A 71,610-nucleotide genomic window follows, 5' to 3' on the forward strand; every position below is an offset into this window, starting at 1 on the left:
TTTTAATACAGTGCTTGCTATTCTGCAAAATTGATAAATGGTGTTTGTAATCACCCTCTTTTATTGCCAAACCTAATTGCTCTCTTTGTTAATTATAGAACCTGGGTTCCTCCTGAGGAGAAACACTTCATCCATTTGCCAGGAAAGGCAGTAACATTTAAGCAAAATGTTGATTTGATGTTCATTGATGAACACTAGCCAGTTGATAAATCTTCAAAGAAAAATTTATACCTACATATAAGCACAATGGATTTCTGATATGCTAATAGGATCGGTCCTATGAAGAATCTCAGCAAGATAAATATACTCTGGGAGCAAATGGATTTTTTTTGAAATGACAGATTAATGGTTTTAATGACTTTTTCCAAGTCTTCCTTCCATAAATATGGTGCCTGAGAACAAGTCACCAGGTGTGTGTTTAAATTATCATTTTATGACTTAGATGAATCTTCTATTTGTTCATTAAAAAAATAATAATAAGTGTGATCCTTTATAACACCTTCCCGGGAATGTCATAAAAAATTCTACAAACTTGTTGGCTTACAGCAAAAGCAATGTGTTCTCTCACAGTTCTGGAGGCCAAAGTCCAAAATCGCTGTGATAGCATGCTTTAGAGGAAAATCCTTCCCTGCCCTTCCAGCTTCTGTTGGCTCTTGACATTCCTTGGCTTGTAGCAGCATAAATCCAGTCTCTGTCTGTCTTTACATGGCCTTCGTCTCGGAGTCTGTGTGTCTAGTCTCCATCTTATAAGGACACATCACTGGATTTGGAGCCCATCCAAAATCCAAACTGACCTCATCTCAAGATCCTTAATTATATCTACAAAGATCCTGTTTTCAAATAAGGTCCCATTCATAGGTACCGGGGATAGGACTTGGATATATGTTTCTGGAGGACACAGTTGAACCCACTACACTCTTGTAAGCTCTGTAGTTAATAGTATGATTGGCTGCAAATGAAAGAAATCTCAAAATAATAACAGCTTAAACAAGAAAAATTTATTTTTCTCCCAAAGTAAAGCTCAAGTAGGAGGAAATGTCAATATAGCTCATATATAGCCCATGTTGTTAAGAACTCAAACGGTTTCTATCTTGTTTATAATAGGATGGCCTCTCTTCTTAATTTGCCTTATGGACCAAGATAACTGCTCTATCTCCAATCATCGCTTCTGCATCCCAGACACCTAGAAGGTAAAAAAGATAAAGGGAAGAATACAACCTTTTACTTTAACAAAATTTCCTGCAAATTTTTCATATCACTAGTATTTACATCTTGTTGGCCAGAATTTAGTCATATGGCAAACCTAGCTGCAAGGAAAGCTAGGAGTTCTTATTTATTCTGGGCAGGCATTTGCTCCATTAAAATTTAAAGATTCTATTACTGAAGAAGAAGAAATGGAAAATAGTATTGAAAAACACCTAAACATCTCTGTCCCAATAGTCAAATAACCTCCCAAGATTGTTTTTTTTAAGAACTAAACATCCTGAATTGCTATGTTCTATAAAAAATTGGTGCCTCTATAGGATCTGAATTTACTCTAACCTCTGCAATGATCACGCTTTTACAATAGTTCCCCTTTATTTTTTATTTTTTTCCTTAGTACTACCTATTTGCTTGTTTGACCTCCATAGAATACTGTGATGTCTCTACCAAATGTACCAGTTAAAAAGTTATTACATTTATTGACTAGTGCAATAGTCGTTTCAATTGTCTTGATTGCTGATCCATTATTGAGGTAATATTCCCTTATATCTTATTGGGGTAACTGTCAAAACTGACACAAATGAAAGCAAATGATTCAAGTAATAGTGGACTGCATCCCAAAGAAGGAAACAAGTGAACTTGGGGAAAAATATATAGAAGAAGCAGCAGCTTCCATTTCAGTAGGAAATAAGCAGTTTGTTTCACCCCCAAATGTGGCAAAAGAACAACTGTTTAACAATAGAAACTTAAGGCCAGTATAGGTAATGGTGAGGGGGCATCTCATCTGAGCTGATGGAAGAAAGAAATGCTTCAGGATCTCCTAGAATGGTAACACTCAGAGTTAATTACAGACCACGGCATCAACTGGAAGAGTTAGCTTAACATAATACAAAGGGGGTGGGGGAGGAAAATCTGCTCTAGGAAATAGGATTTATTGGAATGAGATCAGAAACGACCCCCAATAAGCCAGCCAGAGTAGTGGGTTGCCCTAACTCCCTACTAGAGACCAAAAAGCTAAGACAAAGAAAACCAGAAATGAAAGAGCTGTGACGTAGGGAGACAGATTGTCAGAAGGCTCGACCAAAGATAGATTCAGTTGTGTTGGGGCACCTGGGTGGCTCCGTCGGTTCAGCATCTGACTCTTGGTTTCAGCTCAGGTCATAATCTCACAGTTCCGTGAGTTCAAGCCCCTCATCAGGGTCTGCGTTGGCAGTGTGGAGCCTGCTTGGGAATCTCTGTCTCCCTCTCCTTCTTCCCCTACCCCACTTGCACTGACTCTGTCTCTCTCAAAATAAATAAATAAACTAAAAAAAAAAAAAAAGATAGATTCAGAAAACTCTTGTCAGGTATTGCCAACCACAACCACAGAATAGAGTATCTTCTGGAACTTTGTCCTAAGGATCAAGCAAGCAGAGGATATCTGCCCAGTAGTAAGTGAAGAAAACATGTCTTATTACCTTCATAGGTGAAAGTTCCAGCACAACCTGCTGGCGACATCCATTTACTAATAGTGAGGACAAGTCCCAGCGAGAGAAAAATTTACTACTACTTTCTCAAACACGTGTACTTTTGTATTTAAAGTACCGTGCTAATGTCTTCATTGATCCACATCTGATAGCTCCAGTGTTAATCCTAAAAATAAGATGGTTCCTGTAATAAAACCAACAGCTAACTCATTTCAGGTCTTCAATTTTTCTGTTCCTAGTCATACAACGTGTATACACTCATCAATGAAAACGGTTTTTATTACTCCCTTGAGTTTAACTAGAGAGACAATCCTCTTATTCTGAATCATTATTAAAATGAGCAAATCCATATTTCCCATTTATAAACCTATGGAGAAAAATCCTCTGAATTCAGGCACTAGACGAAGAATTCACGTGTTTCCAAAATGCTAGAGAGTGAAAGGTTTTTTTCCAAAGTCGTAATTTGGAAGGCAGATTTCATAGTCCCCAAGACATTAAAAAAGAAAAATTAGCTTAAGTAACATTCCTACCATTACCAAAAGTGGCAGAAACGGCTGTGTGATTAAAGAGAACTTCTGTCTATTGTTGGATCAGACATCCATCATCAGACCAGCTATAGGTCAGGTAATTTTTTTCTTTCCCAAATGTCCTTTTTCCCCCCACATCTATAATAAGGGGATGAAAATCCCTTACAAACACCAGAGTTCACATAAAAATCATATAAGGAAACAGGTGTGAGGGCACTTTGTGCGGCACAACGTAATATATAGATGCAAGATGTTCATATTTCAACAAAAATGAACACTTCCCTCTAGGAGTACTTTGCTCACTCTGATTCACCACAGGACCAGAGTAATTGCCAGAGTGTTGAGAGGATTTTGTTTTATGTTCATTGTTATATAGTTCGTGTTCCCATTTCATCTTTTAGGTCTTTATCTTGATTCTTTGATTTGTTTGCTGAATTTTCATTTGCTTGCTCAGGAATAAAAACCTTCTGTTTGTGATCCCTCCACGGCACAGTTTCTCATTCCACAGCATGGAATTGTTGGTGTGTCTTTAAAGGCTCCTTTCACGGGAGGGCATGGCTTAAATAAGGAGAGACTTCAGTTGTTCTTCCCTTGCTGATTAACTTAGCAAGTCTTAGAAAGACAAGACAAATTAATTCTGTGGATGAATAGCGGGAAGAGGAGAGCATGGGTCTTCAGCCTTGCATTGTGCCTTCAAACGCTGGGAAGGATTTGAGGCACCTACTGAGACACGGGGTGTTTTCCTTCAAACAAGACCCCATCCACCCTGGCCTAAGATTTTCCCGGACACTAACAGTCACTGGGTTTTTTGAAGGACCTCAACTTGAGCACTGAACCAATAAGAAGTAAGGCAAAAGAGTCAGCTAATGAGTGAAATTACCAACTTTATTACCCATACCGACTGGGTTAGAGGACTTAGGTTACTGTGAGAACCCGAATGAGCTTGTTCATTCTCAGTGTTCAGCCTCATCCTGAAGGGACCACGAGGCTGACACACTTGCCCAGGTCACTGTCTCCACTTCTCCAAGTGGGAAGTGAAAAGAAAGAGATCAACTCCCCTCATGCTCAGGACTTTTAATAGAATAGCTCCCCACAATCAAGGAACTTTGAGTAATGGCTGTCCCTAGGCAAATGCTTCACCAGGAGGAGCAAGGAATTGGTCCAAAGGTTGGGAGTACACACAGATGACCACACTCACAGAAACAAGGAATGAGAGTAGGTACTTCTCTGGAATAAATACTAATAGCTAACATTTCCTGTGTGCTAGGAACTACTCTAAAAGCTTTACCTAGATTACCTGATTTAATCCTCACAACAAGCTTTTCCTCTAAGGAAAGCGCCATTGTTGTCTCCATTTTACAGATGAGGACACTGAGGCACAGAGAGGCTCAGTAAGTGAATGAGAGAAAAGGAAATCATGTCCAAGTAGAAAGCTTACCAAGAGGCAAACAACATTCTATCACCTCTAGAAATTCATGGACAGTCCAGCCCAGATGGAAGAGCGTCTTTTCTTCTCTGTTCAGGGTTTCTACTCCCAATACAACTGAGACTGTAAGAAAATATCTACACATAGTGGTACTCAGGAACTGGGCTGGCCTTGATGGACATGACAGGAAGGACAGGAAGAATGTTCTTCTCTCTTCAAAATGTCTCCCCCTTAGGCTGGCGTGGAACCTGCATGAAATCCCCACTGATTTCTCTGCTGGGGTTAATGCATCCAAAATCAGTTGTGAAAAAGAAGTCTGATTAAAACAGGTATAACCATGATGTATAAACTCCTGGCAATATATTCATGTGAAGGTGGGGGTTAGCTCTAGGGAAAGAGCCCTGAGGAAATGAGGCAGGTTGAATAAGGGTGAGAAGAAGGAAAGAGAGTTCTCAGGCTGGGGAGCTCATAGGGCTCACAGGTATCCAGGAAGCAGTGCAAGGGCACCAAGGCTGAAGGAATGTCAACACAAAACAGAGAATGGTCCGCCCCTCTCTCACACCTTCACTTGATTTGACTTGATGTTCCCAAGCCTTTTGAGGGGGGAGTTTTCTCATAAAATCCCTGTCACTTTCCAGAAGGCCGTTATTGCTTATCTATATCAAAACAAGGACACTCATCTGTCCCTGAAGCTCTTCAACTATCCACTGCCACCAACAGATACCCACTCCCCTGCGAGTCTGTGAAGTCAGGAATGATAGGACATCATTTCTATATAACATCAGTTCTATAATATCAGTTCTTCCCCCTACTGTATTAATTTCCTGTGGCTGTTATAACAATTTATCACAAACTGGGTTGCTTAAACAGAAATGTATTCTCTCATAGTTTTAGAAGCCAGAAGTCAGAAACCAAGGTGCTGGCAGGGCCGCACTCCCTCCCGAGGCTCTAGGGGAGAATCCTTCCTTGCCTTCTCTAGCTTCTGATAGCTGTCTGCATTCCTTGGCTTCCTTGGCTTCTGGTCACACCGCTCCAATCTCTGTCACCATGTTCACATTGCCCTCACATCAAATTCTCCTCTAGGTCTTCTCCTCTTCAATCAGTCTCAGATTTTTTTTCTGCCTTTCTGATAAAACCACTTTATTAGATTTAAGGCCTGCCCAGATAATCCAGGATGATTTCATCATCTCAAGATTTTTAATTTAAGGGGCGCGCCTGGGTGGCTCAGTCGGTTAAGCGTCCGACTTCGGCTCAGGTCATGATTTCACGGTTCGTGGGTTCAAGTGCCACATCAGCTCTGTGCTGACAGCTCAGAGCCTGGAGCCTGCTTCGGATTCTGCGTCTCCCTCTCCCCCTGCCTCTCCCCTTGCCCCTCCCCTGCCCTTGTTCTGTTTCTTTCTCTCTCAAAAATAAACATTAAAAAAAATTTTTTTTTAACTTTTAACTTAACTACATCTGCAAAGACCCTTTTCCCAAATAAATTACCTTCACAGGTTCCAGGGATTCGGATGTAGCCATATATTTTAGGGTACTACCATTCAACCTACCATCAGAAGAACAAGTAAACAAAATGGGAACATAAATGGAGGAGTACGCTATTTTAGAACCTCACTCCACCCCAGCCATCAAGGAAAATACTAAAATGAGAGGTTGTATAGCGATGCCTCATAGAGCATACCAGAAAAGAACAATGGGTACCTGTCCCAGCAATTTTGACAGCCGGGTGTGTGATCTCAGATGATTCATTTATGCTTTCAGAGCCTCAGTTTTCTAATCCGTAAAAGAGGGGTTGTGTGGGATGTTCTTTGAGGACTCTTCCAATCTCACCATGCTCTATACAAAGTCAATCCTACCCAAAAGGGAAAAAAAAAAAAAAAAAAAAGGAAAGAAGGAAGAAACTTGGCAAAACTAATCTGAAGAAGCAAAGCAGACTTGTTTGCCACCAGGCATACCCGATTTTCTTCTGTGCTGTAGGGAGTCTCCGTGCCGGAAAAGCAAGCGCACGGGTTTCTGGAGACTTGGTTCCATCTGAAATTTGTGCCGACTCTATGAGATCTTGAAAAAGTCATTTCAGGGGCTTCTGGGTGGCTCAGTCGGTTGAGCGGCCGACTTCGGCTCAGGTCATGATCTCGCGGTCCGTGAGTTCGGGCCCCGCGTCGGGCTCTGTGCTGACAGCTTGGAGCCTGGAGCCTGTTTCAGATTCTGTGTCTCCCTCTCTCTGGCCCTCCCCCCCGTTCATGCTATGTCTCTCTCTGTCTCAAAAATAAATAAACATTAAAAAATTAAAAAAAAAAAAAAAGAAAAAGAAAAAGTCATTTAACCTTCCAGAACCTGTCTGGCTTTTGTGGAAAATAGGAAAACCGCAAGAATGCCACGGGGAAATAGTGTAGACCCACGTGGAGAAGGTATGGAAGGCATTTAGCGGCAGCTGCCTGGTACACGTGGTTTCTTTCTGTTTGCCCTGCCCAGGGGAGAGTAAATAGATCTGATCTTAACCAAAGTTGCAAAGTGTTTGAACTTCACTTTTCACCTGCTTCCCTGCACTTTTCTTTTCCCTCTTACTGGTAACCCTTCCAGGCAAGGAATTTGTCATTTATAGATGTTTATTGATAAAACTGAAATGATTCATAACCAAAATGCCACCTGTGGCAGCCTTCCAATTATTTTGTCTCTAACTGTGGAATGCAGCCCACAAGATATTTGGATGTGAGCAACCAGGTGACAGAAGACCAGGGAGCAGGAGCAGAGAAGCTGCTACTAAAGTCCTCTGACGTGAAACTCGGCCCCTCTGCTGACTCAAAAAAGGACTCTCTTCAGATATTTTAGAATTTGCATGCTAGGACTGAATGCAAGTGCACGTAGACTCCCCCCTTTCTTACAAAGTCAGGCTGAAAACTAGAAACTCATTCTAATCTGCTGTGATTTAAATAAAATAATGAGAGTACATATGCTTAAGAATAAGAAGTCTATCCCATTGTCATGTTCACCTTCCCCAAATTTACTTATCGTGACTACTTCTTCTTCACCCAAGATATCAAGATGTATGATGAATGTTTTCTGAGATAAATTTGTGTTGTGCTAATATTCTATGAGTTTTTTTTTTTTTAATGTTTATTTGTTTTTGAGAGAGAGAGAGAATGACAGGGTTGGGGCAGAGAGAGAGGGAGACAGGGAACTCAAAGCGGGCCCCAGGCTCCATGCTGTCAGACGAAGCCTGACACAGGGCTCGAATTGACGAACTGTGAGATCATGACCTGAGCTGCAGTCGGACGCTCAACCAACTGAGCCACCCAGGCGCCCCTGTTTGAAGAGGTTTTAGTGTCCAAACCTTCCCCAGGGCTTTGATTCAACAGTACAACAAATCAGATTTCTTGTTTCTTTTCATATAAATACATTTCAAAAGAAAGTGGCAAACGATACTGAATGTAATCCAGACCGGCTAATGTTCATGTGGAACATTATATTCAGAGGGAGATCATTTTTTTCATAAAATCTAAATTTGTTGTATTTCCAATACAATTTCAATACAGTGGCATAATTAGCCAGACCTTTTGACATAGAGTATTAAGATGAATGAAAAGGGATTAGTTTTTACCTTCCCAGGGCCAAAACAATCTAGTCATTGGAATTAGCACATGAGACGTCATCTAAGAATATTCCAACACGTCATTTTATGCTACTAAGACCATGTCACTTATTTTTTTTTAATTGGTCTGAGACAAAGAGGTTTTCATTAACTCTTACCAACAGTATTCCGAAGAAGAGTCAGCTTCAAATAAAGCCATATACTTTTTTAATTATGTGTAACTGTGTCAAGGTGTTCTTGGGGAGAAAAAATATAAAGCTTCCTCATAACCCTTACTAAGAATCTTACCATGGGGACTTTGCTCTTACTTAAATTAAGAGTCAATCCTTTATTAAATATATCCTAACTGGCTATCACTATTATAGGAAAATCACCTCTATGAATGAGGAGATTAGGGGTAGGAGAGGCAGGGAGAGTCTGAACCGAATTGTTCTGTTACAATTCAGCAACACTTCAGAGATTGCTTTGCAAAAATATAAGGTGTTACTTTAAAATTTTAAGCATTATCCTATATCAAATGTAGTGTGCAGTTAAACTTTGTGCTAGAGCTTACGGATTTTGTGAGCTCAGTAAGGAATGAGACATCTTTGATAAATAAATTAGAAGTATTTAAAGAATTTATATTTCAGTTCTCTATATGAGTCAGAGAGTTTTCCCAGTTTGGTTATTACTTATCTCATTTTTTATTTGTTTTTGTAGTTAAAACTATAAGCAGATAGGACTTACAAGAAATGTTGATACATAGCATATGTATATATGTGCATAAATATTTATCCATACATTTATACAGGGTGACCTATCTAAAATCATAATGCTTTACATGGACCTCCTACTAGGAATGTTTATATATTAGTTTCTCTATATGTGAAAAATAGAATATAGACAGAGAGAATATGCTCATAATTATGTGACTGTTTTAAACTCTTTCTTAATTAAAAATGGTGAAAAATCAAATGAAACAAAGCACCAGCATAAAGTTGAGGCATTTTACTTCTAAGTAGATAGCCCTGATTTAGCTTATGACAACTTATTTGTTATAAGCTTTGTCTTAGTAAGTATAAACTCAAATATAAAGAATAAAAATCTGGCAAGAATAAAAACCTTAACAAAAGCCATTGTTGATAATAATAATGGGGGCACCTGGGTGGCTCAGTCGGTTAAGCGTCCAACGTGGTTAAGTGTCTGACTTCAGCTCAAGTCATGATCTCGAAGTTGGTGTCTGGCTCTGTGCTGACGACTCAGAGCCTGGAGCCTGCTTCTGATTCTGTGTCTCCCGCTCTCTCTGCCCCTCCCCCACCCACGCTCTGTCTCTTTCCTTCTCAAAAATAAATAAACATTTCACAAAAATAAAAAAGGAAAAGAGAAAAAGAATGAAAACCACCATCAATGACTTCCAAAACAGTGAGATATTTTTTCAGCTCAACAGTAATGTTTATCAACTAACACCTAATAGTAAAATAAATAAATAAATGCGGCTATTATATCACAGACCCGTCGAACATCAGTTGTTTTGAAGGTCTAATTTACGTCAATTTCATAGTTTTCAGATATCTGCTTATAATGTGAGGTAGGAAATCAGACATAATAAATCAATTAAAATCAATAAATTTTATCCAGATCAGTAATTCATCCTATTTTAGAGATAATTGAATTTTTTTCACTTCACAAAGAAATGTTTATTTTTGTTGTTTTCCCTCTATTCCTCAGCCCCACATATGTCTTTGTCCTTCACTATCTATAGGTCCTAGCCAGGTAGGCAGAAGCCAATGATCCAGTAACAAGTAGAATACAGAAATAAGTTCATAGGGGGCAGTAAATACTCTTAGACATGGTAATAAGGAGATAATTTGAGGGCCTCACTGCTTCTACCACAGCATCATGGCTCAAGTTCCTCTGCCCTGGCAGACTCCTCATTCCTCATGGGCTATACTATATGGCCCCCAAATATGGAACTTCTGGGATGTATCCTCTTTTGAGGAACTCTCACAAATACCCTTACCTATGGGAGACTCTGGTCTGCTGGTTTGGTGGTAAAGCAAAGTGACAACAGCCTTGAACCTGATCTAAACTCTCACCCCTGCCTTCCTTCCAATCCTGGGAGCCCTTTGAGGTCAGGATAAGCTCACTGATTGGCTTGTAGCTTTTCAGTGAAATAATCCTTGGAGGGACCTGGAAATAATGTACTTTCCCAGTGTTTACAAACCTCCAAAAGATATGTTTAAAGGAAAAAAATATAAGATAGCAACATTTAAGCCAAATCACAGCATTTCTTACAATACAAATGATTATATTAAAATGACTGGGGAGGTGAGACGTTAACTTAACCTGTAGTTAGAAGTAGATTTTCAATTTAAAAATGCAATACTGTTTAAATTCAATGTGGGAAACAAAAGACTCAAAAAACACTCTCCTGGGGCACCTGGGTGGCTCAGTCAGTTGAGCGTCCGACTTCAGCTCAGGTCGTGATCTGCTGGCTCACGAGTTCAAGCCCCGCATCAGGCTCTGCGCTGACAGCTAGGAGCCTGCTTTGTGTTCTGTGTCTCCCCCTCTCTCTGCTCCTCTCCCACTCACACTCCGTCTCTCTCTCTCTCTCTCTCTCTCTCTCTCTCTCTCTTAAAAATAAATAAACGTTAAAAAAATTCTTTAAAAAAAAAGTCTCCTAAAATTAATCTGCAAACCATCCTACTCTCTAGTATGCTCTCATCTTCCCCCAACCAGGCACATCAGTATAACCATCTCTCTCGTCTTTGATTTTTCTGTGATCATTTCTATATAATTAAAAGATTTAGTCAGTCTTTTTTTTTAACTCAGCTTATGCCCATTAAAGATTTAGAAATATTGTTTCCATCATCCAGAACTCAGCTTAACAAATGACCACAAAGTGAACCTACTAAATTAACTGAATCATCTGGTTGAACCACAATCCTAGACCCTGACTCTGCTTTTTGTTCTCATTTTAATTCATTCATTCTTTTTCCTTTCTTGATTTTTTTTTTCTCTCTCTGTTCAACACATTCCCATGTACTTGGAGAAGGTGGAGAATGAGGAAAGCATCTGTGATCTGTGTGCCCTTTCTAACACATACGAAGAAAATAAATAAATCTTTCAAGATGAAAAACATTACTTTCATTTTTATTGACTTTTGTAGATCCTACTTGATTTTTGCAAATCAGAAACCAGTAGAATGACATTAATGCTTTGGGGAAAGAGGGAGGAGTTGTCAACGGTGGCAAAAAAGAATAAAGAGCTATAAGAATAGAGTTTTAACTCCTACAACTCACAGTACCTCTCCTGTGGGAAAGGAAGAGAATACAGAATATTCTCCATAAATGCATCCTTGAGAGAAAAGACTAGATACTTCAGGGGAGAATACGGAGGGCAAACATAAAAAATTAAAAAAAATTTTTTTTTAAAGTAAGAATCCTATTGCTTTTGATTCATCAATTGCCTGCAGGAAAAGGGACTTTTTCACATATTCAGGTGGAAAAACAAGTTGCCATATGTGAATTTGTGTATATTTACACTCAGATAAGGACAATGATGGAAAACCATAGTTGTTCCAGGATTACTCCAGCAGGACATTTAAACATCTTTCAGTGAGTCAGTGATTTTAGTTTCTTGGAAGTTGGGCTTGGGAAACACACTAAATACACCTGTCTGAACAAAAAGGTAGTTATTATAACTTCAAGAGTGACATAAACAAATGATCCAACATCCTCCCAAGAGACAGTGTAAATATCAAAAGCGCTAATAAGTGGAGGCTGTCCCCTCATGACAGAAGGTGGGGTATGTGTACAATTTCAAGATAAGAATGAAATCATGGCACTTAAACAGTAACAGCACTGTTAGCTACATGTAATATTTGAAAAATATGACAACCATCTCAATCTGCTCAAGTAGCTCTCGTAGTAAGGGTGAAATTTTATCAACATTGGTTAACTTATGGTGTATTAGAAAACTAGCCAGGAGATAAATTGATGGATTAAAAGATAAACTACTCACAGGCAGACAAACAGAAGGACAGATAGAGTTACAATCAAATGTGGACTTTACTCAGACGGCAAGATAATAACTTGCCCCAAGGAGTGATGGGTCGCTAGGAAAGCCTTGAACACAGAATTTTCTGACTTAGTTTTTAATTTAGTTCTCATAGTGTCATGCCGCATAACAGAGAAAAACTCTAAAAGACCCTAGGACACTGTTTTCTATCTGTTAAATGAGGCTAATGGTATTTTCATACAGTTTTTTGAGGGCAAAAGACATGAAATATTTAAAAGACTCTGGAAGAGATGCCCTCTATTTTTTGTTAATGTTTATTTTTCTTTTTGAGAGTGAGCGCGAGCTGGGGAAGGGCAAGAGAGAGAGGGACAGAGGATCTGATGCAGGCTCTGTGCTGACAGCAGAGAGCCCGATGAGGGACTCGAACTCATGAATGGTGAGATCATGACCTAAGCCAAAGTCAGACCCTTGACCGACTGAGCCACCCAATCACCCCAGAAATCCCTTCTATTAATTGGAGCTATTTGACATGACATCATTTTATTCAGTAATGGGAGTTCAGTCAATAGACAAGATATACAGAATGAATTATGAAGGGTCCTCAGGGGGCTCTTTGTTGAAAAGGGTAACTGACTATCTTTCTAGATTTCAACATAAGGTGAGAGAAGGGGTCACCCTCTAGATCCTTTCCAATTCTTATTGTATATTGATCCTAATTTCTCTTTTTTTAACTTTTTAATTTTTTTTTTTTTTTTTTTTTGAGAGAGAGAGAGAGACAGAGCATGAGCAGGGGAGGGGCAGAGAGAGAGGGAGACCCTGAATCAGAAGCAGGCTCCAGGCTCTGTGCTGACAGCACAGAGCCTGACGCGGGTCTCGAACCCATGAACCGTGAGATCTGGACTTGAGCCAAAGTCTGACGCTTAACCAACTGAGCCAACCAGGCACCCCTGGATCCTAATTTGTCCTGCACATTTAGAGAAGTGCTAACTATGAGGCCCATGGGATAGAGATGGAAAATAAGACAGTGTGTGCCCTCAAACTTTACTTTCAAAAATACCATAGAATTCTCAAGAGATTGTGTGACAGCACAGATTGAGAGCCCCTTTAAAATAGGGGTGCCTGGGTGGCTCAGTCAGTTAGGCATCCAATTCTTGATCTCAGCTCAGGTCATGATCTCCAGGTTTGTGAATTCCAGCCCTGCATCGGGCTCTGGGCCTACAGTACGGAGCTTGCTTGGGATTCTCTCTCTCTCCCTCTCTCTCTCTCCGCCCCTCCCCTGTTCTCTGTCTTTTTCTTTCTCTCTCAATAAAAAAACAAACATTAAGAAAAAGTTTAAAATAGGGGCGCCTGGGTGGCTTAGTTGGATAAGCGTCCGACTTCAGCTCAGGTCATGATCTCGTGGTTTGTGAGTTCAAGCCCCGTGTCAGGTTCTGTGCTGACAGCTCAGAGCCTGGAGCCTGCTTCAGATTCTGTGTCTCCCTCTCTCACTGCCCCTCCCCTGCTCACATTCTGTCTGTCTTTCTGTCTGCCATTCTCTCTCTCTCAAGAATAAATAAACACTAAAAAAAATTTGGGGGGGCACCTGGGTGGCTCAGTCGGTTGAGCCTCCGACTTCGGCTCAGGTCATGATCTCATGGTCTGTGAGTTCAAGCCCCGCGTCAGGCTCTGTGCTGACAGCTCAGAGCCTGGAGCCTGATTCTGATTCTGTGTCTCCCTCTCTCTCTGACCTTGCCCCATTCATGCTCTGTCCCTCTGTCTCAAAAATAAATAAACATTAAAAAAAAATTTTTTTAATTTTTTTAAAGAAAGTTTAAAATACACTCAACTACCATTTTTCATTATATGAACCATTCCTCATGCTACCTTACTCACATCACACAAAGAAATAAGAATTTTTGCCAGAAAACAGGAAACTGTATTGATTCTCCCATTTCTTCTTCTCCTGTGCTTCACAAAATTGGGAAGCTACACATGAACTTACATTTATCTGTCCCTTCTGAAAAAGGTCAAAATGAGCCAATTTTAAATCATTTTTGGCAATGAGACAAACTTGAATTGGGAACAACCTTTTGGATCAGTAAGTAACTGGTCTGCTGTGATGAAAGGGACCTTGTAGAAGGTTCCCTGGCATTCTTCCCTGGCTCACATTCTACCATCAACAACTAGTATACGGTCTAGCATTGCTACTAACAGACTGTGTCCTTGGGATCATTATCTTTCCTCTTTGTCTCCTGACACCCATCCACCCAGGGTTTCTTCTTCAGCACAGGAAGTCATCTTCCTTAAAATTTCAAGTGACTTTACTATAATAACAAAGGCACGAGGGTGCAAACTAGACAGGTAGGTAATGATAGGTAAAATTTCATTTCTCCTTTGAGTTCAGCGTGGTTTAGCACAATAACCAGATTCCTAACAGGTTTTCTACATTTTGCTCCTCACTCCATTTGCATGTTTTTACAATGTGGATGTCCTTGTCACTCAGTCCTTACTCGAATTTCTCTTCAGTTTCAAGATAAAACTACTCAAACCTCAATTTCAACATCTTATTCTCCCTGGGAGTATCTAGGAAAGAGTTCTTGTAAACTAGATTTCCGATCTCTTATACTGGGCTTAGGTCAACCTGACAATCTGAGCATTAATTTTCCTACTGTTCAGAATGATCCCTGAATTCTCTTTTCTAGAATGACCCGCCCAGGACAAATAGTAGAGCTTGGTTTTTCTGTTCTCTTTAATTCAATCATTTCCCTTTCCTTCTCTCTAGCAGGTAAAGCATTTCTGACTTTCTCCATCCCCCATGTAATATATTTGCTTTTCTCATCTCTGCATTTTCCTCTCGTTTTTTTTTTCAAATGTTCCACATGGACATTCTATATTTCTTTCTCCAGAGGATTCTAACCCTGTAGTTATGGTCACCACCAGTTCAGTGTACTAGTTAATATTTGGAGGTAGACACATCTAGATTCAAATTCCGACTCTGCTACTTACCACCTATGTGATCTAAAGTAATTTCCCACTCATTCTGCACACCAGTGGTTAGAAGCTAGATGACCTCGGGCCCACGACATAATCACTCCAAACCTCACTGCCCCGGCATTTGTAAAATGACAGTTGCCTAGCTCATAAGGTTGTTGTAAGGAATGAATGTGATGATCAATACAAAACTGCTTGGCATAATTGCTAAATAAACTAAGCAGCCCACAAATATTAGTTATTATCGTTATTACTAATGTAGACCCATACTGTCTACACTTTGTGGTCACTTTGTTCTCAATACAAATGCTATTATTGCTTCAACCCAGACTTCAGCATACCTCATTAGCCAGAGGCTTTCTCTCATGGTCCATACAAAGTTTAGAGTAGAAAGCTGGGGGAGCTGGAAAGACTGCCAGACTTTTTACGCAGCCAGAGCCATTGAAACACATCTGAATTTGAGTTGTGATGAGTCCTCACTTGTCCCAGCTCTTCAGTACGTCACAGCTTATGAACACAGCAGCTTTCACCTCCGGACACCAAAACCTAAACGCTGAGATTATGATAAGTAGGAGAGCTACAACTAAAAAACACCATGGAACCAGAGACCTTCTATAAAACCACATGGTGAAGACTACAAGGGGACAATCCACGTACACATCAAGTGCTTCAGGATCCCACTGTGTGTGTGTTTGGGGTGGGGGGAGGGGGGCGTCAGTGCTCCAATTAAAGAGAAATGCAGGATGGGAGATCTGAGCCCTGCATCAGTCACTTCACTGAATTCTGGCTTGTTTCAGCTGCAACTTCCAAGGTCCCCATCCTCCTCCATTGCTCTAAAATCCATTCCTCCAGAAATGAGAGCCCATCAGAGAGAATATCTTCTGTGAGAGAGGTGGTCCAGTTGCTGCAAACTCTTGCTAGAAATTCCAAGGAAGTTTACCAGGTATATCTATAGGATGGTGTTGAATAAAGCATTTGAGGTACTGATTATTCTACAGGAAAGAGCTTAGCTTTTAGAGTTTGTTGTTTGTGGCAGTGGTGATGATGAAACCCACCCCACTTCCCTGAAAAGTAAAGGGAATACATAGAGTACTACAAATTATTTGTCGTAACAATCGAAATGGAAGTTCTGAAGTGAAAACCGGGAGGTCTATATATTAAACTAAAAATTTTTATTTGAAAACCAAGATTATGCCGGCAGAAAGGCCATTTTAAAATCAGCACAGTAACTGGACTTTTCCTATAATGAATGTAGACTCAAACAATGATGTCTGTTAGGTGAAGTCTGTTAAAGACTTGCAAACCCTCGCAGATTATCTAAAACAAAAATAATACTATACTCCTGAACTTACAAGAGCAGTCAACCCAAAGGTTTTACCCAGTTCAGGGTGTCTCTCGATGGCTTTACTTTCTGAAATTGCTATCAGAAACTAAAAGAAATTCCGTGTAGCTACTTTTGATGGAAATTCAGATTAGTCAAACTACATAAAATATATAAAGCCATTTGTGTCTCAATTCCTGTTATAAATGAAGTAAAACCATTGTAGACTTTGGGGGTCTTTTTCTCACTGATGATCCCAAGGTATTTATCATCCTCCCCAACACCAATAACCATGTTGACATACCCTTTCCTGTCCAATTCTGCATGTACTAAAACCATACGGTTATAAATAAAACTCCGAGTCATCACTTGCATTTGAATGAAATAATCCTGAAACGATTCTACGTTTTACTGTGGCCTTACCTGTTTTGGTCCCTGTGGGCCTCCCACTTGAAATGATTCAGTGCAGAAGATGGCCAGAGCGGACTGAGGAATCCTGAAATTGGGGGTTCTGATTCCTGATGCAACCTCTATCCCAATCTACTGCATTAGTTCCTTCCTCTTTATTCCCAGTTTGGTAAAGAATGTAGGTGGAGATGCTGTGGGCACATTTGCACACATGTTCCAACTGATTTGGAAAAGGAATGGGCGAGAGAGGGGTATCCGAGTTAAAATCAGGCAGGCATTTCAGATTTCAAGAGACAACTGAAAAGGGAACATCTGTTAGACCCCTGAGTTGGAGGGCAGCCTGTGTTAGTCTTCCTAACTCTGAGTGTGTGCACGTTGTGGAGCGGGTGGAGTCTTCCATCCTCAAATCTGAAAAGATTGAGAGATTTTGGAAGGCCCAGATGTGCCAAAGGTCAGAAGGATCAATACACAGACCCTACCACGGAAAGGTGGTGGGGAGAGACGCGGATGGAAAACCGCTGCAAAAGGGAAGCCAATGAAAGGTAAGGAAGTTTCTGAATAATTAAAAAGTTAAGAAGAAGCAAACTCAGTTGCCAAGGGGGAAGGAGGTGGGGGTGGGGGATAAAAAATTTTTAAAAAAAGCAGTTGATGTGGTAATTAAGAATTTGGTGAGAGCCTGGGCAGGTCACCTCCTTTCTCAGATCAGAGCCCCATCAGAAATTCTTTCAAGTGTCCTTCTGCGTCGCCAAAGATGACAACAGCAAATCAATAAGTGCTTGAAATGAAAGGGGTTGTTGGCGAGCCCCCAGGCTACAGATTTCCCGCCGCCAGCCTTTTCTGAACTCCTAGCGTGCCTTTGCACCGCCTCTCTTAAGAAGAGCTACCTTTTATTCTTATTCTCAGGACGAAGGTAAGTGCTCAGTTAGCATATCTATTAAATGTCGGCTGTATTTCCAGCTCTCCGAGCGCGCTGAGAGCGCGCTGCCGCAGCTGGCCAGCCGGTCCGCTAGGCAGGAGGAGAGGGGAAGACTGGCCAGGCGGCCAACGGGTCCACACACCTCCGGGGCTGGCCCAGTTTCTCCCAGGATTTAGCACTGCTGGGTTAGAGCTCAACAGTCTCTGCCAGAGCAAAGGGCCTGAGTGACCGCGGGCGCTCCTTCTAACTCATTTATTTACAAGCAAGCCAAAATCATTACCCACAGGAAAGAACCAATGCTCCAAAATTAACGCTTGCAATCACCGGAAACTCTGTTCTGAGTTCCAGACACTGGTCTGTTACCCTTCCAATATTCATCCCTTCCCTAATATGTCTCAGTTTAACAATCTTTCCAGAGCCCAGCATCCCCGGGACGTTTTAATTAGGTAATTCATTAGTGAGTCAATACAGACATTTATATATTCTTTTAGCTCGAGTGGTTAAGTACTAATTTCGAAATGATTATAAAACACAGGAATAGGCAACGCATAGTAATTTTAATTTATATGCAAATCAATTGGTTCATCTTAATTCCTTAAAAAAAAAAAAAAAACCCAAAAAACAATTATTGTGTTGTAGCATCGGGGGTATGGATCAAAGCGCCCGAATGGACAATTCCGAAACCGGACCTGGACTGGGGAGGGAAATTCTAAAACCGCCAACAAATCAATAACGTTTGAGGCAGTTAAACATCTCTAGCCATTGGTATTTACATACTCGCTTGTTGTCAGATAAGGAGCTGGGGAAATTGCTTGCCTGGGTTGAGATCATAATCCAAAGTGAAGAAAGTAAATGATAGCACGCACCCCGTCAGGGCGGGCTCTAAAATAATACTGTACCTTTCCCAAATCCTGACTCTTGGGTGAGAGTGAGTTGGCGGAGGTCATCCTAAATTTGTCCTCGGTTTTGCCCGCTTTGCTCACAGAATTTGTCTGTCCTCCCTATGCTTTGATTTTTGTTCTAACAGTTGTCACCCGTCTGAAAATACTAGAGGGAGGGGTATAATTCAGAATCTCACTAAAAATTCTATGAATCCATTTAGCCAACACCGCTCTTCTTATGCGGATTTGGGGGTGGGGGGGAGGGGACGCATATGTTTAATTCCCTGTGTCCTCCCACCATTAAATTAGATGACCAAAAAAGACAGAAAAAGCGGCTGTGAGAAATTATCTAGTGCATTGGCTTACTGGAAGGTTATTACCTTTAGATATAGTTTAAATTTTTTGGAAAAGTAAAAAGGGGGTATTGTTCCAGAGGACAACAAAAAATTGAGATATTCTGGAACAGTGACTCTCACTGGGGATCACCGGGAGATCCACCGGAGTTGTTTACGTAAAAGTGTAACATCCTTGAAATTCACAGATACATAAGGTCAGTGTCTCCCCACCCCCGGCTCCCGGCCCAGGCGATCTGGCCCTCAAGGAGCTGGTACCTTTGATGCTACAATCTTGTTTACATCTGCCGGGCAGGGAATTGCTTGCTTTGCTCGGAGGCTCCCTCCACCCCCTTCTAATTTGAAGTAATCGGAATCTAAATACAATCGCCACGGCCCACTCTTTCATTTCTGCTCTGACGAGGGAAAAACCTGAAATCCGTGTCTTAAATCAGCTCGGTGGTTTGTAGCCCCCCAGCACCCTGCCTCTCCGCTGCATGCCTAATGTATTCCCTAGTGGTTCTGAGCATTAATTAGTTGTTTAATAGGAGTATGACTAAAAATGTAAAAGAAGGATTAGGAGCGTGAAACGTATGTCCAGCTCCTTCCGCACACTCGAGGAGGGAATGAGAATCATTCTGTATCTTCTATTTCTCCAGGAGCCATTAGCATTTCCCACCAGCTGCTCACTTCAGCTGCACTGGCGCTGGGCGAGGCGAAGACCCAAAAGCTCAGCGCGATGTCTGAGGCGGCCGGGACTGGGGTTAACCAGCCCCTGGCGGACGAGACTCCAGACAGAAGGAGGGGGGTGGGGAGGGGAACGTGAGCTTCCCGGAGCCCCTTCATCCCAGCCCGGGTTTGCAAACCTCCGAATCTTGAAAGGGGGTGGGGGGTTGCACGCGCTAATCTGCGCGTCTCTCCAGCGCTGCCCCTTTCTCTTTTCCTCGTCTCTCTGCAAGTCTCTGAATCTTCCCGTCTCTGATTTTCTCACTCTTTTCCCACTTTTCCATGAGATTCCTCATCTTCGCCACCAGATGAAGGGAGGTCGTTCTGCTAGAAGCGTCTCCTAATCTCTGTAAAATGAAAAGGAAAAATGGGGAGGACATTAACCCATTACTCAGGGGAGTGGGGAGACAGCAGAAATCGTTGATGGATACAGATGAAAATGTCTTTCTCAGACCACCTTCTCTGGTTTGCAGTGACTTTAGATTTCGGTTGTGGAACTTGTTGAAAGAATTTGATTTTCTTGATTCAGCCAGAGTTCAAAAACCAGAAATAAAAATTCTCAGGAACAGAGGGGAAATAAAGATAAAAACAGCACGTGAGCTGTTCCTCCTCTTGTCTCTCCCTTTAAGTAAAACGGTCTTGACTCTCCAACGGGTAGAGAGAGAAAGTTTGAGTTTTCATGGATGTTATGGAGAGGTTAGAGATGGCTTTAAAATGTAGATCTCTCAGTCAGTTTTCTTCGTGGCTGAAGAGGCTAGCCCTTTCCATAAAATGAGTCCATCTGTCGACTGTTAGCTATTTCAAAGTGAAGGGATTTAGCACTCAAAACAAATTGAGCAAGTTTGTTTGCCTGTTTTTACTGCTAACTCAAATGAATTCAAAACACGGAGTAATTCAAGAAAACACATAACACGTTCTAGACAGCCCCCAAATGCAGGGAAAGCCCAGCACCTATAGGGTGACCTGGGTTATTTTAAACGCCAAGCTTTTTAAAGATGTATGTATTTCACACATGCTTTCCCAAAAAGTCATTTATTTCCCTAGAACTGAGAGAATTGGTATCCTGATTGAGGAAGAGCAATACAACTTTTGGAAGGAACTTTATTCTCTATTGAGGACAAAAGGGGAGGGCTTTTTCACGGCGCGCCTGGGCGAATTTTGTTCCTATGCAGAAATTAATATTGATGGGAAAACCAAACCGGAACCTATGACTGCTTTCCGACGCTTTCCAAAAACATACATTAACAGGACGCCCTTGAAATTGAAAACAAACTTTGTCTAGTATGCCTGGCAGAAGCCTTCACACCTGGTCTTCCAGACGAATCATATTTATAGTCCTTACACCCAAAGGCAGGACGAAGCAAAAACACCCTGCTAGCTACCAAAATACACGCCCTGCTCCAGTCAAGAAATCGGAAAATCAGGGCTTAGAAGTAAGACACACTTTCCGAATGAAAATGACTCCTCTAACTTCACGTGTTCTTCGATTTTTAAGAGCAAATGTGAATTTGAGAGTAGCTTCCCCTCCCACCCCCACCACCAAGCCTTGCAATTTAATACCATGCTCGCCAGGAACCTTAACCTCGTCATTTTAAAAAATGAGATATCCGTGACCCGGGGTGAACTTGTTGAGTGTAGGTACAGCAGAGGAAATTCTAGACTCTATGAACGCCCGAACCTCGTCCAGAGCAATCCTTTCGTGTACTCTGGTCAGTGCGCGACCGTGCCCACCTGCGCGCGGACAGCGGGTGCAGCGTGCTTGGTCCACCCGCCTTGACCTCGGGCGTGGTGTCCCGGCCGGCGGTGCTGGGCCAAGTCTCTGGGCCTTCCCCGGCTGACTAGTCTCGGTTGTCGCCTTCCCAGCCCTCTTCCCCACCATCCCCCCTCCCCGCTGGCCCCACTTTTCCAGATTACTCCTCAGCCATCCTCTCTCACCCCCACTCCGCCTACTTTCTCTCCAGCCTCTAGTGCGTCCCTCACATCACCACCATCCCCACTCCGCAATCTCTCCTCGTTTCTGTGAACTCGTCTCTCAACCCTGCAGGCCTGAAAGAAGGTCACATACAGGCACTCTCGTACTCACACCCTACATGCCTCGCCCCAAACAAAACCCATGCACACAGTCCTTTGTTCCATTTCTTGGGCCACTTTCCCTGGCCTTTCCTCCTTCTCCGTCCTGGTTTGCTCCCCAAGAGTACGTTTCTGTCTCCCGGACGCTCCGGTCTCCTCCCCACCCCCACCCCCACCCCACCTCTGATTTATTAGAGCTCCCGGTTCGGCGCAGATTCCTTGTTCTGCTCCATCCCACCCTCCCCTCCTATCCTCCCATCCACAGTGGGAGTGCTTGCGCCTGCTGCTCTTCTGCTCCAGTCCCAGCGCCCTGCCCGGTCCCCTGAACCCTCTTTCGCTCTCCGGGCTCTTCCTCCGGCTCCCGAGTCTCCGGCCTGCCGGCCTCACCTCCCTGCCCTGCCTCGCTTCTCGTCGCCCCTGCTCGCTCCCCCCGCGCTCGCCCGAACGCTGTGCTCGCTCCTTGAACGCCCGCCGCGCAGCCGGGCTCGGCCGCCCGCCCGCCCGCCACTGTGCAGTGGAGTTTGGTGGAATCTCTGCTGACGTCACGTCACTCCCCACACGGAGACCGAGCTGAGGGAAGAGAGAGGGATGAGAGCGAGGGAGGGGAGAGAGAGTGCGAGACCGAGCGAGAAAGCTGGAGAGGAGCAGAAAGAAACTGCCAGTGACGGCTAGGTTCCGGCGGCCGCCGCGCACCCGTGGACTCCCTCGGAACTTGGCACCCTCGGGAGCCCCGCAGTCCTCTCGGGCTTGGCTTTCCGGCGCTTGCGGTGCAGCCTGCGCCTCGGATCGCTGGAAGTCTCCCCGGGAAGCGGTGGGACGCGGAGACAGCAGCTCTCTCCCGGTAGCCGGTAAGTGGAGGCCGTCTCTTTCAGCAGGGATGTGAGATAATGCGAGTTTGGAAATTTGTTCCACTTTGGAGAATCTTCACCGTAGGTGATTTGTGGTTCTTGGGGCTGCCTTCCCGCCCCCCCCCCCCGAAGTAACTCAGTTGGCAAACAGACCTCGCAAAGCCCTGTTCCTCCCGTCCCCAGTCGCAGACACTAACAATCTATGGGGTTGCTGAAGTCGAGTGGGAAGCGAGACCATGGCTGGCATTTAAAACGAGGTATCTTCCCTTAAATCTCGGTGCCAACACTGCAGGGACAAATCCTCAGGCTGAGGATTAGCATTCTCAAGATAAAGGGCAGGGTACAAAGTTTCAGCTACTGGAAGATTAGCCCCTTTCCCATTGTTACCAATTGGAAAAAAGATTCCATCTTAACTGGCAGTTAGTGACCTCTCAGGCCCAAGCGAATTACCTGGGAACCAGGCCTGGATGCCAAGCTTACACAATTACTTCGGATTATAAATCCTTTAAATTGATCACCAGTCAACTCCAATCTTGCACTTCAGGAGATACATTTTAAATGGGTAGAGAGGAGAGGACTATTTTCCAACTGTCGAGTAAGAAAAAAATTATGATTCTAAATCTGAGAAATATGGTTCTCTTTTCATTCCAATTCAATGACTTTACTTTCCTAAGTAATTCAGAAATCAAGCCACCATAGGGCAGTGTGATTTTTACTCCTTTTTGTGTGTGTATTATGTCTTAGTAAACTAAATGAAAAAAAAAAAACTTTTACTATTATGAATTAAAATAACACAGGCATTCATATATTCTAAAATATTTTTATGAAAACTAATCTGACTTACAGAGATTTCCTTGCAGTTCTTAGGCCATTAATAAGAATTAAAGGTGGTTCTAATATAAGTTTGGAAGAAATTTATCTAAAATTCAAATACCAATTATGTCAAGGAAACAAAGCACCGGCACAAAATAGATGAGGATTTTTACTAGTGTAACATAAAATAAGCATACAAGGTTTTAATAATCAAACAGTCCCTAAAATTTGAATAGCTACTTCATTTATGGAATGTTTTACTTTACCTCAGCAAAACTACACTTAAATTATTCAGGTGCTTTGTTCCTCAAGTTGAGCATATTGTCTTCAAGTGTTCCTAAAGCATCAATATTAATTGGTTTAAAAGAAGGCTTAAACTGGTAAAATACAGAATTGTGTTAAGCAGTATTTTAATTTCCTTAAACGATTACCCACTGCAAATTAATTTAGTGGCTAATCTCCTTAATTTAGTTCATTTAAAACATATGTTCTTGTGCTGTTTATTTTTAAACTTTCCACTGAAGATTTTGTTACGGGGTAACAAAAAATGGAAAGGGGGGGAATGTAAAAGAATTTGGAATTATTAGAACTGTATTTTTTTCCTGCGATTTCCTCTTATGGCAATCATCAGAAATTACTTTTAAGAAAATTGTTTTATTTCTCAGGCTTTTACTGCCTGCTTTGGCCAGTGTGGTTCAGTATGCTTCATTAACTATGTGGTGCTTTTTAGCATACTCACAATAGAAAACTCAAATTAGGCAAAACAAGATTGCCTGGCATATACGTTCAAACCAGGACTTGAACTTTTGGGATGAGAACAACTTCCCATCAAGAAAAGTTGCGCATCTTAATTTGTGAGATTAGTGGTGGAGGCTGGCCCCTAAATCCTGCAGCCAAATTTGCCTAGTAAGACTTGTCTTGCTTGACAGGGCAAGTTTAAGGATCAGCAGGCAGGAATTGGAGGTTATTTTTAAAAACTATCTCCCTCAGTTATTTAGATTCAGTTCGTCCAGTAGGCCTGGTAATTATATGAAGAAAAAAAAATGCAGGTCTCACGGCTCATTTTGACTGCAAAATAAATCCCCAAGTCACAAGGACACTTAGGAGTGAGCTAAGGAACACGCCTTGACCTTCTTTTCAATCCTTAGAGCAGAGTTCTTGATTTGTTTTGTATTGCTTTGTTTGGCCTTCAGCACTGGAGCTTGGGAGTGGGGGGGGGGGGAGAATGTGTAATAATTGGCTGACTTTATATTGAGCGACCCCATCTTTTTCTTTTGTATATTTCATTTCTTTAAAAAATGAAAACTATTTGCAGTTACCATCTGCAATGCTTCGGCTACCCGCTAATAATGCAGCCAGTTCAGATGTTTAAAAAAAAAAAAAAAAAGATTATCGAATTGATGGTGACATGCAAATTTCCCCCGAAATTATCATAAGTAAACATTTGAAGTCTGGACTAATAAAATCCCATCTGTGTTACTTCATATCGAGTTAGTAGAAAGCTGTGATAATGAATTTTGTAATATCTCACGAACAGACATCTCAATCAGGGACTAATCCTGTGATTTTACTGCAGAATCACTAAATCTGGAGCCGCCAAACTGCTACTTCTGGGTCCCCGGGCCTGCAAGGATCGGCAGAGCCCCCGCCCACGTCCCAGCTAGCGGGTGGGGGGGAACCCCTGGACACCCACGCCGCGGCGCCGGGCAGCCCCTCCTCTAAGCGGCGACCTTGGCCAGAGGCTCCCGGGGCTCGGCTTGTTCCAGCAGAGGCCAAGGAGCGGGGAAACACGACCCAGACTAGAGCCAGACCCGCAGCTCCCTGCCCCGCCTCTGCTCTTGCGCCAAAGGGGCAACGCCCGCTCCTCCCCTCTACCCTGGACCACAGCGAAGTGGGCCCTCCCGCCGCCGGCATACCCTGGTTAGCGTGGAGAGAGGCAGGCACCGAGATCCAAAGGGCCTGGGGAGCCCGAGACCTTCTTTCTTTCCTTCTGTCTTTAAAGCTGCCGCGGCTCTTCTACCCACCCGGACAGAGCCTCTCGCCACCCACCTCTCCCGGTTTGCCTGTGGCGGAAAAAGGGGGCGCGCGTTAAACGCTTGGCTCGCTGCGTTGTGGTTGGAATTTTGAAAAAGATTTGGTTTGCCGGGGTTGAATCGGGGCAGCCGTTCTCTGAGAGTTATTTCTACGTCCTCGCTGGGTAGAAAACCCTCCGGACTTTTGCCCCGTTCTCTTCTGTCTCACTCAGTCCACTTCGTTTCCCTCCTCTGCGATCTTAAATCTTAGTTTAGGGTAAATAAATGGCCGGGTGAGTATCTCCAGGGAAAAGTGTGGCTAAATATGGAAAAGTGGCTCCTGATGGATGAGAGGCCCGAAGCCAGCTCGCTCCTGGAGTACCCTAGGCCAAGAGCTTTAAGAGTCCCGTTCATTTCAGAATTACAGAAAATCGAGGAAAACCGCTGTCTAGGGCAGGTACAAGTTGAGTCTGATAGTCTACAAATGTTTACTTAGCGTCTACTGACCGAAAGTCCTGTGCTGAATGGTGGTCTTCCACACAACCTCTTACATAGAAAAGTCCTCTCCACTCACCCCCAAATTCTGTACCTGCTAAGGTTGCCCCCGTGTTCAGACGGGCTCTTAACTCCTGACATAAACACCTTGAGAGTAGTTCCGCAGCCTAAGTCCCCCAGGACATGATGGATTTATCCGTCGAGAGCCCCTGCACCCATTCACCGCAACTCTGGAGGGAGATCCCCCTCTTGGTAAACATTCAGTTGTTCTGGACCAGGGGCTAGGGTGGGGATGAGGCTGAGGAGCACGCCCGAAACCCAACCCAGAGTAGGCACTTAAGAGCGAGTTTGCAGTTGTCCGCCCTACAGGTAGCGTCCACTGAACCCTGCACGCTCGGAGACCCCGCTGCTTCTCACGACCCTCCTTCTCTTTTATTTTGCAGACAACGGGGAATGGAGACCAACTGCCGCAAACTAGTGTCGGCGTGTGTGCAATTAGGTAAGAACGCGCTTCTTCTGCCGGGGTCACTCGACGGGACACCGCACCATGCGAGGGCGGCAGGAGGGCACCGGCCCCTTGGCGAGGCGGCGGCGAGGGGCTCTTCCCGGAGAGACCAGCCGGGGCGGAAAGGGAATCAGAACCGGGACACCGGCAGCCTCTCCCGGGGGTAGGAACTGGGGGGTATGGATAGGGAGGGAACTGCTCACCGCGTCCCGATGCCCGGGGCCTACTCCTCCCTCTGAGGGAGCCCCTGGCAGCCTGGGAGGCGCGGAAAGTGTGTGCCGCCCTGCTCCGGGTTGCCAGAGGGTCCGGGAGACGCGAGCGACCTCCGCCCTTTCCTCTAACTGGGTCTTTGCTCTTTGTCCCTCTTTCTCTTCTTCGTCCTGCCTCCTACCCCCACCCCCAACACCCTCGCTTCTTTCCACCGCGGTCCGGGGCGTCTCTCTACCCGCTTGTGGGGCGGGCGCGCGCGGCCCAGGCGTGCAGCCGGCGGCCGTTGAATGCCTCTTCTCCAAAGACTCCGAAATCAAAAAGGTCGAGTTCACAGACTCTCCCGAGAGCCGGAAAGAGGCGGCCAGCAGCAAGCTCTTCCCGCGGCAGCATCCCGGCGCCACTGGTAAGGCCGGGAGCGAAGCGCAGGCCGCGCGCAGGTCACCCGCCTCTGGGCCTCTGGGCTTCGGGTACAGCGCACCGAGGCTAGGCCGCCAGACAGGCGCGCCTGTCCCTTGACTTAGACACTTGGCCCCTGTGTGGGACGGGAAGCAGCCGTCCCAGGGACGTTAATTCCTTTCCCCAAAAGTATACTGCACTCCTGAGACCCAACACCTCTCTCTCTGGCTCTTTTTCGCTCTCTCCCTGTGGCCTCATCTCCTACGCACACCCCAACCTACCTCTGCGCCGCTAGCTGGCGTGGAAAAGTAGTCCAACAGCGACCTCTGTCGCCCGCCATGTCCCACTGCGTGTAGCACCACCAAGGGTGCTCTCTGCCCCGGCCTCTCTCAGCCTTGCCCCGCCCAGGCTTGTGGGCGCGGGGTTTGCCGCGGAAGGCATGCACCGGAGGCTTGCGTAGGGCGAAGATTTGCCTGGCCGGGAGTTGGAGGAGCTGACTAGAGCCCCGCAGAGCCTGAGGGCAGCGACTGTGCGCCGCAGCCAAGGGTGTAATGAAGTGTGCGCCCCGTCGACGCGAACCTACCTGTTGTGCAGGTTGCAAGGCCTCGGGTTTTGGTGGTGTCGTTGCTTGATTAGCTGGTTTCACTGTGGACGAGTCAAGGGGCCCTGCTGCTCAAAGGCTTGTGTAAAAGCCAGAATGTCTCCAACTCACTGCATAGGCCTTTGCTAAACGGAAACTTGCCCTTTAGGGGTGTGTGTGTGTGTGTGTGTGTGTGTGTGCGCGCGCGCGTGTGTGCAAGCTTTCCCTTGGAATACATGAAAAATTCAAATTTAACAACTGTCCTGTTCTCCGGGTTTCCCAGGCTACTGTAATAACAAGTGCCTAGCCTTAGGAAGTTGTTGACCTTTGATAGTGTGAGGAGATAAAGCCCCCCCCCCCCAGCCCTCGGCCCCTAACCCCCTCTTTCCGGATTAAAGTGTAAGGATACAAATGTAATGTGTGCCGGAGGGGGGCGAATTGGGACGCCCCGCCAAATAAACAAACCGTGTTGCTAAGAAGAAAACAAAGGCCCTGCATTCGTGCTTCCCGGTAAACCTGAGAAAATTATCATTTGCATAAGTAAAACTTCTAAAATGGTCGGGAGCGAAGCTGCCTGGCACTGCACGCTATCGCGAGTCCTCCCGCTGGGCTAGTTAAACGCTCACTTGTCCGGGATTAACCCCATGGGGTTAAATGGGGCCGTGCAGAGATAACGTCGGGTGATTTCTGTCATTAAGATTGTGTTAAATTCTTCCTCTGTTTGATAATCGGTCGTAAAAATAAATTATTAGACCGGAGTATGTTTGGGATATGGTTAAAAATCAAGAACAGCGATGACTCCTGGAGAAATGTTTCGTGCAGGTTCCGTCTGGCCAGACTAGGGGAGCTCCCCAATCTCGCTTTGCGCGGGGCGGGCTGACAGTCGCCCAGCTGAAGCTGACGTTTCCCGATGCGTTGGGAGCTGGAGAGCTGCCTAACGTCTCTTATCCCCACCCCAACCCAGGGCTCCTAGACCTCAGGAATGGTTTCTGAGGACAGGTGGTCTCCATGGGAGCCCCTCCGAGGGGAAGCTAGAGATGGGATGGGAACCTCTTAACGTGGGCAAGAAGCCGTGGTCAGCCGGGGAGTCCTTTCTGTTCCTGTCACAGTCGCCACTGGGCATCCACTTTTGATAATTAGTAGATAAATAAAGAACTAGAAATAATGAAGGACTGTTTCCTTACCCATTAACTTTCAGGCCCGGATTATTCTAGTGCACTGATCCTCCACATTGGCAACAATCTGTTTTCTACCTTTTGGACAGAAGAGGAAAATTGCTGCCTAAACATGTTTAATACCATTAATTAAGGAGAGGCATGCGATAGGGAGAAATCCTGAAAATCTTGATTCTATTGGCTTTTAGGGATGTAATAAACAAAAAAAAAATGTCACACATGAGTAAGCAAAACTACAGTGCCTCCAAGGAAGGTTGCCAGAGTCCCCTTTACTAAATATAAGTAAATTTAATCTATGTCATATGCAAACCCCTGGCCACAGCCTGCTTTGAAAAGAAAGATTTTTCTCCCTTTTTTAATAGCTTTTTTTTTCTTTCAGAAAGAAAAAAAAATGTTTACAATGGCATGTCTTTTTTCAAAAGGGGCCATGGTACTTTATTATTGGCACTACCCTCTCCTCAACCCCTCCAAAACATCGTGTCTTCGTTAAAGACTGAAAACAGTCCCCAAGTAGACAAGGTTAACCTCTGGAAGGCTGGGACTCTTTCGTTCCTTTCCAAGCGAATCTTTGTCCCCTTGATACCCATTGGGCTGGCCCACGGCCTGGCTCAAACCCTGAAGCAGGTGGAGTAGGAGGTCGGCTGGAGACCCCTAAATCCAGGGGTTTGAGAGAGGGTAGAAAAAGGAAGGCTAGGCATCCAAGTGGAGGCGGGAAGAGTTGGCAAGTTTAGCTGTAACCCAGAAAGAAGGCTCAGAGGTCTGCTGAGAATGTCCCCCTAGAACAGAGATCCTTGACTTCCTTGCTTTGAGTGTCCCCCCAAAAAAGCCTGCTTGCTGAATTCAGAAAGTGCTCTTGACCTTCAGGAAGGCGGGTGGGGGGAACCGATCCTCCCTTGTCTGTAACCCTTAAAGTTTCGGGGTGGTGGCTCTGGATTCCGGGCTGAAATCGGACAGAGCTGCCGCCCTGCGGTCGGGGTGCCTAGCTTCGGTGACCAGACTTGGGCGGGCACCTTCCCCAGAGACGCCATTAATTTTTAAGTAGCCTTGGCTAAATGAGTGAGCTGAAAGAGTCTCACCAAGGTCTCTGGTGTGTGCCAACGTCCTTCCCTTGGGAGGGGGACCCCAAGGCCCCTTGTGGCGCCCCCAGCCGAGACACACTCTCTCAATGGCAGCTTGGCCCCAGTCTTCTTCAGAGAACCCGGGGTAACTCCCCGCCGCCTTGGCGGCAGCAAACCCTTCATTCATTCAATCAGCAAATGTTTGCCGAGCACATACTACGTGGATTCCTAATGTACCCCCTGAAAGCAAATAAGCCGGTTTCCCTTCACTGTTATGAAGCAGCTTTAATGTTAGCAAGGAACTAGCTAGAGCAGGTTCAGACCATCTCCTGCAAAACGCGATGTGGTGGTACCTGCGGCAGTGCTTGGGGCCTGAGCGTTGTTAGAAAGAAAGGGGATGCTTAGAAGGGTAGAGGGCCATTGGTGAGGCCCGGGGTAAGGGACAGGGGCTTGCAGAAGGGGCAGGAGGTCCGAGGAAGAAGCCACGAGAGAGGGGAACAGGGTTAAGGAGAGGGATTTCCATTTTCTTTTCTACCACCCCTGCCTCCCCACCCCATCCTACTCCACCCGCCACCGAGTCTAGCTTATTGTCAGCAGATGCCTCTGCCTTTTGTGGGTTTTTTTCCCCGTCAGGGGAAATTGTACCAGTTGTGCAATAGGTAGTCACTCCCTGTGGATCCCCGCCCGCAGAGGTAGTCTTTTTACAGGTCGTGTTCCTTGCTACTGACACCAAGTGCGCTCAAAGTTTCATAAGGCTGGTTGGGTTGTTATTCCAAACCTCCTGCTGTTAATATATGCAGCAGTTGTTAGAGCGACTCGGAGGGAAAAGGAAATGTATAACGAAAGCTTATTCGTGAGCAGGAATATACTAATGGAACAATCTGATGTCTTCTTAATCCTATGTAAAAAGCTTTGTCGTCTTCCTAATATTGACTGAATGGGTAATTAATGGCTCTTCATCTAGGCGAATACCCTGTAATCCAAAGATAGGCAAAAGACAACAAGCCCAAGGTAGAAGACAAAAGGCCCAACTGTGGCCGCCACCCCCCTCCCCCACCAGGGGCTCCAAATAGGAAAGTTTCTTTTCTGGAGAAAAGGGCAGAAGTGGGAGAATACAGGTACCTTTCCTAGGCTGGGCTTAACCACTGAATCTGGTCACCCAGCTCAGTTCTCCACTACTCCATTTGCCCCCACCAGTCCTCTCTGCATTTCTTCTCAGTTCCTCTAGGAAGTCACCTTCGTTTGGATCCTGACCAGAACCTTTTCTTCCCCAAAGTCCCCATCTTTCATTTGGGGAAGTGATTGATAACAGAGCACCAATACACAAGGTCCTCAAAAGGCTCAGGCAGAGGATTGAGCTCCTTCTGATCCAGGTGGAGACTCCTTTCTTTTACAACCTAAGGCAGAATCTGTGCAGACTTAGATAGTTGAGAGGGGAGGGAAGAAATTAATGGAAGGAGAATGAACAGCAGAATTGGGTATATGTGTTAAAGAGTGATCAGGAGCGGTGGAGTCGACTTCCTTGTGAGGATCTGACATGAAGAGTACCCAAAATTCTTCCACCATGTTTTTAACAGGATGACATTTTAATTTAAACCTTTAGAAGTAATATATTACTCGGGTTACTACGATGAGGTAGGTTCCTTTTTTTTTTTTTTTTGTCAGCTGACAGCTTTTAAAATATTATTTCGCTAGGGAAATAAAAGCTTCATCTCAGATTATAGGTGGGTATTTTTGGATTTATGTGATTTATGGTCACCATGACAACTAATGCTGAATGTTAGCTACCAGCATGTCTGGGAGAGGGAAGACAGAAAGAAGGGAGAGCAAGAGAAATAGAAAAGGGAAACAGACATGAGCTAGAGAGGAGAAATAGAGAAAAGAGAAAAAGGCGAGTTTTAATCCAATTTTTAAAAGTGACTTTAGTTAGTACCTTTCCAGTTCTCTCTGGACCTGGATATTAGTGTCTATCTCATTTTCATCCTCCCCCCCCCCCCATTGCTAAGACATATTTATACCACTCTACTTTTACTAGTTTTCTGGGATTAAACGTTCTCTGAATAAACCTGTTGTGTTAACAAACTAACGTGAAAAGGCATTGTAGCACGTGGGTTTAATGATTTCAGCAGCATCCCCCCACCCGTCCTGACTCTGCTAATCCCCGATTTTCTCTTCACCTGCCAGTGTGGGGGTAGCTCTCCCACCCCGACACTGAGCACCCCCAGCTAGTTACTCCAAAGCTCAAGTGTGAGACTAAAATATGGGTGCCATTGGCAGAGACCCAGGGAATGTAGGTGCTGCTCAGTACGTGCACAGACTTTGATTCAGAAAACAATCTGCCCCTTTTTACAAACCAGCCCTTTTTAAATCCATTTAGAGAATGGGGTAGGAGGGGATCAACCACAGTAACGTTTAAATGTCTGGGTGCTTCCGCTTCGTGCCTGGAGCACGGGGTACAGCGAAGGGGGCCTTTCCAGATTGGTTTGTGTGCGGAGAAAAGGCAGGCAGAAGAAGAAGGAGGGGAGGAAGGGCCACTTCTTGAGTGGGGTGCAAGGTCTCCATCTGACCTCTGCGCCTTATACCACACGCGCACGCACACACATGCCTGTCACGTGGCTCTGAGCTGAGTCTGGGCCGCCTCAGCCTTGAACTGGCCTGGGCCAGAGCAAGACTCCCATCCCTCTAAGGTCTGACAGCCAGCGCAGGGAGACATCTAATGAGCGATCTTACAGGTGAGCTCTGAAGACAGATTCCACCCCACCCCCCCAAAACAGTTGTGGATTGCTTGGTTGGATTGAAGTCCATACTTGGACCCCGCACCCCAGACTTTGGAGGCATAACCCAACCAATCTCCTCGCGAAGGCCAGAGGGGCTTTGCGCAACTAACACTAAAGAGTGTGAAATTAAATAAGACCTTAAGACTGGTAATCGGTGGCAAATACCAGCAGCTCAAAACACGCCTGACCCCGTGTCACACATTTCCCTCCTCAAGGGTCTGGCTTTGCAAGAATAAGCAAAGAAAACCCAACTGAGACAATTCTTGAATGTCTTCGGACTTGAAAACCTAAACCCGCACTGGGCTTCCCTTCCCCCCACCCCTGCCCTCCGTGGGGGCCTTGCAGCACCTCCAGCTTCCCTGAACTGACCATCCTGATATTTCTCTGGATTGGAAATTTCTGTGATGGAGGCTGAAGTCATAGAGATTTCTAGAACCAGTTAAAGAAGACTGTGCAGAGGTGGGGGGTGCAGAGGTAGTGCTCAACCTGCAAAATACATAGGATTGCTTTCAACCCCTTCCTTATCTATACTACCAATATCTGTGCACCCACAATATTAAGTGGATTAAGTTTTTGTAGACTAAGTCTCCTAAATTGCCGACCATTATCACCACTGTTTTCATTGAAAAGTGTTTGTTTGTTTGGGTTTTTTGTTTGTTTGTTTCTTTTGTTTTTGGGTTTGTTGTTTGTTTGTTTTTTGGGGGGGGGGGGTCCCACTACTCACTTGCTTTTCTCCATCTAGACTTTTCATGTTGGTGTGCTCCCACCATCCATGGAACTGGGTCTGAGAAGGGGGTCAGCCGATCTCACCATGTGTGAAGTGATTAGGAGATTAGGAGAGAGTTGAAACTCTGGTTGGAAAAATGCAAAGAAATGCCTTACTGGCTCAGTTGAGTTGGGGGGGGGGTATATATTTCATATGTGCATTATCTAGATAGATGGTAGATAGATACATAGACATGGTTATGTTTTGTGTTTTTTTATTAATTTACTTTAACCAGATATCTCCAGATAATTGTCTTTATTCTCCACTTGACTTTGCAGTGGATAGGTACAATTTAAGATTCCTCATCCTTTTAGGCTTTTAGGCTGCCTGAAGATCACCAGCACTTCCAACCTCTACTACCCTTTAGCACTATGTTGAGCTGTCACTCGCCCTGGGGTTTTTCAGCTGCTTTGGAAGCTGGTTTGGAGACTAGGTCTTCCCGTTTGTGTATCTGCCCTGATGAGAGTTGTTAGTCAACAGAGCCACCGAGTTTAAATCAAAATTCTGTGGGTTTAATGAGAGATGAGCTTAGAAATCTATATGTTTCTGTGGAGCTCCTCAGCCTCCTGAGTAAGGAGTTGTGAGAAACACCCAAAGCCTCCACCAAAAATTGCCTCTCCGGGGTTTGAATCTCAAAGAAACTAATACCAAGAAAGAAAGTATACTCACTGTAGTTTATCATTTGTTCATATGATGGAATCTCTTCATGAAATGAAGCTTTATGGGGGTGTTATTTTGGGGACTGGAGCTATACTGAGGTTTAAAAAAAGAAACTGGAATATGATTAGTAAACACATTGGGCAGAAAAGAGCTGAATTCATATTGACTTAGTTATAGGTCATCGGCTGGCAGTGCAATGGGAGGAAATATTTACTTTACACATACACTTTATGATCTTGGGGGAATTAGAGGAAATTCAATAAGAAAACGGCTAGAAACATTTAAAACCCTTATTTAAAAGACTTAAGCAAATTAGAGTCTTATCAGATTAAAAACCACTACAAATGTAAGAGCATTGTCTTCGGTGAAACGCTGTGGGGTCTGAGGAGATTCTCCGCCAAATCTCAGGGATAAAATGCGTCATTTAAGCACCAGATAATGAGCAGAATGTAAATTAATTTAACCTTCTTTACCAACAGGCTGCTGGTGTAATATGTATAATTTAGTGATAAGATTGCAGGACCTAATATAGCTGGATGTATGAGCCTCAGCTAATGCAGACTTGTCACATGAGGATGTGTTCTGCTCTGAGCAGGTGTATGTATGCTTGGAATGGGGCGAACTGGAATAAAAGGTTAAAACTAGAAATGCTGCTTTAAAGCTTACTATAAAGAAAATTCCTCCTTTCAGCTAAATTTTTCTTAAAGTGGGATGATACTTCTGGGGAGAAACTGAAGAACAAATGTCATTTGCTTCTTTGGATGGCTCTCGAGCATGTTTAAAATGGGGGAGGAATTGCAGATAGGGTTTGGCAGAGAGAGCCCGGCAAAGTAGAGACACATAGGTTACAAACATAATTTGCAGTCTGCCTCATCCACTCTGCCCCAGACTGAGTAAGTTTCCCAATCTTGTGAACAAGGACAAGGAGGGAGTTTTCTGAAGATACCTCATACTGATGTTACAAATCATTGACTGTAATGTCAAACAAATACACATTCAGGGATGATAACACTAACTCCACAATAAAGCAATCACCAATGCAGAAACCCAGAAGAGATTAGTTTGTGCTCTCCCCATGACCTAAGTAAGCAAAGGACAAAAGGACTTTCAAAAGTTATTTTGAATGATACGTTTGTATTTCTTTAATTCCTTTGGAAATTAATTTTTTTTTTTTTTTTGGAAATAGTGTTGTAAGAGTTGTATGTCCCCAAGGTGTTTCTTTTTTTCTTTTTTAAAAAAATAAATGAATAAGGCTTTGGTTTTTCTGAGCTGAGTGTTCTCCTAGGCTTTTGCCCTTCGCCCCCATTCTACTGCCTCTGCCTGCTTGGACTTTAAAGATTCAGCAGCCTTGAGTTCTCTAGGAAAAGAAAATGACTTAAAAAAATATCCTTGAAAGTGGTTATTTGGCAACATTCTTAATTGTATGGAAATTCATTAAAGCACATTTTATATATAATTAGCTCAAGGTTGTTGATTCTGCAGGCTTTATGGATTTGAATCTGATTGATAATAAAGTAAACAAGAGAGTCGAATTTAAAGCGGGCTCTCTCTAGGGTTAGGACAAGCTTAATACAGTGTACAAGGAATTTGAAAGATCTTGGATATGTGTCTTAATCAACGCTAAGTAGAATGGATAAGCTTTCAGCATTTTGAAAATGCTGGGTTAGGGTTTCTATTCTATTGTGTATTTTCTGTCTGGGGTCTAATAAGCATTACAGAGAACGTGATCTGAGGCGACTTTTTATTCTTGTATAAATCCAGAGTGAACCGCCAAACAGTTGTTCGTTTAAAGTCAAGGTAATTTTCTTTTGACGGGTCCATTTGCTTCTCGATTTCTAATTTATTAGCCGGCCTTCTCAGGGCTTTGTCTTCTTTGCAATTAAAATAAAGCTTCTTCAGATTAGCGCAGCATTCACTTGACAGGCTGTTTGGAAAATTTAAGATCGGAGAGGTGATGTGTTGCTGTTTTTCAATTTTTTTCTGGTTTTAAGTAGCATGCCCCCTTTCCATACAGGGGGGGATAAAAAGGCATCTCTCGCTTGGAAATGGATGTAGTGAGATACAAAAAGGAAGGGATGCGAGGCATGTTGATCCTTGTACCTTTCAGCTCTGGACCTTTCCGCTCCTTTCTCCCGAGCCTCTTACTCCCAGCCTCATCTCTCCGCCTCCCCGCCTGAACTAAAAGCAAGATCTTCTTCGGCTGGGCCGGAGCAGAATTCCCGGGAGCCGGCCGGTGTAGACTTGGTGGGCACAGTGAGGTATTAGCCCAGCCCCGCACAGCTGATAGGTGCAGACAGGGCTGTCCTCCGCCGGGGCTCGGGGCCTTCTGATTGGTGCGGAGCCACGTCACTCCCGCTGGGCGAAGGGTCTGGGAGGAGGCGGAGGCGGGGAGCGTTGGGAGGGCCGCGGCAAAGTGACGTCTGGGCACCAGGAAGCCCGCCTCTGGTTTTAAGATGTTAGGCCAACAGGGAAGCTCGGAGCCGCAGAGCTGGTCCGTCGCTCGCCTGGGTGCCGGGAGCTGAGCTGCTGCGAGGCCGCGCTCGAGCTCCACGGCCCGAGGGGGGTGTGCGTGTGCGTGCCACGGAGGGTGCGCCCAGAGGCCCGCGTTGCTGCCGCAGCCGCTGCCGCCGCTGCGGGGGATCTAATATCAGCTACCTGTCCCTGTCACTCTTGACACTTTGCTGTCAGGGCTGCCGCGCGGGGGGCGGGCAGAGCGCGATCGCCGTTAGCTTTCCTTATTGGAGGGGTACGTGGGGGAGGGAGGGAGGGAAGAAAGGGGTCTTTGCCCACTCTTGTTTCGCTTTGGAGCTTGGAAGCCTGCTATCCAAAGACGCTCCGAGCTGCGCCCGCCTACTTACATCCCCATGTCTCCGTTTGCCCGCTGACTTTCCGCCGCCGGACCCTAAGGCTTGAGCCTTCCGAAGGAGACGGGGGCCGCTCGGTTCAAAAAGACTCAGCAGGGATTGTGCTCCCTGGCTTTGCCCGCGGCGGCCACAGCGCGGAAACTCTGCGCGTGTAGTGGAAAGCGGAGCAGGCGGCGGCGGCCACGGGGCTACGGCCGGGCGGCAGCCCAGGACTTGTAGGGCGGCGCGCTCCTTCGTCCATGAACTGCATGAAAGGCCCGCTGCACTTGGAGCACAGAGCAGTAGGGACCAAGCTGTTGGCCGCCTCCTCGTCTTCCTCCTGTCACCATCCCCAGCCGCTGGCCATGGCTTCGGTACTGGCTCCCGGTCAGACCCGCTCCCTGGACTCTTCCAAGCACAGGCTGGAGGTGCACACCATCTCTGACACCTCCAGCCCCGAGGCCGCAGGTAAGGCGCCGCGCGGCCCCGCGGACACCGGGGTCCAGCCGCCCCTCGCCGCTGGGCTCTTCCCGCCCGCAAGGAAGTCGACCCCTCCAGGGGGAGGCGTAGTGGGAGTGGTCGTTTAGTTTGCCTCCCGCAGAACTTCCGGAGCCGGGATTCTTTTGGCCCCGAGTTTCTTTCGCCCTACCTCGACCGCCCCGCCGGGGTGGGGCGAACTGCGCGAGCCATTCCCTGCCCTATTCCTATCCTGGCCTCCCTATATTTGTTTTCTGGGTCACAAAAATCCCGGCATCTCCATTCGAAGACGTTCAGAAGCCACCACCCCCGACTCCCCAACCCAGAGTCTGTTCTCTCCGCTTTCCGCTCCCGAAAAGCTCCGCTTGTTAGAAAAGTATTTCTGAAACGATGCCGCAGAAGAGGCGGTATTTCTAAAGGGTAGAGGAACTTGGGTGGGTCACCGAATCCCAAAGTCTACCTTTACTAGTCTCCTGAAACCGCATGGAGATCTGTGGGGGTCTGAAAAATGCGCGCGTGTAGGTGTCCGGAAAAAATTTTGTGTGTCTGCGCAGAAGAGTATAAATATACTTGAAAGAGGCTGTAAAAATGAATGTGCCTTCACAGTGAGATAAACATGTAAATAAAACGTGCGGCGCTGGGGGAGGGGAGGAGATGGGGCGCTCACACCCACACTCACGTCTGCACGCCCCACAGTCGCAGCGCTCACCGCGGCCCGGAGAGGCCGCTCGCACACTCCTCCCCTGCCTGGCAGCCCATCGCTTCCGCGGCCTCTGCAGCCCGGTCCATTTGGAGTTCACGGGTAGCAGGTGGGACTTGCTGACGGGAACCTCTCTGTGTTTCGTTTTCAGAAAAAGATAAGAGCCAGCAGGGAAAGAATGAGGACGTGGGCCCCGAAGACCCGTCCAAGAAGAAGCGGCAACGGCGCCAGCGCACTCACTTCACCAGCCAGCAGCTGCAGGAACTGGAGGCCACTTTCCAGAGGAACCGCTACCCGGACATGTCCACGCGCGAAGAGATCGCCGTGTGGACCAACCTCACGGAAGCCCGAGTCCGGGTAGGACCCCTCACGGAGCCTGGGAAGGCTAGGGAGGAAGGCATTGTAGAAATGCGGGCCACTTAGAACCGGAGGGAGTGTGGAAGGCAGTCTCCCGAAAGGCACGGTGTGCCTTTGCACAGGCAGAAGGCCTCTCCGCAGCCCCAGTCTCGAGGTTACAGCTCCCCCTTACAGACCAGCGGTTGCAGGCCTAGCGCAGGCTCCGCGAGCGGCACCCGCCCACTGCCCCGCTACCCTGAATCCTTCGGAACTGGGCCGCGTGGCATTCCCCTGCATAGGGCATTGTGTTCCCGGCTTGCGGTCGCCGGAAGAGTGCTAATAAAATCCCGCCGAGGCCAGGAGCCGAGAACAGGCTCCAACCTGTGCGCCTTTTACAAGGAAAACCCACCGGAGACAAGCAAGGCTTGGCCCTCCTGGGGAAACTTTCTCCCCCCCCCCCCCCCCCCCCCCAGGCTCGCCCGGCCCTTTCTCTCTACTCGGCTCATCCTCCTTACACAGTCTTTTCGGTTTTCGGCCATTCAGGTTTCTCCCACACCCTATCCCTTAGTTTTGTGATACACGGAAGCATTTTGACACACAACTACTATCCTGCTAGTCCTCTTAGAAAGAAAAAAGAAGAAAGACTTTTTGGTTTGGTTTATTTATCTTTCTCAGGAGATTGTTATTCACACCCTTCTTCCCAATGATAATAGTTTTATTTTTTAAAGGTGGGAGGGCTTACCTTTGTAGCAAATCTGTACTTTATGGATTGGCAAAAGTGCACTTAAATAAATTACCCGGTAGCAACATCCTGGTTTATGCCGGTCAGTGGAAAACTCCAAATGTGTTAGGATTCTGGAAGCAGAAACACCCATAGCAAGATCCAGAGGCTTTGCTGTTAAAAACAAAAACAAAACAATTCTGGATAGAAAAATAGAGCCTCCAGTTAAAGCGGAGATGAAAGAACAATAAGATGGCAATAATGATGAAAAGAATAAAGACCAAAATGCATTCCCAAAGCAGAGGGAAGGAAGGTACTCTCTGGGTTGCATTTGTGTAGGGTATGAGGCTTTGCTGGTGGATAAGAGCCGGGATGAAGTTGGAGATGGTTTTAGTTTAACTGCACAGAGCTAGAGCTCTGACTCTGGCCGCGTGGTTTTGCGCAAGGTCAGGCTTTGATTAGCTCTCCCGTGCATCAGGGGAACGGGCCTTGCACGTACTCTTCTTGCCTGAGCAAAGTTTACACGGCCTAGGGTAGAAATTAAAACTAATTAAAATAAAAACACAATCAGTGGGTTCTCTGGAATCCTTCTGAAAAGACCTCTCCCACCCCTCCAGCTTTCCAGGAGTCTCTCCCAAGTCCCCCGCCTCTACCACGCTGGGCTGTCGCTCCTTCTGGCTGCCTCCTTCCAGGCCCGCTGTGTGTCCAGCCAAGTGGGAGTGAAGCGTGCTTTTTTATAGCAGTCGGGTGCAAAGAGGAAGGAGGATAAAAAGGAAATCAAGAATGAAAGGGAAAAGGGGGGGAAAGGAGCGGATTAGGCGTCTGGGCCCGGCTGAGATGTGTAATGTGAAACATCACCGATGTCAGCTCTGAAATCTGGGGCCAGGCCTCGCTCCAATACACAAAAGCCGCAGTCTGCGGCGACGGGCGGGTCCGATGTGGATTGAGAGAAGGGTTGCGTCGGGGCCACCGGACGCGGGGTGGGGACTGACGGGCCAGGCGACGGCTTGCAAAGCCAAGCAAACCCGCTGGGCCCTGCGGGAGCAGTGCTGGCAGCCGGGGCCTATACTGGAGAGGGCGGAGGATGAGTAGGAGCGGAGGAAGGGAGGGGGAGGTTGCAGAGTGACCCATTCTGGGTTCCCGGAGATTTACAAGCCAAGCTTTTGGAGTTTAGGAGACTGAAGGGGAGGCGGCCTTTTGCTTTTTAATTCGCTATTTTGCTAGGCAAGGATAGGGGTCGCGGCCTGGCGCCAGTTGTGAGAGCGAGTTCTGTGAGTTCTGTGGCGTGGGGGCCGCAGGGAAGGTCTGAGACTGGAAGGAGGAGCTGTGCAAGAGAGCGCAGGCCTCTGGTGCCCTCTTAGCCACTAGTCCTCATCACTGTGTCTGTGGCTTTGGAATGGAAGCAAGTTTGCAAGGTGGCAGGGTAAGAGTTGGGCAGAAAACCTGCTGCCCCGCGTTTATTTTACAGTAAGTGAGTTTGGATCCAGAGGAGGGCCTGGGTTAGTGAACAAGCCGTCCACAGGCCGCCAGGCGTTGGACGGGTTTGTGGCGCAGTTCAGAGCCTGGGCCTCAGCCGGCCAGGCCTCCCTCGCTTTAGACGCGGTTCAGGCAGCTCCCGCCCGCGGGGCGGTGGGGGGTGGGGGAATTATGGGGTGTGTGTGTGTGTGTGTGTGTGTGTGTGTGTGTGTGTGCGCGCGCGCGCGCGCGCACGCGCGCGCAGGCGCGCGCTGGACATGGGTGGCCTCTGGCGCTTTCTGTGATCAAGGTTTTACTAATCCGATCTGTGGCATCTGTTTGCTCCTTTGCCGTCAACCCCCAGGTTTGGTTCAAGAATCGCCGGGCCAAATGGAGAAAGCGGGAGCGCAACCAGCAGGCTGAGCTGTGCAAGAATGGCTTTGGGCCGCAGTTCAACGGGCTTATGCAGCCCTATGACGACATGTACCCGGGCTATTCCTACAACAACTGGGCCGCCAAGGGTCTCACGTCAGCCTCCCTGTCCACCAAGAGCTTCCCTTTCTTCAACTCTATGAACGTCAACCCTCTGTCGTCGCAGAGCATGTTCTCCCCGCCCAATTCCATCTCCTCCATGAGCATGTCGTCCAGCATGGTGCCCTCAGCCGTGACCGGCGTCCCGGGCTCCAGCCTCAACAGCCTGAATAACTTGAACAACCTGAGCAGCCCGTCGCTGAATTCCGCGGTCCCGACGCCCGCCTGTCCTTACGCGCCGCCGACTCCTCCGTACGTTTACAGGGACACGTGTAACTCGAGCCTGGCCAGCCTGAGACTGAAAGCGAAGCAGCACTCCAGCTTCGGCTACGCCAGCGTGCAGAACCCGGCGTCCAACCTGAGTGCTTGCCAGTACGCCGTGGACAGGCCAGTGTGAGCCCCGCCCACAGCACCAGGATCCTAGGACCGTGCCGGATGGGGCAATGCTGCCCTTGAAAGACTGGGAATTACGCTAGAAGGTCGTGGGCACTAAAGAAAAGGAGAGAAAGAGAAGATATAAAGAGAAAAGGAAACCACTGAATTAAAGAGAGCTCCTTTGATTTCAAAGGAATTTCCTCAATGTCTGACATCTTTCACTAAAAGTATTTCCAACAGTTGCAAGGACATACACAAATGTTTGACTGGATATGACATTTTAACATTACTATAAGCTTGTTATTTTTTAAGTTTAGCATTGTTAACATTAAAATGACTGAAAGGATGTATATATATCGAAATGTCAAATTAATTTTATAAAAAGCAGTTGTTAGTACTCTCACAACAGTGTTTTTAAAGGTTAGGCTTTAAAATAAAGCATGTTATACAGAAGCGATTAGGATTTTTCGCTTGTGAGCAAAGGAATGTATATACTAAATGCCACACTGTATGTTTCTAACATATTATTATTATAAAAATGTGTGAATATCAGTTTTAGAATAGTTTCTCTGGTGGATGCAATGATGTTTCTGAAACTGCTATGTACAACCTACCCTGTGTATAACATTTCGTACAATATTATTGTTTTACTTTTCAGCAAATATGAAAAAAAATGTGTTTTATTTCATGGGAGTAAAATATACTACGTACAAATTGGTCTGGATTCTTTCTGCCCTCCTCTGTCACCTGGCCAGGGTCTCTCAGTCATTGCTTCCTAAACAAACCAGTTTTCCTCTGCCCGCCTAGTTAAACACACAAGGCAGCAGGCCTTATTTAAATTTGGTAGAAATAAATTATAGTCATTCATCAAAAATGAAAAAGAAAAAAGAAAAGCCACTCCCAGGGGGGGGGGAAAGCCTGTAAAGTCTGGTCTTGTCTCCCAGATTTTTCTTTGGTTTAAACCCAGAGGATTCCATTATTGCTAGGAAATAATATAAGAGAGAAAGAAGAAAGGAGAGAGAAATTTAGAAAGTATGCCAGCTTTCAATGACTCTCAAATATACTCCTTTGGCGGGGGTGGGAGGGCGGTTCAACACATTTGGTAAATTGTTCTGGAGAAGCATGTGTGTATGTATACATGTACAGTTTATATACATTCCTCTCAAGAGGAATACATCTATAATAAGTTTACAAGGAAACACCTCCAGTTCAAAATATTTAGGCCTCCACGTTTATCTTTCAGGCTTAAGTAGAGAGATTCTTCATGTTATATTGCATTCTATTTCCAAATCCTTAGGAGACATTTAAAGAAACAAAGACCATTTCTAATAACTACAGCCCCTTAGTTTCCCGAAGAGCCCAGGGGGTGAGAGGTTAGAGTGGAGTTTCCTGAATCTTGTCGAGCAATATGTAGTTGAGGCAAAGGTCATGCTCCCCGTGTTTTGTTTTAAATAATATTGACCCATTAATTCTAAACCTGCTTGTTCCTGAAATTATACAGGATTATAGTTTGCAAACTGCGGGACAATGAAGCAAATCAAGATGAATTACAACCCTGGCCCTCCCTCCCATCCTCTGACATCTAAACGGGGAATGAGGTCCGTGTGAGTGTTTCAAAGAACTTTTAAGCACCCGCTCTTCCTTTGTTGGTGGTTTTCAGCTTTTTTCTTTTTAATGTGAAATTCGATTTCGTAACAAATCGTAGCAAATACGACTTAGTCCGAAGGAATTCATTACCGAGGCGCTGGGGGAGGGGGAGTGAGGGGTAAATCCTGAGGTCCTTTGCTATTCTGGTCACCGTCCTCCCCCCAGTGGGTGAGGATAAACACAACCCTAGGGAACAGGGAGTGAAAAGTAGCCCGAGTTTTCTGGAGCCGAGAAAACCTGTGTTTTTGCGCTTAGGTTACTTTTATCTAACTGAAACTTTACCTATAAGCTTTTGAGCCTCGGACACTGAGTCTTTGTTCTGCATAGGACTGCTGCTGCCACTTAAAGAGATCGCAGATAATGTCCCCGGTTTAAGATCAGTGCTCAATGCACATTAACTTTCTTTCTTCTTTCTTTTTTAAGCTCTGCCTCTAACCTACGGAGGGATCACGCGGCAGTGGGGGGCAGATAAAAGCCCTTTGGCCGAGGGTCACCTCCGTCCTTGTTGTTCACTTGAGAGCAGTGGAGAGGAAAACGGTCCCCACGGGCGGACTTTGGCTTCTGGAGCCGCGGAGCCCAGCGGTCCGGGCCTCCCCGAGCTCCGCCCGGTATGGGGGGAGGGGCGACGGGGGAGGGGGAGGAGGGGACTGGGAGAGGGGATTTGGGGATGGGGGCTGGAAACGCTAACGAGACCTGCTGGGAGGACTTGCGTCTCCTGCAGGTCTAAGAGGGACTTGGGAGAGCGGGATAGAGGAGGCGGACCTGGGCCTAGTTTGCTGGCTGAAATAGAACTCTATTTCGAGGAAATCAATCAGTCTGCAAAAAACAAAAATGGAAGTCGAGGTTTGGGAAGAGTTGTCTCATCCCCAACTTGAGTGGTGCGGGCTTGGGGGCGGAGACTCGGGACTGAGGAGAAGCCCTTTTTCCCACCTCAGCTCCTTTCCCTGGACTTCCAGAAAGAAGAATTACCCTCCTCCCCCCCCCCCCCCTTCTTCCCCACACCCATCCCCGCTCGCCCGCCAACCTTTTTCTGCACCTCTTTTTCCCTTCAAGTGAGAAAAGCCTAGTTCCTGAGCCAGTGGAGTCGGTCCTCTCGCCCCTCCCGCTCCCACGCGGGTCCCCCCTTCAGCCACCGCTACTGCCACCACCTCGGTTCCACTCAATCGATTTTTGCTGCATGTCAACACTTATTACCGGTGAGTGTGAGGGTCTTTTTTCTCCTTCTCTAGGTCTCTTAATGATTTCTGAGCTAGTTGTGTATTAAAGCGCTTAAAGGAACCTTTAAGGTAATCTATAGCATGAACACCACCAGCCTCCGCTAGGGACCAAAGATGGCGAGCCGGAGGTCTGGCCCCCAGGAGCCCAGGCCTCGCAGGCCTAAGCCCTCTGCGCGCCCAGAGGCTGGGGCGGGGGTGCTTGGGGCAGGAACCCCACACTGATAGTTCGCGGTCTCGGGGCTTTCCCCTCCCCCCTCCCCCAAACAACCACCCCTCACCTGTTACTCTAACCCTTTCTCCCGCCTGCCCTCGGTTTTTAAACTTTTAAAATTCCTGAGGCCTCAAACTCTTCATTCCCCTAGTAGCGAATTCAGACTGGCGGAGACCTAGGAAAAGGTGTATGTGCCCCACGTTTGTCTCAACTTCCTTCCAGGTCCTCAATCTGAGTTTTACTGCCCGTAACTTGGTTAGAAATTTAATTTTAAAAACTATGTTGGGCAACCTGAGCCGTGTAGGCGTCTTGATTTGTAGGTAAATCCTCCCCTTCGCCTCCCGGCCCTGCTCTTTCTTCCACTCCTCACCCCTGTCCCGCGAGGTGCTGAAACCCGGGAGTGCCTTTAGGAGTGTAACAACAACAAAAAATAATGAGAAAAAAATGAAGAGCATCTTAAAAGTCGCAGTATTCCTCGAAAGCCCCATAAATTAACCCTGTGAAAAGCAGCGAACTCTTTTAAGGACAGTCTATAAAAACCTGGCGCGTTCTCCAAGGAGGATAACCTCACCCCCACCCCCCACCCCCATCCCCCCACCCTCACCCCCACCCCGCGTCGCGAATGTGACCAAACAAAGGTCTGTCCTGCAATCCACATCCTAATCCACGGGCGCCTTCGCCGCCGTCGCCGGGGCTGGCCAGCCTCCCGCCCGCCGCTCTCCGTCGACGCAGGCAACTTTGGGAGTCCCAGGCTAGCCGATGTAAATTTTTTAGAGAGGGGGAGAAAAAAGGGAGAGGGTGTAATCAGATCAGAGGCCTTTATGAATATAGAGTCCCTATTGATTGATTTATAAACCCCCCCCGGCAAGCAGCAGTTAATCTAAGCACAGGGGGAAAGCAAGAGACGTGGCTGATTGAGAGAGGAGAGGTCTTGAAGTAAACGGGAGAAATTTCTTGTAGCAGATTTTCAGAAGGGATTTTTAAAAACTATCCTTCCTCCCCCAGCGTCCCTAATCTGACAATTGCATTTTAACTGAACTTGAGAAAGTGATAATTGAGGAAGAGATTTTTAAAAAATAATAATGGGTTAAGTAGAAATCTGATTTTAGATACATAACTAATTTTCCTTTTCAGGTTTTAGCAGACTAAAGCAGGGACATTTTACTCTCATCTTAAAAGTTTATCATCCTGCTTCCCAATCCCCCCACCCCCACCCCCCACGAAGGGAGGCCTTCTCATTGTTAACTTTCTATTTGGAAAGATAGAATCCAGAATTTACTGTGTTTGGGATGCATAACTCCATTCACTTCTGAGTATTTTATGCATTTTATGTAAATGTTGATTTTAGATTTTGTTTGAAGATTAGAGAAGGCCTGGAAAACATAAAATATACCATTAAAGATGTATTTAATTCTACTTAATTGCCTTTGAAAAATCATTGCTACTTCTGTTGTAACAACGTATGAACAGTTCAGTGGCAATTGTGGAAAACAGGAGATAGTTGAGGCTTAAGTTACCTAGCCAAAAAAAGTGACTAAAAGAACTATCTAAATTCCTCTTTATAAAAACATTAAAAAAAAATTTAATGGATGTATGGTAAAGTTGTTTGGTTTTGGAAGGTTGTGGGGGGGGGTTGCATTTTTTTTTCCTCTCTCTGAAGGGCTAAGAGAAGTTGAGACTCATTGATTTGGTCCTCCCTGAGCCGGTGTGTGTCTGCACCCTCTGACTTTGATGGATCTTTCCAGACCTAGTTCTCCTGTTCTTCCTGCAAAAATGTTTAAAGTGTCCCCCATCCCAACCTTGCCCTGTCTCTTTCTCCTCCCCTCCCCCCCCCCATCTTCTCTCTCTCCTGTTTTCTTTACCCATTCTAAAGTTTTTTGTCCTTGCCTTTTTCCTGTTCTATCAACTTAGAAAATGGTCCGCTGATGCTGGGACCTCATATACTAAGCAAGGCTAAGGCTTGGTTGGGGTGGTTTCCTTAGAGCCCCAGGACTCTCGACCAATGCTTCCTCTGTCCAGAAGAAGCAAGGCCTCTCTGTCTCCTGCGACAGTTTGCGGCAGGGCAACGCGGGACCCCCTGGCACGCGGTCCTGGGCAGGAACCTCTATCCTCGTCCCTCTGGGGAGATGGGACCTAGAACTGTCTCAGCTGAGAAGGCAGTGGGGCAGCACATGCAATGTGACGTGGATCCCAGACTAGTGGCAACCCACTTCTTGGGTTCGGCTTGTGTCAACAACCCCCTCAATTCCGCTTCTCTGGGTTTCAGGGTGGGGCTGCTGAACCCAGTTGAAGTTTGATGGTATCTTTCTCTGTCCTCCGGGATGGACTAGCGGGGCCTTCTCTGTCGTCACTTAACGCGGCTGCTTGCCTTTGGTTACGGACGAGTATATCTGACTGATTTCACCAGGAAGTGTGCGGGCACCGGGTAGTGGGAGGGTAGGGGACGCTGATGTGGACAGAGGTAGATGGTAGATGACCCTGCAGGCCATCCCCAGTGCCGAGGAAGGGGCTTTGCCGGCCAGAGCCCAAGGCTACAGACGACAGGTCACTTTGCTAGAAAATAATATAATATCAAACAAACCAATTAAAAAAAAAGGAAATTAAAACTCTTCTTCTGCGGGCCTCGGGCGATGTTCATTCGCAGTGTTCTACTAACCTTAGCGTCTCCACCCCTCGCTTAAAATCCGTGAAATCTTAGGAGCCACTCTTATCTGATGAGGCAGGGTCTTGTTTGTTTCTTTGACAGAAAAAAAAAAAAAAAAAAATCCCGCCTGCGGAATTCTAGGCTGCTGCTCCACGGCATGAAGCTCCCCTCCCCAGCTCGGAACCTCCTTTTCCCGTGCAGCACCCCCCCCCCCCCCACCTCTGCCCGGTCCACCTCTGAGCTCCAAGGGATGGCAGTCTGGACATCTGACCAGGACTTTCTGGACCCATGGATTCCGCGGGAGCCACGTGGCCCAACTCTCAGAAGGACCCTAGGTGCCACCGCTCTACCTGAACTTGCCCCCAAGGGTAGCTTCGCCTTGGGCCTCACTGAAGCGCCTGAACTGTGGATCGGGGACAGCTGTGTCCTACCGCCTTCTATTGACCAGAACAGCTGCTTTATCTTAATGTTCTTTTTTTATTTTTAAAAAAAAATTTTTTTGGCCCTGCAACAAGGGGGAAAGGGCGATGGCAAGTCGTGCTGCCTCGCATTACCCTGACGATATTTTCAGAGGCACCCGGAGAAGTGGCGGCCCAGAAGGCAACCTACGCACCTCCGGGGATCCCTTTCGTGTCGCCGCACTAGTGTTTGCACGTCCCCTGGGACAACAAAACGGAATCTAATCCTCAACTGCCGCCGCGCACCCACCTCCCTCCGGCGTCCCCAACCGGCAGCGGCAGGCTGGCGAGCGTCGAAGCCCGGACGCTGGGGCAGCACAGACTCGCCCCCGGGGTCCTTCTGGGGCAAAGTGCCCGCCCTGGCGTCCGCGCGCTCGTCACCCCCGCACGCGCCGCTCCCGGCCCCAGCAGCGGCGTCGTGGGCGGTCGGGGCCCAGCCAGAGCTCAACCTCTTGGCTGCGCCTCGGGGACGCCTGCTGCGCCTCGGCCACGGACCCGCTAGTTGCTCTGAAGTCTCAGAGGCGGCCTAAGGAGGCCCAGGCCGGAGCAGCGACCCCTCCTGCACCCCCGCCACTTCTCTCCTCACCCTCTCTTGGGCTTCTGTGCCTTCATTCCCGAGCGGCCATATACCTTGAGTGGGTCATTCCTGCCTGCCTCCCTAGAGCTGCCTTTCGAAGCCCTAGGGTTGAACATTAACCAGACGGAGCTATAGAGTAGGGTAAAACGTTACATATAAAAATGAATCATCTATCCGATCCTGGGAGCGAGGACCTATAGAGAGCTCCGCGCCTGGAGCTGCCCGGCTACGTCCCCGGCCCAATGCACAGACCCTTCTGGCATCCACTTCCTAGGGACCATTGAGCCGCCCGCGGCTGAGGGTGGGTGGAGGCGGGGAGAATGGGGGTTATCGAACCTGCCGTTCTCCTTGAGTGGCCTGATGTTTAAGCTTTCTAACGCAAGCGAATTTCCTTTCCTTTTACACTTGAGGTACACAGGTCTGGAGCAGCCTTTCCTGTCTTAGCAAAGTTAGTGGGAGTACCTGAGGTTCTAGGAGGGGACGCTGCCCACAGGCTCGAGAGCCCAGGCTGGTCGGTCGACTCTGGGAATCGGCCGCCAGCCCTGGCGCTCCCGATGGACCCTGAGAGGCAGGCTGAGCGGGTAGAGAGTGGAGAGGGAGCTCTGCAAGCCCAGGTTGGAGCCTGAGGGGAGGCGCACGGTGGGCGGCGCAAGGGGCGGGGGTGGGGGTGGGGGGGTCTGGCCGGGAGGCTGAGCCCGTGCGCTTGCCCCGGCCAGCTGTCCTGCTGAAATCCCAGGCTCAGGTCGCACTCCCATCCCCCCTCGCCTGGGCCCTGCCTGTTTCCGATTCTGATTTTTTTTTTTTTTTTAAACATAAGTACTGACTAAACCCACTTGTCCAGTCAAATACACAGAATTTATGAAAAGATAACAGCGGGGAAAGAGTTCAAGAGAGCGCACGTCCTCAGTTCTTATGCCCTCACCTGGAATCATTAGCAACCCGTGGTGCTTGGTAAATCCCTGAATAGAAAGGTGATTCCGTTTGTGTATCTCTCGCTCCCTCTGTCTAACCTCTCCATTCCCCTCTCGCCCATTCAAGAAAAGAGATAAAGTTAGGTGCTAGCAAGAGAAAGCTGTAATGTTATAGAAAGCTTTCAGGAGTTGCCAATCAACCTGCAGAGTAATTGTACTTCTTAAGATGATTGGTTTATTTCTATCCATAGTAGCTGCTTTACTCAAAATGTGGTGCCTGGCCCATAATAACCTCTGAGTAAAGATTTCTTTAACAGGTAACACCCCCTACTTCTTACCCACACCTTGGAGTCTATCTCTAACCTGTTCATTGAAGCAGTGTAATTTTTACTGAGAGCATTCACCCAAATCTTTGTACTTAGGGGTGTGAGAAAGTGGCTGTGGTGGTGTGCATATTTGATGTGAGCTGTGCATCATGCCATTACTCTCATGGTCATGCTTTAGCTTCTTAAAAAACTACTTCTTCTCTAGTGTGTTTATAGCCTGTACAGCAATTGTGAGAATTTCTGGCAGGAGGTAGAGACCGACAACAGTGACATTCAGGGGACAAGATTTCAGAGACTCAGCAGGCATCAAGCATGTGATGAATACCATATATTTGTATTAGTTGGATATTAGTTCCAGGAGAATGACTTTGAGTGTAAGATGTAATTACAGAATGTTCCTCACTTCATGTAATGTCAGTGCTCTGCCTTCAGAGCACACAGTATTCTATGTGATTCCCAAAGAGCAACACAACCCCAGATTGTCATCACCCAACTGTGTGCTACCCCACTTCTCCAAGAAAAATAGAATGGACTCAACTGTTCTACCAGTTAGCTCCCCAGAGGGAATGAACACATCAAGGCAAAGAAATAAAAAGAGAGATGAGTCACACTCAGTTGGCCCACAGTGACTTACAGACACAGAGAAACATAGGTGGAAAAAGGACATTTACTTTTAAAGGTGCAGGTAGCTGGGGAAAGGGATAAGATAGAGAGCATTGCAGTGTTCACTCAAACTGTCTTCTCCCCCATCAAATTACCATGTTATCTGACACTCTCAATCTATTTGTGTCCTGGGTAACAGACAGTTTGACCAAGAGGTCATAGACGAGAGGGCTTGGGTGATTGGAAACAAGTTTGACAAGAAAGGAATCTGGGTGGGGTGCCACCGTGGAGGTGGAAAGATGAGGCCACCGTGGCTGCAGCGGCCTGGGAGCCCCAAGTCTCTGCTGGACTCTGCATTCACATGCAATGCCTCGTCAGAGACCAGAGAGGAAGAGCTATCCACACAACTTTATGGACAGGAGAAGCTTATGTCTCTCTCTTCACAGCCCTTGTCTTTACCTTCTCTTTATTTCCTGTCACCCTCATTTCCTCCTTCTCCTTTTGCTCTTTTCCACCTCAGTTGGCTGTCTCCAGAATTCTGGCTGCTCTTGGGGTTATCCTCTACCTGTCTCCTCTTTTGAATCAAGGCTTTAGATTGTAGTGTTTACAACTCCAGATATGAAAAGTTGTTTTATCCAATCAATAGCCTGCTTGTAAACTATTTGTATTCATAAATATAGAGTGCTTGTATGAACAATAAAGGTGTCAGGGCCAATAAGTAAAACATGCAACATTGGAATATGTCTTTTCATAGAAACAGAGGGACTGCGAACATTCTGTTACAAAGCTCCATTGAAGACTGGATATCCTGGAAGGGTCAGTGAACACACTCCTTTAATCCCAGGAAGCATCACCCTTGGCATTATGACCAGCAAGGTGGTAAATCTCAGTTCAGTTTACTACTCTCAACTTGGAAGCTCCTCTTCTGCCTGAAACCACCACCTGTAGGCTTGGACACGTTCTCAAAATTATGTGTTCTAAAAGAAAAAAAGTTACAGTTCGGTGTGGAGTTTATGTGCTAACATGAGTTTCTTTCTGCATCTTTTCGTATAGAGGTACTTGGTTTTCTTGTACTATATCCTATTGTTATTGGCTCAGCAGTATTTTTTTGGTGATTTTCCTGCCTTTTATGGTTGGAAAGCACCTTCATTGTCATCCTCCATTTTCAGATTAGAACTTAGTAGAACGTTGTCTTTCTCCATAGAAGATTTGTCCCATTACCATCCTTCTTTGATTCCTTTTCCTTTGTAACTTCTTCCAACATCTCTTTTAGAGATAATTCTAAATCTCACAATTCTCTTCCTTTTTACTTTTTAAATTTCATTTCTGGGCACTTAGTGTTCCCATACCTTAAACCTCTAGATTACTCCTTTGTCAATTACCATGTGGGATGTATTACTAGGAGTTGAGATTTGGGACTTATTTTCTTTTAAGCTTTTTGTGGGAGCCTGGAACAATACTTGCTAAGTAGTAGGTGTTCAATAAATGCCTACTGATCAATTGGTAGAATTAAAACTTTTGTTCACAAAAATTAAAGTTCAAAGATTAAAATCTATAGAAATAGCATGAATTAAATCTCAGATTATTTCTAATTCATTTCTTTCTTTTTTAATGTTTATTTTTGAGAGAGAGAGTGAAGAGAGCGTGAGCTGCAGAGGGTCAGAGAGAGAGGGAGACACAGAATCTGAAGCAGGCTCCAGGCTCTGAGCTGTCAGCACAGAGCCCAACGTGGGGCTTGAACTCATGAACCATGAGATCATGACCTGAGCTGAAGTCGGCGCTTAGCCAACCGAGCCACCAAGGCACCCCAACTCTAATTCATTTCTAATTTTCTCTCAACAAATCAGATATGTGAAAGAATTCCATAGTAGAAATTTCATCTTGATCTTTTTTTTTATCATCACTACTATCATTTTTATTACATCAGAGCATTTTTAGGATAATGAATCAAATCATTCATCATTTTTAGGATGATAGGGCTTGTAGGATACTGGAAAATTTTTAATGTTTCTTAATAAATAGTATGGAGAATGTGTGTGGTGAGGGAGACACTAAGGAGATGTGTATGTGGTGGTTGGCGGAGGGGGGCACATAGATGACAGATGTATCCAGCTTATAATGTCAGGAAGTAGAATCGTGTTACTAGTTAAGATATTATGATCTCCAATCTTCACAATTATTTAACGCACTTAACAATTTCACTCTTTATAATAAATAGTAAAACATAGTGCTTCACAATATACAATAGACAAAGTTCTTTTTTTCATTTTTATAGTTAGAGATAAGGAACTTGAGAAATTAAGTTAAACTGTTAGTCAACCCCAGAACAACAAAAAAGTATTAACCCAATCAGACTCTCACTAACGTCATAGACCAAACAAACCACAGTTATTTTTATTTCTGCTAATTGTTGCCCCCACAAACTTCCAATATTTTTGATTAATTTATTGGTGGCAAAATATTCCCTAGATCACTTACCCTATCCACTCCCACTTGCCAACTGCTATCATAAACAATAAATACATTTCACCAGAACAGTAGGAAGATTGGCATTACCTTTGATGAGACAAGTATGAACCATTTAATAATTCTTGTTACATACAAGAAAAAAATGTTTTACCTTATTATACTAAAAAAAAGCAAACAAACATACATATGAACAAACAACTATATAAATGGGGAGGCTGAAATGGCAGAGAGTTACAATAAGGTGAGTTTTACGGTGCCTATATGGCTTTCAAAACCACCATGTCTACGTCCCTGCCCTGCTGTTCTTTAGAAGAACACTCTAGACTAGATGGCTGAAGATTCAAAAAATCAAGGGGGAAGATGACTGGGAATCTATACGATGTGATAGGCAAATTACCTTTGATTGGTTCAGGCACTCTAATCATCAATTCAAAAAATGATCTAGGGGCGCCTGGGTGGCGCAGTCGGTTAAGCGTCCGACTTCAGCCAGGTCACGATCTCGCGGTCCGTGAGTTCGAGCCCCGCGTCAGGCTCTGGGCTGATGGCTCAGAGCCTGGAGCCTGTTTCAGATTCTGTGTCTCTTTCTCTTTGACCCTCCCCCGTTCATGCTCTGTCTCTCTCTGTCCCAAAAATAAATAAACGTTGAAAAAAAAAAAAAGATCTATACACTCAAGAAACAATGGGCCAATATTATTCTCACAGTACTTTAAATATATTTTTTCCATTATATTTTGACCTGATTTTATATATAATCTTTTCTAAATGTAACTATAGGGTGATGCAAAAGATCTGAGTTATTGAATATTTCTAGGAGCTACGCACTGCGCTAAGCGTTTTTCACATATTATCTCAATCAGTTCTCATAACAATCCTCTAAAATAGATACTGTTATGTTTTAATTTGTCAGATGAGGGAACTGATGCTCAGAAGTGACTTGCTTCAGGATGCTTGGCCAGTGAGTGGCAGGACCAGGCCTAGAATAGGACTCAAACCAGGCACAGTCTGACAAATCAGGCCAATCTAAACAAATGGCCACTGTAAAAGAATTCTGTCTTCTGTACCACTTTCTGTTGATGTTCATTAGAAAATGTCATTCATAAAAGACATACAGATTAAGGAAATATATTAAGAGTGCTATGGAAATAATGTTGCCTAGTTAGTTTATGAAATGCTCAGTGTTTGAAAAAAATGATGATTATAGTAACTGAGACCATTAAGGGTAACATTATTCTACTCTTCTGTGTGTGTCTCAAGGCACGTTTCTCAGACTAAAGTAATAGGTATAACCTCTTAAGCTATTTTGAAGTGTGACATTTTATTATTTTTAATTTTTTTTAAATTCTTTATTTATATTTGAGATTGACACAGAGTGTGAGCAGGGGAGGGAAAGACAGAGAGAGAGACACAGAATGTGAAGCAGGCTCCAGACTCAGCTGTCAGCAAAGAGCCCAACACGGGGCTCGAATTCACAAATCATGAGATCATGACCTGAGACAAAGTCGGATGCTCAACTGACTGAGCCACCCAGGTTCCCCTATTATTATTATTTTTAAAGTAATCTCTACCTCCAATATGGGGATTGAACTCATATCCCAACATCAAGAGTTGCATGTTCTACTGACTGAGTCAGCCAGGTTCCCTTGAACTATGACATTTTAGATATGATAGGAAACGGAGCAAACTCTTGCTAATATTAAAGAAAGAATTTACACACACACACACACACACACACACACACACACACACACATCAGTTGGCATATGATGAAATGATTTTTCCTTCGTCTTGTACGTTATGACCTGCTTCCTCCTTTCTTGCCTCTCCTCACCCTCCATTGTCCCTTTCAATGCTAACTCTAGGTATCAGCTTAGATATCCCTGGAAAAGGCTTCCCTGACATCTTGGCATTGGATTAGGTCAAGGTGCCCCTTCTGTATGCTCACATACCTGTAAAAAAGCATATAACACACTTCCATGAACTTAACACTTTTGAAGATTATAGGTCAGTTACTTTGTACAATGTTTTTCAGTTTAGGGTGTGTGTGTGTGTGTGTGTGTGTGTGTGTGTGAGATATTTTCCTGTGATTAGATTCCAATTACATATCTTCTATGATATTCAGAAATATCACAGAAGTGATGCTGTGTTCTTAGACACACAATGCCTGCTTACACATAATTTCATGATGTTACATTGCTTATTTGGTTTAGGTGACATCAGCTAGCTTCTCTATTGTATTATTACATCTCCTCTCTTTGTAGTTAGTATTTCACAAGCATGAAGTGTTTCTTTACAGTGAGAAACTGAAGCCTCCTGCCAACAGCCATGTATGTGAGCTTGGAAGTGGATTCTCCAACTCTCTAGATGACTGCAGCCCTGGTCACTAACTTCACCCCAAGTCTGAGCTGCTCCGAGATTCCTGACCCTCAAAACTGAGTGAAATAAATATTTATTGTTTCAACAAGTTAAATTTTGAGTAATTTGTTACATTGCAATATGTAACTAATCCACTACATACGGACTTCCTATCTTCCAAAAGTTTGTCACTTTTTTTTTAAATTTTTGTTTGTTTGTTTGTTTGTTTTTCTGTCATTTTTTATCTATTATAGTCCTCCCACTTCTTTGCACTTAAGGGTTCTCTCTCTCCCCCCCCCTACCATTTTAATAGCATTTGGGGGGGAAATAGAGATAAAACTATTTGATCTACCAATTTTCTTAAGTTTATTTATTTGTTTTGAGAGAAACAGAGGCAGCACAAGTGGGGGAGGGGCAGCAAAAGAGGGAGACAGAATCTCAAGTTGGCTCCATGCTGCCAGCATAGAGCCCGATGCAGGGCTCAAACCCACAAACTGTGAGATTATGACCCCAGCCTAAACCAAGAGTGGGACACTTAACCAACTGAGCTACCCAGACACCACTTGATGTGACAAAATTTTACCAGAAGTCCATGGAGGGGAATCTTAAGCACAGATTTGAAGGAGGGAAAGGATAGGACTTAGTGATGCTGTTTAAGAAAAACATTTGAGTTAGAAGAAATATGAGATAAACACTCTGAGACAGAAAAATAAACTTACAGAAAATAAGAAGCAACTGAAAATGATATTTTACTTCATATTTAATAAATAAGATTCTGAGTTTTAAAAGTATAATTTAAGAATATTTCTTTTGTCTGCCCAGCACTGCTCTCCTTCTGGAGACAGAAGTGTCTTCTTTTTGGAGGAAATGCTGTTTTCTTTACTTAAACTGTATTGTTCTAGTGGAGGCTGCCAATTATAGAAATGGTCTCTCTCTTCACAAGAGGAGGCATACGACCTAGGCCAGCCCTTTGGTCCCTCTCTGGGAGTTTTCAAGTGGGATTTAGAAAGAAGTAGTCCTTTCATAAAGAGATATCAAAAGCGAGGTTCTCAAGGGCAGAATGTTGTGGTCTCTGGTAAGACAGAAAGCTGACTCAGAGAGAAGCACAGATGACAGCTGGATGGAGAGAGTGTCTAGCCTGTCTAGAGTTCCTGTTGCTTGTTCCTTGAGGTCCGTGCCTTTCCTGAGATTTTGGTACTCAGGTCAGTATTTACTTCCTGTTTTGCCCGTCTAAAATTGGGTTTCTGTTACTTGCAGCCAAAAGAATTCTTGCTTCAATAGAGTGTCCCTTTTCCCACCCCCATAAATGTCTTCTTCCTTGAGGAGAGCAGAAGAAAGTGCTTTTGGAACCATGATTTAAGATGGTTTTGGGGGATCCTCAGAGGCATCAGTGTAAGAAGAAAACTCTCATCTTCTAGTGCCCTCTGCTAACACTGCCTGTAAAGTATTGAAGTGGTGAAGGAGAGTTGGGTACACACACACACACACACACACACACACACACACCCGTTAAGTTTTTTTGCCAACACGATAATATTTATTGAAAGTCTATTATATTTCAGGCACTTTTACAAACATCTGTTCTGCATTAGTCCAAGAAACTAGATTTTTCATACTGTTCCTAATTATAGATGAGATAATACCTTTAAAGGTAAAAGATGTCAAATATTACTTTTTCCAGAAAGAAAAAGTTATGAGCAAAGACTCTCATTCTGTTCACCTTTCTAAACCTCCGCCAGGTTTAACCATTATTTGGATGTCTCTTTCGCTTTCATAGTGAAAGGCTATCCCAAGAAACTTAAAACAAGATTTCAAATGTAAATGGTATCACAGTACTACTATTTGATTTGTTTCTAAAGACATTTTGAGAAAGATTATAAAAAATGAACAAAAACCCAAATCAACTATAACTAAATAGTGTGACTTGCCTTGAAATTCTAGCTTTATTCCTATACATTTGTTTCCTCCAAAGAAACTGACTGAAACAAGTCAGTCCAAATCTATATAAACAGACTTAAGTTTGGGAGAGCTGTGATGCTAAAGGCATTAAATCCACATTTGATTATTACTTTGAAACTTGGACAATTAGTGCTTGTCCAGTAATTTCTCATGTGTTTTCACCCCACCTTGTTCTTCCTGGGGGAAAATGGTTACAACAGTTTAGAGCTCTTTTCTGAAGAAATTTCCACACTGGCAAAGGTACCAACTTTTCACTTTCGTAGTGGGTGGTCTGGCACAGAAACTCCCCAGTGGCTGAGAATCTGGAGCCTGGCTGGGCCTCCCATAAGCTACAGTATTAAACATTTTTATATGTAATTTAAGATGTGAACTACTATAATTAAAAATAAATAATTAGGTTTTTCCCATTAGAAAATTGTAAGAAATTCTCAGTGTATTCTGTAGAGTTAAGACTGTAAGTCTGTATCAAAAATTAATCTTTTTCTTGCTCATTTGAAAAAAGTACTATCTTGATTTCTTCCTTTGTTCTTCCATTTTTTATCCTGTCTTCTATACCCTTCTAATGTTTTTCTTAATTATTAAATATATATGCATATTTAAATTACAATTCATAATGTTATTGTGTTCTAAATAGTTCATTTATTTAATAAAAAGTTATCAATCACTTCTTCAAACACAATAGAAGATAGGAAGGTAATAATTATTTATTAAGATAAGTGCATTATACTCAACACCTTGGGAATGATGACGAATCTATGAGATCGGCATTCATTCCCACCTTACAGATAAAGAAACTGAGATGCCAAGAGATTAGTTGATTTGCTGCAAATCATGTACCTAGAAACTGGTAAAACCAAGTTTAAATCTGGTATCATTTGATTTCTAAAGGTTTTTCTCTTGACCATACTATACTGTTTTCCTATTCACCACCCCAAATCAATGTATACTGCTTACCAGCTCATTCCATGATGGTTCCAACTCAGGGACAACCACGTCTAACAAAAGTAGATTTGCTAAATACTACACATGGTATGATATAACTTATGCTCTCAGGGAGCTGAAAACATGTAAGAAGAGAGAAATCATGTAAGCATATAACTGAAACCTAACTTAGAATTCAGTAGGTACCTTAGGAGTGGTACAAAGTACCTCAGACTTTCAGAAAAGAGTGAGAATACTTCTGGCTGGGAGCATTGACGCATCATGTCTGAGATATCTTTTGATTTTTGTTTCAAAAGATGGGCAAAGCTTTAACAGAAGTGAAAGGAGAGCATTTCAGGTACAGAAAAAAGTGCAGTAGAGATTTAATGGTAGATCTGTGATGAGTTTAGTGGACAGAATAATCTAGTGTGTCAAAGTAATGGAAGTAAGACTGGAAAGCTACATTTTATTTTATTTATTTTTTTAATATATGAAATTTATTTTCAAATTGGTTTCTATACAACACCCAGTGCTCATCCCAAAAGATGCCCCCTTCAATACCCATCACCTCCCCTCCCCTCCCTCCCACCCCCCATTAACCCTCAGTTTGTTCTCAGTTTTTAAGAGTCTCTTATGCTTTGGCTCTCTCCCACTCTAACCTCCTTTTTTTTCCTTCCCCTCCTCCATGGGTTTCTGTTAAGTTTCTCAGGATCCACATAAGAGTGAACACATATGGTATCTGTCTTTCTCTGTATGGCTTATTTCACTTAGCATCACACTCTCCAGTTCCATCCACGTTGCTACAAAGGGCCATATTTCATTCTTTCTCATTGCCACATAGTACTCCATTGTGTATATAAACCACAATTTCTTTTTTTTCAATATATGAAATTTATTGTCAAATTGGTTTCCATACAACACCCAGTGCTCATCCCAAAAGGTGCCCTCCTCAATACACACCACCCACCCTCCCCTCCCTCCCACCCCCCATCAACCCTCAGTTTGTTCTCAGTTTTTAACAGTCTCTTATGCTTTGGCTCTCTCCCACTCTAACCTTTTTTTTTTCTTCCCCTCCCCCATGGGTTTCTGTTAAGTTTCTCAGGATCCACATAAGAGTGAAAACATATGGTATCCGTCTTTCTCTGTATGGCTTATTTCACTTAGCATAACACTCTCCAGTTCCATCCATGTTGCTACAAAGGGCCATATTTCATTCTTTCTCATTGCCACGTAGCACTCCATTGTGTATATAAACCACAATTTCTTTATCCATTCATCAGTTGATGGACATTTAGGCTCTTTCCATAATTTGGCTATTGTTGAGAGTGCTGCTATAAACATTGGGGTACAAGTGCCCCTATGCATCAGTACTCCTCTATCCCTTGGGTAAATTCCCAGCAGTGCTACTGCTGGGTCATAGGGTAGATCTATTTTTAATTTTTTGAGGAATCTCCACACTGTTTTCCAGAGTGGCTACACCAGTTTGCATTCACACCAATAGTGCAAGAAGGTTCCCGTTTCTCCACGTCCTCTCCAGCATCTATAGTCTCCTGATTTGTTCATTTTGGCCACCCTGACTGGTGTGAGGTGATATCTGAGTGTGGTTTTGATTGGTATTTCCCTGATGAGGAGCGACATTGAGCATCTTTTCATGTGCCTGTTGGCCATCTGGATGTCTTCTTTAGAGAAGTGTCTATTCATGTTTTCTGCCCATTTCTTCACTGGGTTATTTGTTTTTCAGGTGTGGACTTTGGTGAGCTCTTTATAGATTTTGGATACTAGCCCTTTGTCCGATATGTCATTTGCAAATATCTTTTCCCATTCTGTTGGTTGCCTTTTAGTTTTGCTGGTTGTTTCCTTTGCTGTGCAGAAGCTTGCCTTTGGGGATGTGTCAAGTAAGAAATTGCTACGGCTGAGGTCAGAGAGGTCTTTTCCTGCTTTCTCCTCTAAGGTTTTGATGGTCTCCTGTCTCACATTCAGGTCCTTTATCCATTTTGAGTTTATTTTTGTGAATGGTGTGAGAAAGTGGTCTAGTTTCAACCTTCTGCATGTTGCTGTCCAGTTCTCCCAGCACCATTTGTTAAAGAGACTGTCTTTTTTCCATTGGATGTTCTTTCCTGCTTTGTCAAAGATGAGTTGGCCATACGTTTGTGGGTCTAGTTCTGGGGTTTCTATTCTATTCCATTGGTCTATGTGTCTGTTTTTGTGCCAATACCATGCTGTCTTGATGATGACAGCTTTGTAGTAGAGGCTAAAGTCTGGGATTGTGATGCCTCCCGCTTTGGTCTTCTTCTTCAAAATTATGTTGGCTATTCAGGGCCTTTTGTGGTTCCATATGAATTTTAGGATTGCTTGTTCTAGCTTCGAGAAGAATGCTGGTGCAATTTTGATTGGGATTGCATTGAATGTGTAGATAGCTTTGGGTAGTATTGACATTTTGACAATATTTATTCTTCCAATTCCATGAGCATGGAATGTTTTTCCATTTCTTTATATCTTCTTCAATTTCCTTCATAAGCGTTCTATAGTTTTCAGCATACAGATCTTTTACATCTTTGGTTAGATTTATTCCTAGGTATTTTATGCTTCTTGGTGCAATTGTGAATGGGATCAGTTTCTTTATTTGTCTTTCTGTTGCTTCATTGTTAGTGTATAAGAATGCAACTGATTTCTGTACATTGATTTTGTATCCTGCAACTTTGCTGAATTCATGTATCAGTTCTAGCAGACTTTTGGTGGAGTCTACCGGATTTTCCATGTATAATATCATGTCATCTGCGAAAAGTGAAAGCTTGACTTCATCTTTGCCAATTTTGATGCCTTTGATTTCCTGTTGTTGTCTGATTGCTGATGCTAGCACTTCCAACACTATGTTAAACAACAGCGGTGAGAGTGGACATCCCTGTTGCGTGGAAAGCTAAATTTTAGCTAGAATGTGTAGGACATTGAAAATTAGACTCAGAAGTTTGGAGTTAATTGTGTAGGCACTGAGTAGATGGGAGTGAGGTTTTTGAGCAGAGTAATGAATGGATAGATGCTGTGCTTTAGTAAGTTAATATGTACCCACACTGCAAGAAGAACTAAAAGGTTTAAACTGGGGTATGGTAAAGGGAAAGGTAGAGTTGAGAAAGCTAGCCAAAAGACTACTTTGGATGAGAGGGATAAAGGAAAGGACAAATTCAACAAACTTAAAGTTTTTGAGTTTATGTGATTGACTGAATGATGAGTCCATTAGCAGAAATAGGGAAATGCTATTCACTTAAAGAACAGTTTCCTAAGTTAGGAGAACAAGAAAAGGAATCATGGTAAGGCACATAGTGAGAAATACAGTTTTGGAATCTCAAAATTAGGAAGAACAGATTTTCCTGGCAGAGAATTCAACAGTTGACATGTTCAACCAACATTGATCTTACTGAAAAGGTGAATTGATAGCCATCTATCATGGTTGTAAGGCAGTCAAAAGCTTGCTCAAAACTTTTTATTTATTTGTCAACTGTATCAGAAAATCCACATTATTAGATGCCCTAATATGGATTCAGACATTGACAACAGAAGGTCCGTAAATGTTTTAGATAGTTCAACTTCTTCCTTACCAAAAATAGTTAAATTTTGATTGAATAGAGGGAGATTGAAAAAGATTGTCATCTTGGAACATTGAGGGAGGACTTCAGTAGGGTAGCTGGTACAGGCAAGAGGAACTGCGTACCAAGAAATTTTGGAGAGGGGAATTTATGATCTGTTAATCATTTATTAACTAATTCACCAGTTAAAAAGTATTTGTTAAGGATCTATGAGCTTGGAGCATTTTGCTAAGTCCAGTGGGAGAAAAAAATTACAAATACATTGTTTCTGTTCTTAAGGAGTTTAGTGAGGAAAGGATAATGAATTTATCATACCTCATAATTTTGCCAAAGGTTGATAATTTGTGCACAGTAAGCTAGCAAATCACTTATATTTTTCAGGTTTTCAAACTAGAGAATTTAAAACATTGTACTCCTCAGTTCTCACTTCTTGAGGATTTGCCTAATTGGTCAATCTTTCAAAATATATTAGAACTCCTGGGGCGCCTGGGTGGCTCAGTCGGTTAAGTGGCCGACTTCAGCTCAGGTCATGATCTCGCGGTCCATGAGTTCGAGCCCCGCGTCGGGCTCTGTGCTGACAGCTCAGAGCCTGGAGCCTGTTTCAGATTCTGTGTCTCCCTCTCTCTGACCCTCCCCCATTCATGCTCTGTCTCTCTCTCTGTCTCAAAAATAAATAAACGTTAAAAAAAATTTAAAAAAATACATTAGAACTCCTGATGAAGTTGGAGCTGCCCACTGTTTAGCATACTGCACAGGAAAAAATGGACCCCTATTTATATTTGACAGAAAAGGAATTAAATGTATGTGTCATTTCTATAACGGTGCAGGTGAAGATATGTGTACTTATTTTATCAACTGAACATATAAATAGGCCCAGAGACATGCTTAGTAACATTTTTATCAGTGAATTACATCTTTAAAATTCCATAATCTATCATACTTATCAAGAATTCCAAGCTGTGGAGTGTTGTTGATATGGCAGAATTAAAATTCAAAAAAGATCTGAAAAGGTTGGAATACAGAATTGAAACTACAATTGGAATTTAATGATAAATATAGATTTAATTTTTGGATTAAAAAAATCAATAAATGTAGGGGCGCCTGGATGGCTCAGTTGGTTAAGTGACCGACTTCAGCTCAAGTCATGATCTCGCAGTTTGTGAGTTTGAGCCCCACGTCGGGCTCTGTGCTGACAGCTCTGAGCCTGGAGCCTGCTTCGGATTCTGTGTCTCCCTCTCTCTCTGCCCCTCCCCTGCTGACACTCTGTGTCTACCTCTCAATAATAAATAAATGTTAAAAAAATTTTTTTAATCAATAAATGCCAAAATGGATGAAGCTGGCTTAATAGAAACTCCTAAAAATTAAATTATCAAAGATTTTAGTGGATGCAGTAGCCAGCCTTCATGATGAACCCAATGATTCTAGGCTCCTATAATTGCCATCTTCTTGCAGTCCCCTCCCACAATGAATAAAATTAACCTACATAGCTAACAGGATATTTGTGGAAATGATGATATGTGTCTTCCAAGGCTAGAAAACAAGGATAGTTTTAATATAGTGGCAGAAAGTTAAGTAACACTGTCACCTGAAGTGATGTGGGAACTAGAAAATATATCTAACACATTGGATGACCTAGTGAAGGAATTTTCAGTCACAGTGTTCAAGGTGCTGCTTGATTTCTTCTTGCTGTTTATACTCAAATATGAGTAATGAGGGGGGAAAGCTAAAGGCAGGGCTGTTAAGCAAAACAATAATAATAATAATAATAATAACAATAAAAATAGCCAAGACTTGTTAGTCTTGGAAATTGCCAGCTTCTCAAGATGGGAAACTGCTAAAACAAAATCATTTCTTCTTCTTCTTCTTCTTCTTCTTCTTCTTCTTCTTCTTCTCCTTCTCCTTGTTTGTTTGTTTTAATTTACTTAAGTAATTGCTACACCCAAAATGGGACTTGAACTCATGACTTGGAGATCAAGGTTGACTGCTCTTCCAACTGAGCCATCCAGACACCCCCAAAGAAATGGGTTCTGAGCAAAGATTAAGTCCAGGCACTTCCAGGCAATTGTGGAAAAATTGAGAGTAAGGTTGTAAAATTCTTTGCTAAGATCTTAGAAAGATCTAAGGTTATGCCTCAAGACAGCCATCCAGTCAGACATGAGGGCTTCTAGATTAAGTCCCTAGAAATCTCAGTGACCTCAGTCCTTCAGTAATCTCAGCAGAAACCCTAAGTAGAGAAGGGCTATCTCAAATACATCTGCAGGTGTGGCTTTTGATAATTGAGTAAGCCCCAGGAAGATTCATAGGAGACTCACAAAAATTTTAAAAGTATTTAATTGTTAGAAACATTAGCACCTTGGACTGAAAAGAAGACAGATAGAATAAAAGGAAAAAAAAAAAAGATTTGGACCTGAAAACTATGGACAGAAGCCAGACTCAGAAAATTACACAGCTACAAACCTAGGCTACCTTTCATAAAAAAATAAATTGACCCAGAAGGCAGAACCAAAAGCCTAAAGGTCAGATTCAAGAGTCATGGAAAATCATTCCCAGGAAGCAATAGGAGTAAGTTCTAGTGAAGGAACTTCTAATATTTGCCTAGCTGGACTACAGAATTACTATGGACCAGTGATTCCTGTATTCCTCATTTCCCCCCCTTTGAACAGGAACATCTAGAGTGGTTATCCTATTCCTTCCTCACCACTGTATGTTGAGTGTGTGTCCGCAGGGAGTGGCGGGGGCTGGGGGGAGGCAGCTATCTTATTTCTTTAGTACACAGCTCTTTAGATCAAGGAACTGTTTGCAAAGAGCTATGCTCAAGGAACCACACCCAGAAAGCCTCATCCACATCTGGGCCTGGTTGACAAGATTCTAGACTTTGAGATGATGCTATGATGGGATGAGACTTTTGGTGGACTTGAGAAGGTGACAGTATAATTTACCTGTGAGAGGGAGTTTAGTCTTTGGGGGATAGAAGATGGACTCTAGTGTCAGCCTCTGATATAACCTCCAAATAATCCTTGCTTCCTGATATTCATGCCTCTGTGTAGTCCCCTCCCACACTGGGTAGGGCTAACCTGTGTAATCATTAGTATATCACGAAAATGACAAGGTAGCTTTCAAGACTAGAACATAAAAGATACTGTAACTTCTGCCTTGCTCTCTCTTGGATCACTCACTCTGGGGAAGTCAGATATCATGTCATATCATGTCATGAGGATCCTCAAGCATCTGACCCTAAGGACAGATAGCTCCATGTGGTAAGGAACTGAGCCCTCGTGAACTTCACTGCCATATAAGCGAGCCATCTCACAAGCAGATCCTCCAGCCCCAGCCAAATTTTCAAAGGATTTTAGTCCTACCTGAGATTTTTAACTGTAATCTCATGAGAGACATTGCACCACAACTACCAGTTAAGCTACTCTCAAACTCCTGAGCCACAGAAATTAAGATAATAAATGTTATCTTCGGCCACTAAGTTTTTTTTTTTTTAAGGTTTTATTTTTAAATAATCTTACAACACTCAAAATGGGGCTTAAACTTTCAACCCTGAGATCGAGAGTTGTATGCTCCACCAACTGAGCCAGCCAGGGGCCCCATTCAGCCACTAAGTTTTGAGGTAATTTTTATGTGGCAACAGATAACTAATGCAGTGAACTACAACCTTGTTTTGAGACAGTAATATGAAATGACTGCTTAAAAATGTTATGTGTTTTTTTACCTCATCAATGAAATAAAGTTTCCATACCAACCATGGCAATAGTCCATTTCTAGACTTGTATTCATTTTTAATACTGTATATAGTCTGAGTCACATACCTTGAAAGACATTGCGAAAGTCCCTGAGAGTACTAACGGACTATCAGGATAGTGCAAACAACAAAATATAACATAAAGAGGATCTGAGAACAACTGGTGATACCTTGAATAGACTTAGACGTGACACAGCATCTGTACATGTGTTTAAAGCAGTAGCATGGGAAACATGCTTGCATAGACTGTGTTTCTTCAAAGGGGAGAAAGGGAACAAAAGGCTAATAATTATAAAATGGTAGATTTTATTTATTTAATTAATTATTTATTTATAAATGTTCATTTATCTATTTAGAGAGAGAGCATGAGCATAGGAGAGGCAGAGAGACTCCCAAGCATGCTTCACTCTGACAGCATGGAGTCCGACTCAGGGCTCAATCTCATGAATGATGAGATCACGACCTGAGCTGAAATCCAGAGTCGGATGCTTAACCGACTGAGCTACCCAGGCTCCCCTAGAACAGTAGACTTTAAATAGCATATGAAAGCATTTTTTTGGTGCTTCTAATTCTCTAAAAAAAATAATGATTTCTTCATTGGAAGAGGTAAAACACAGGCTAGATTATCACCTATAGAAAAATGCAGTACAGAAAAATCCTGGGCTAAAATGTTGGATAAACTTTGCAAAATGGTTCGAAGGCTGCTTTCCTACCTTATCTAAAATACATTTGTTCAGTTACCTGCAATAAATAACAGATTTTTAGTAATTCCCTTACATGAACCTCCAAAGTCACAGAAGTTTTGTCACAGATGACACAGTGGGCATGTTGCAGATCCGTGAAAAGTAATTAGTGTTTTCCCAATTACATGACCATCTAGAAACAAAGCAGAAAGACAATGTAAGAGTAAAGATATCTCTTGTTCTCCTTATTTTGTGTGAAGATTAAAAAAAAAAAAAGACTTCTCTGGGATAGATTTATTATCTGAAACTAAGGTTCAGATCCAGGGGCGCCTAGGTGGCTCGGTTGGTTAAGCGACTTTTGGCTTGGGCTCAGGTCATGATCTCATGGTTTCATTAGTTCGGACCCCTAATCGGGCTCTGTGCTGATCGTGTGGGGCCTGCTTGGGATTCTCCCTCTCTCTCTCTCTCTGCCTCTCCCCTCTTCACACTATCTCTGTCTCTCTCAAAATGAATAAACTTAAAAAAAAAGTTCAGATCCAGCTTTGGCCTCATTTTAAATGAGATTAGAATGATTTATAAGATTTAAAGTCAACTTGCATATCATAAAATAAAAAGAATTAGATAAGCATAAATCATTTTCTCCACTGGGAGTCATTTCATTGTGTGTTGTTTGAGATTCACCTAGAGGGTCCATTACATGCCATACATGTAAGGGTTAAGCTTTTAATCAGCTAAACAAAGTCTTATAATTGCTGATGACAGAGTTGGGGGAAAAAATGGAGATTTCTTAATTCTTTTTTTTTTTTTTACCACAATTTATTGTCAAATTGGCCAACATACAGTGTGTAAAGTGTGCTCTTGGTTTTTGGGGTAGATTCCCGTGGTTCATTGCTTACATACAACACCCAGTGCTCATCCCAAAGAGTGCCCTCCTCAATGCCCGAGGTTTCTTAATTCTTAATGTAATACTCACAGAGCTATATTATTATTTTTTCTTGAAAAATAAAAATACAATTACACAGAAGATGAGCTAGTGTCCTCATCCTTAAAAATATCTTAGGAATTATTGCTATGATAATATTCACAATTATAAAAACAATATGTCTGTAATACTTTACTAACTAGATAATTGTGTCTAATGTAATAATATTTTTGAATAGAAATGTGGAAAAGAAAACCATAATATTTTACCAATTATCTCTGAAGTTATGAAAGAAGTCTTTCTCAGTTTTACCATCTACAAATTGGGATTGATACTTATGAACAACATATAAGAATGTTATACAAACATTGATTTATCTATTGTGCTTTGAAGATGAAGATTCTCATAATGGTGAAATATTCTTAAAGAACAGTTTCATTTCTCAAATGTATTAACACAGTAACCACATTTCTACTAGAATAATGTATATTAAAATGCCAACCTTAAGTCTGAAATAAACTTTTTTTTTTTTTATGTTACACAGACTCAGTGTTCTGAGCTCTTTCCCAAGAATGTAAAAGCCCATTTGTAAGTTGCTGTCTTAGAAAAATCTTATGTTCAAGGTCTTTTCTTATCATTGTTCTCCCAGGCTAAGCCTCCTAAGTTATTTTTCTACCATCATTATTTTCATATTATGGTACCAGTTAGATTAAACAGAAAAATATATAAGGCAAAGTAGTCATAAATACATCAACATTCACACATGAATACTTGCCTTTCAAAATGTTAGTTAATATGCCAAGAGTTTTAGATTGTAGTTTAAAGTTATTAAGTTCTTCACTTTATAACTGAGGGGGAATGACTGCTTTTTTCACTTCTTACAAAATATGTCCCCAGTCTATGAGTCTTCACCAGTCCCGGGGATTCTCTGGGATTAACATTTATCAACTGAAAATATACAAAAAGCAAAGGGCCAACTCTTTCCAAATAGGTATAAATTTGTTTTCCTTGCATTGGTAAAATGAAGTAATCTTAATTATTATTAAGGAGAAGGGAGAACACTCATTTTCAACACATGCTGCAATTAAATTCAGTTTCCTGAAAAACTGAATTGGTCTGGGTTTAGAATCTAGAAAAGTTATAAGAAAGTATATTTCCGGTAATGATAGGAGTATCCACTTTTAATATTGGATGGCTATTTATATGTGTCAATATTAAATATTTAAAATTCTGAAAGTTTAATGTATTTGGTTTCACTCTCAGAAAGGCTGATGGCTTTTTATTTCTAAAGCCACTGTTAAACTATGTTGAAGGTTTAGTTTTAAGGACATTATGGCTTGGTCAGAATGTCTCAGAATATGGAGTATAATTTTTTATTGATATTTTCTTATTTTCTATAATGGGAGCTAACCTCATATAACTTTAAAAAGAAAATTAATTTCACTTATTTTTGATGAAATTAATTCTAAAATGTAGAATGAATGGATTCCTACTTTCTCAGCTCTCTATAAATTATATGCCAATAACAAAATATCTCATTGCTATTGGGATATAGAATATTTATGAAAGTTCAATATTCCTGTTCTTTAAGTCATAGCTTAAAGTGAATTTTTCACAGTGTTTGACTTCAAAAAAAATTAATCCATTCTCAACTTGTGTCATCCTTAGCCATAATCTATTTCAATTATCATTCTTCCTTAGTGACTCTGATATTTACACTTTCATTTATTGCATGATAATATTTGAAATGATGCCATCAGTACACCTTCATATTTTAGAATATAATTTCATACATACTTTGACACATTATTATAGTTCATAAAAGCCTATGGTTAACCCAGTACATTATAACACTGTAGAAACACACTATTTTAGATGGTGCAGTGGGAAAGAGAGATTCAGTGTGGACAACACTGATTATTACCAGGAATTCATTCATCACCTATCCTTTTTCTTTATTCTTAAGTAGAAACAAGATCAAAATCATCAACTCAACAGCACAAGTATTAGGATGGCATTTTTGGGGAGAAGTGTTTTAAGGAAAAGAGTTCAGGGAATGCAGTTTGGAACATCTGGCCCATCTGCATACAAATAAATAGTAGTAAATACTTGACTTGGAGCTGCCAGAGTTGACAATTTATATTCTAAACATGCCTTACATGTTGGAAGACTCTAAAACTTTTCTTTAAACTTTGAGCTCCTATGATGGTTTTCCAGAGATTTAAAAAGAAAAAAAAAAAAAAGGAAGACATGCCACTCCTTTCAGTAAAAGACTTTAGCTTTTTAAATACATAGTTTTCATTTGAAACATAAATATAATTAAATTATTGTGGAAATTTTTATTTTAAAAGGATCAGTATTTGCGAGCTAACTTGGATCTTAATTCTTATTTACGTTTGTATCCCCAATCCTAACAGTATTCAGTACCAGGTAGAAATTCACTAAATAGTATTGAATGAAATATTTCAAAAATAAAACTACATTTTAAGAATATAGCATCTTTGATATTATTAAAATACGGAATTCAATGATAACAGTAAAGTTTATCTTATCTTCAAGGGGCAAATCTATATCATTAAAAATCAACATTTAACAGGCAATCAAGACGAAAACACTTAGGCACAATTGTATAAATACTATTTGTTAATTCCATATTAATTGTTGCTTAAAGATGCTTTTCTGGCTAAAATCCAAAGTATTAAATATAGCAAATAGGAAGCAAATCTAAATGAATTGAGGTTAAGTCACAAATAGCCAAACTATAGAAATGTGTAGCAGAAGTGTGAATTGGTCTCAACATCTGTCACTTGTGTTGCTAACTAGAATAAGTTAGCTTTATTTCATGGACTCTGGAGTTTATTTGCATTTATACCAGACACTTGGAAACCAGCTCTTAAACTGTGATTGGTGATAATGGATAAGATACTGTGCCAATTTAGTAGGCAGTAATTTCTTGTCTAAAAGTATAAATGTGTGAAAATTAAAACAGAATGGCGATGCTGATAGATGTTCAGCTTCCGTATTACTATCTTGGACTTAGTCTGTTTCCAAATCCTCTTTTCTTCTCAGATGTTTGAAGAAAACTTCCAAATAACCCTTGAAATGACAGTACGTCTTTACTGTGATCTCTCTCCTGAATTCAGCATATTTTTATTCTCAAGTTATGTTGAGTATCCAGATCCACTCTAGGACCACTGACTATATAGAGCTAATACTAATTTACTAAAAAGAATTGCTCCCTCTAGTGAATTCACAATATTACTTCACTTTTTGGCACTGCTGCTCCGTGTAATTTAATAAATGATATAAATGATGATGACTATTAGGTTGATGATAGTGGTCTGGCCTTCTTTTGTGATATTAAATTTTCATGTTTTCTGTGCTTGAATATAAGGAAGTTTTATAACGATTGATTGGAGCTGCTGGCTGGATATTTTAGAACATGACGTTAAAAAAAAACGTGTATTGAAAGAAACAATTTTCTTCTAAAACTCTTCAGATTACTTTTGAAACACATTTGGTACCATGTTATTTGATGGCTATGGCCCTGTTGGCATTAGCAAAGTGAAGAGGGGGAATTAAAGCAGTTGTCCTAATAATTAAAAGTTGGTCCTGGTGGAAATAAGTGTAACTGGAAATCTAAGTCTAGATACAATGCTTATCTTTGCTCTGGTTGTCGTATACCTCAGAAAAGTAATACACTATTAACCTTATTTCTCTCTACTAGTCAGATATGCTGTGTAAGTAATGATACAGATATTAAAATATTTGAAATTTTTTGGAGTGTCATTTAAATTTCCATTACAGTACCTGAATATAAAGTAAGTCAGCTGCGCGGCTATGAACGGAAAAACATTCTTTAACTCCCAATCTGTTAATGCAGACCTTGCTTTCAGGAAGGAGGAATTAAAATAGAGAAGGTGTCCAAAAGTGACTATATGTATACAACTGATTCATTTAAATGTAACAATAATGATTGAACAAAACAAACGAAATCAGTCAAGACTCACTTTTTTCTTCAAAAGCAGGGTTCCATCTGCTGGGGAATTTGAGTTACCTGGATAATTATTTCTGTACTGGACCACTTTGCCTTTGCAAAGCCTTTTCACAATGTAATTTCGGGTAAGATAGCAGATGGCATGGGTTACCAATCCCACCAAGTTATTATCTTTTTTTCTGTATCAGTAAGAGTAACTCCATCAAGTTTTATGTAGTTTTCACCTTTCAAGTGCTTAGCAAATACGAATTCAGCATTGCAGCACTCCTATGAGGAGGTAGCAATTTTTAATAAATAAAAGATAATAAAATATACCCTAGATTAATTAATTTACTTGAAAGCACCTGTGAGAGGCAAGCAGAGCAACTCTAAAAAAATTAAATGATTATTTTAACTATAGGAAAGAAGGTAATATTGTTTTCTGATTCACTCTCCCTTGAAGTAATTTCAGGAGGAACTCATGGGAGTTAGGGGCCTGCCAAGGTTTAGAACATTTTGTCTCCACTCCCCTTTCTCAAGTGAAGGAACAATTAGCAGTATTTCCACGGGGCCGTGACTAAGTGCAGGCAGAGGGCAACCCTCGCCTCACGCAGCACCGGGCCACCCCTTCCACTTCCCCTTCCCCTTCCTCGGGGTCCCGGGCCCGCCGAGAGCAGAAGCCCCGCCCCGAACACCTGGCGCGCGCCTGCGGCCCCCCCCCCACCCCACCCCTCGCCTCGTGGGCGAGGCGGGGATTCCGGTCCGGGAAGTCCAGTTCGGTCCCGGCCAGGGTTTCGGTCACCTCTGCGTCTTTCCCGAAGCTTCCTTCTTCCTTTCCACG

At 43.7% G+C, this 71,610-nt stretch overlaps 1 protein-coding gene and 1 long non-coding RNA gene across 3 annotated transcripts; both read left to right on the forward strand.

The window, feature by feature from the left end:
• Positions 1 to 22,422: 22,422 nt before the first annotated feature.
• Positions 22,423 to 42,259, forward strand: PITX2 (paired like homeodomain 2). 2 transcript variants are annotated; one of them, XM_047856177.1, is made up of 4 exons: positions 22,423 to 22,679; positions 26,443 to 26,498; positions 38,298 to 38,503; positions 41,023 to 42,259. In XM_047856177.1, exons 2-4 carry the CDS (start codon positions 26,453 to 26,455, stop codon positions 41,584 to 41,586), a joined length of 816 nt encoding a protein of 271 aa, XP_047712133.1. In that variant the 5' UTR covers positions 22,423 to 22,679; positions 26,443 to 26,452; the 3' UTR covers positions 41,587 to 42,259. The 2 variants fall into 2 exon arrangements, with proteins under 2 accessions (XP_047712133.1, XP_047712132.1); XM_047856176.1 differs by lacking the exons at positions 22,423 to 22,679; positions 26,443 to 26,498 and adding an exon at positions 36,900 to 37,437.
• A 3,053-nt stretch (positions 42,260 to 45,312) lies between these two features.
• Positions 45,313 to 55,040, forward strand: LOC125164600 (uncharacterized). Its single transcript, XR_007151825.1, has 3 exons — positions 45,313 to 45,400; positions 50,913 to 51,037; positions 54,921 to 55,040. It is a non-coding gene; the product is annotated as an uncharacterized LOC125164600 (long non-coding RNA).
• The last annotated feature ends 16,570 nt before the right edge of the window (positions 55,041 to 71,610 follow it).

The sequence above is a fragment of the Prionailurus viverrinus genome, chromosome B1 (assembly GCF_022837055.1).
Source record: "Prionailurus viverrinus isolate Anna chromosome B1, UM_Priviv_1.0, whole genome shotgun sequence".
NCBI classification, from domain to species: domain Eukaryota; kingdom Metazoa; phylum Chordata; class Mammalia; order Carnivora; family Felidae; genus Prionailurus; species Prionailurus viverrinus.

Bases quoted from the DNA above. Each gene is read 5' to 3' on its own strand.
- PITX2 (XM_047856176.1), top strand. From the start codon at position 37,230: ATGAACTGCATGAAAGGCCCGCTGCACTTGGAGCACAGAGCAGTAGGG. The intron at 37,438-38,297 runs GTAAGGCGCCGC...TTTCGTTTTCAG, and splicing joins CTCCAGCCCCGAGGCCGCAG to AAAAAGATAAGAGCCAGCAG. The intron at 38,504-41,022 runs GTAGGACCCCTC...GTCAACCCCCAG, and splicing joins TCACGGAAGCCCGAGTCCGG to GTTTGGTTCAAGAATCGCCG.